Consider the following 55,990-nt stretch of genomic DNA (forward strand, 5'->3'; position numbering starts at 1 on the left):
ATTATAATGACATCTGCACACGTGATAAGATGAACTGACTGACCATCAAACGAATGGAAATGAGAGATATGTACCAGTACTTACAAAACATAACATGATTAACAGAACATACGTCTTCACATAGTCACCCAGTACACGTCTGTGACACATAGACATTTTGCAGACAAAGGCCAGGAGCAGTCTCCCTGTCACAGGTTATCTCAGCAGTCAGCACACCAGCTGTTTCATTATGATTCTGTTATGTTTTCCTGTCACAGGGTATCTCAGCAGTCAGCACACCAGCTGTTTCATTATGATTCTGTTATGTTTTCCTGTCACAGGGTATCTCAGCAGTCAGCACACCAGCTGTTTCATTATGATTGTTATGTTTTCCTGTCACAGGGTATCTCAGCAGTCAGCACACCAGCTGTTTCATTATGATTGTTATGTTTTCCTGTCACAGGGTATCTCAGCAGTCAGCACACCAGCTGTTTCATTATGATTCTGTTATGTTTTCCTGTCACAGGGTATCTCAGCAGTCAGCACACCAGCTGTTTCATTATGATTCTGTTGTTTTCTTGTCACAGGGTATCTCAGCAGTCAGCACACCAGCTGTTTCATTATGATTCTGTTATGTTTTCCTGTCACAGGGTATCTCAGCAGTCAGCACACCAGCTGTTTCATTATGATTCTGTTATGTTTTCCTGTCACAGAGTATCTCAGCAGTCAGCACACCAGCTGTTTCATTATGATTGTTATGTTTTCCTGTCACAGGGTATCTCAGCAGTCAGCACACCAGCTGTTTCATTATGATTGTTATGTTTTCCTGTCACAGGGTATCTCAGCAGTCAGCACACCAGCTGTTTCATTATGATTGTTATGTTTTCCTGTCACAGGGTATCTCAGCAGTCAGCACACCAGCTGTTTCATTATGATTCTGTTATGTTTTCCTGTCACAGGGTATCTCAGCAGTCAGCACACCAGCTGTTTCATTATGATTCTGTTGTTTTCTTGTCACAGGGTATCTCAGCAGTCAGCACACCAGCTGTTTCATTATGATTCTGTTATGTTTTCCTGTCACAGGGTATCTCAGCAGTCAGCACACCAGCTGTTTCATTATGATTCTGTTATGTTTTCCTGTCACAGAGTATCTCAGCAGTCAGCACACCAGCTGTTTCATTATGATTGTTATGTTTTCCTGTCACAGGGTATCTCAGCAGTCAGCACACCAGCTGTTTCATTATGATTCTGTTATGTTTTCCTGTCACAGGGTATCTCAGCAGTCAGCACACCAGCTGTTTCATTATGATTCTGTTATGTTTTCCTGTCACAGGGTATCTCAGCAGTCAGCACACCAGCTGTTTCATTATGATTGTTATGTTTTCCTGTCACAGGGTATCTCAGCAGTCAGCACACCAGCTGTTTCATTATGATTCTGTTATGTTTTCCTGTCACAGGGTATCTCAGCAGTCAGCACACCAGCTGTTTCATTATGATTCTGTTATGTTTTCCTGTCACAGGGTATCTCAGCAGTCAGCACACCAGCTGTTTCATTATGATTCTGTTATGTTTTCCTGTCACGGGTTATCTCAGCAGTCAGCACACCAGCTGTTTCATTATGATTCTGTTATGTTTTCTTGTCACAGGGTATCTCAGCAGTCAGCACACCAGCTGTTTCATTATGATTCTGTTGTTTTCTTGTCACAGGGTATCTCAGCAGTCAGCACACCAGCTGTTTCATTATGATTCTGTTATGTTTTCCTGTCACAGGGTACCTCAGCAGTCAGCACACCAGCTGTTTCATTATGATTCTGTTATGTTTTCCTGTCCCAGGGTATCTCAGCAGTCAGCACACCAGCTGTTTCATTATGATTCTGTTATGTTTTCCTGTCACAGGGTATCTCAGCAGTCAGCACACCAGCTGTTTCATTATGATTCTGTTATGTTTTCCTGTCCCAGGGTATCTCAGCAGTCAGCACGCCAGCTGTTTCATTATGATTCTGTTATGTTTTCCTGTCACAGGGTATCTCAGCAGTCAGCACACCAGCTGTTTCATTATGATTCTGTTATGTTTTCCTGTCACGGGTTATCTCAGCAGTCAGCACACCAGCTGTTTCATTATGATTATGTTATGTTTTCCTGTCACAGGGTATCTCAGCAGTCAGCACACCAGCTGTTTCATTATGATTCTGTTGTTTTCTTGTCACAGGGTATCTCAGCAGTCAGCACACCAGCTGTTTCATTATGATTCTGTTATGTTTTCCTGTCACAGGGTATCTCAGCAGTCAGCACACCAGCTGTTGCATTATGATTCTGTTATGTTTTCCTGTCATGGGTTATCTCAGCAGTCAGCACACCAGCTGTTTCATTATGATTCTGTTATGTTTTCCTGTCACAGGGTACCTCAGCAGTCAGCACACCAGCTGTTTCATTATGATTCTGTTATGTTTTCCTGTCACAGGGTACCTCAGCAGTCAGCACACCAGCTGTTTCATTATGATTCTGTTATGTTTTCCTGTCACAGGGTATCTCAGCAGTCAGCACACCAGCTGTTTCATTATGATTCTGTTATGTTTTCCTGTCACAGGGTATCTCAGCAGTCAGCACACCAGCTGTTTCATTATGATTCTGTTATGTTTTCCTGTCACAGGGTATCTCAGCAGTCAGCACACCAGCTGTTTCATTATGATTCTGTTATGTTTTCCTGTCACAGGGTATCTCAGCAGTCAGCACGCCAGCTGTTTCATTATGATTCTGTTGTTTTCCTGTCACAGGGTATCTCAGCAGTCATCACGCCAGCTGTTTCATTATGATTCTGTTATGTTTTCCTGTCACAGGGTATCTCAGCAGTCAGCACACCAGCTGTTTCATTATGATTCTGTTATGTTTTCTTGTCACAGGGTATCTCAGCAGTCAGCACACCAGCTGTTTCATTATGATTCTGTTATGTTTTCATGTCACAGGGTATCTCAGCAGTCAGCACACCAGCTGTTTCATTATGATTCTGTTATGTTTCCCTGTCACAGGGTATCTCAGCAGTCAGCACACCAGCTGTTTCATTATGATTCTGTTATGTTTTCTTGTCACAGGGTATCTCAGCAGTCAGCACACCAGCTGTTTCATTATGATCCTGTTATGTTTTCCTGTCACAGGGTATCTCAGCAGTCAGCACACCAGCTGTTTCATTATGATTCTGTTATGTTTTCCTGTCACAGGGTATCTCAGCAGTCAGCACACCAGCTGTTTCATTATGATTCTGTTATGTTTTCCTGTCACGGGTTATCTCAGCAGTCAGCACACCAGCTGTTTCATTATGATTCTGTTATGTTTTCCTGTCCCAGGGTATCTCAGCAGTCAGCACACCAGCTGTTTCATTATGATTCTGTTATGTTTTCCTGTCACAGGGTATCTCAGCAGTCAGCACACCAGCTGTTTCATTATGATTCTGTTATGTTTTCCTGTCCCAGGGTATCTCAGCAGTCAGCACGCCAGCTGTTTCATTATGATTCTGTTATGTTTTCCTGTCACAGGGTATCTCAGCAGTCAGCACACCAGCTGTTTCATTATGATTCTGTTATGTTTTCCTGTCACGGGTTATCTCAGCAGTCAGCACACCAGCTGTTTCATTATGATTCTGTTATGTTTTCCTGTCACAGGGTATCTCAGCAGTCAGCACACCAGCTGTTTCATTATGATTCTGTTATGTTTTCCTGTCACAGGGTATCTCAGCAGTCAGCACACCAGCTGTTTCATTATGATTATGTTATGTTTTCCTGTCACAGGGTATCTCAGCAGTCAGCACACCAGCTGTTTCATTATGATTCTGTTATGTTTTCCTGTCACAGGGTACCTCAGCAGTCAGCACACCAGCTGTTTCATTATGATTCTGTTATGTTTTCCTGTCACAGGGTATCTCAGCAGTCAGCACACCAGCTGTTTCATTATGATTCTGTTATGTTTTCCTGTCACAGGGTATCTCAGCAGTCATCACGCCAGCTGTTTCATTATGATTCTGTTATGTTTTCCTGTCCCAGGGTATCTCAGCAGTCAGCACGCCAGCTGTTTCATTATGATTCTGTTATGTTTTCCTGTCACGGGTTATCTCAGCAGTCAGCACACCAGCTGTTTCATTATGATTCTGTTATGTTTTCCTGTCACAGGGTATCTCAGCAGTCAGCACACCAGCTGTTTCATTATGATTCTGTTATGTTTTCCTGTCACAGGGTATCTCAGCAGTCAGCACACCAGCTGTTTCATTATGATTATGTTATGTTTTCCTGTCACAGGGTATCTCAGCAGTCAGCACACCAGCTGTTTCATTATGATTCTGTTATGTTTTCCTGTCACAGGGTACCTCAGCAGTCAGCACACCAGCTGTTTCATTATGATTCTGTTATGTTTTCCTGTCACAGGGTATCTCAGCAGTCAGCACACCAGCTGTTTCATTATGATTCTGTTATGTTTTCCTGTCACAGGGTATCTCAGCAGTCATCACGCCAGCTGTTTCATTATGATTCTGTTATGTTTTCCTGTCACAGGGTATCTCAGCAGTCAGCATGCCAGCTGTTTCATTATGATTCTGTTATGTTTTCCTGTCACAGGGTATCTCAGCAGTCAGCACACCAGCTGTTTCATTATGATTCTGTTGTTTTCCTGTCACAGGGTATCTCAGCAGTCAGCACACCAGCTGTTTCATTATGATTCTGTTATGTTTTCCTGTCACAGGGTATCTCAGCAGTCAGCACACCAGCTGTTTCATTATGATTCTGTTATGTTTTCCTGTCACAGGGTATCTCAGCAGTCAGCATACCAGCTGTTTCATTATGATTCTGTTATGTTTTCTTGTCACAGGGTATCTCAGCAGTCAGCACACCAGCTGTTTCATTATGATTCTGTTATGTTTTCTTGTCACAGGGTATCTCAGCAGTCAGCACACCAGCTGTTTCATTATGATTCTGTTATGTTTTCCTGTCACAGGGTATCTCAGCAGTCAGCACACCAGCTGTTTCATTATGATTCTGTTATGTTTCCCTGTCACAGGGTATCTCAGCAGTCAGCACACCAGCTGTTTCATTATGATTCTGTTATGTTTTCCTGTCACAGGGTATCTCAGCAGTCAGCACACCAGCTGTTTCATTATGATTCTGTTATGTTTTCCTGTCACAGGGTATCTCAGCAGTCAGCACACCAGCTGTTTCATTATGATTCTGTTGTTTTCCTGTCCCAGGGTATCTCAGCAGTCAGCACACCAGCTGTTTCATTATGATTCTGTTATGTTTTCCTGTCACAGAGTATCTCAGCAGTCAGCACACCAGCTGTTTCATTATGATTCTGTTATGTTTTCTTGTCACAGGGTATCTCAGCAGTCAGCACGCCAGCTGTTTCATTATGATTCTGTTATGTTTTCCTGTCACAGGGTATCTCAGCAGTCAGCACACCAGCTGTTTCATTATGATTCTGTTATGTTTTCTTGTCACAGGGTATCTCAGCAGTCAGCACACCAGCTGTTTCATTATGATTCTGTTATGTTTTCATGTCACAGGGTATCTCAGCAGTCAGCACACCAGCTGTTTCATTATGATTCTGTTATGTTTCCCTGTCACAGGGTATCTCAGCAGTCAGCACACCAGCTGTTTCATTATGATTCTGTTATGTTTTCTTGTCACAGGGTATCTCAGCAGTCAGCACACCAGCTGTTTCATTATGATCCTGTTATGTTTTCCTGTCACAGGGTATCTCAGCAGTCAGCACACCAGCTGTTTCATTATGATTCTGTTATGTTTTCCTGTCACAGGGTATCTCAGCAGTCAGCACACCAGCTGTTTCATTATGATTCTGTTATGTTTTCCTGTCACGGGTTATCTCAGCAGTCAGCACACCAGCTGTTTCATTATGATTCTGTTATGTTTTCCTGTCCCAGGGTATCTCAGCAGTCAGCACACCAGCTGTTTCATTATGATTCTGTTATGTTTTCCTGTCACAGGGTATCTCAGCAGTCAGCACACCAGCTGTTTCATTATGATTCTGTTATGTTTTCCTGTCCCAGGGTATCTCAGCAGTCAGCACGCCAGCTGTTTCATTATGATTCTGTTATGTTTTCCTGTCACAGGGTATCTCAGCAGTCAGCACACCAGCTGTTTCATTATGATTCTGTTATGTTTTCCTGTCACGGGTTATCTCAGCAGTCAGCACACCAGCTGTTTCATTATGATTCTGTTATGTTTTCCTGTCACAGGGTATCTCAGCAGTCAGCACACCAGCTGTTTCATTATGATTCTGTTATGTTTTCCTGTCACAGGGTATCTCAGCAGTCAGCACACCAGCTGTTTCATTATGATTATGTTATGTTTTCCTGTCACAGGGTATCTCAGCAGTCAGCACACCAGCTGTTTCATTATGATTCTGTTATGTTTTCCTGTCACAGGGTACCTCAGCAGTCAGCACACCAGCTGTTTCATTATGATTCTGTTATGTTTTCCTGTCACAGGGTATCTCAGCAGTCAGCACACCAGCTGTTTCATTATGATTCTGTTATGTTTTCCTGTCACAGGGTATCTCAGCAGTCATCACGCCAGCTGTTTCATTATGATTCTGTTATGTTTTCCTGTCACAGGGTATCTCAGCAGTCAGCATGCCAGCTGTTTCATTATGATTCTGTTATGTTTTCCTGTCACAGGGTATCTCAGCAGTCAGCACACCAGCTGTTTCATTATGATTCTGTTGTTTTCCTGTCACAGGGTATCTCAGCAGTCAGCACACCAGCTGTTTCATTATGATTCTGTTATGTTTTCCTGTCACAGGGTATCTCAGCAGTCAGCACACCAGCTGTTTCATTATGATTCTGTTATGTTTTCCTGTCACAGGGTATCTCAGCAGTCAGCATACCAGCTGTTTCATTATGATTCTGTTATGTTTTCTTGTCACAGGGTATCTCAGCAGTCAGCACACCAGCTGTTTCATTATGATTCTGTTATGTTTTCTTGTCACAGGGTATCTCAGCAGTCAGCACACCAGCTGTTTCATTATGATTCTGTTATGTTTTCCTGTCACAGGGTATCTCAGCAGTCAGCACACCAGCTGTTTCATTATGATTCTGTTATGTTTCCCTGTCACAGGGTATCTCAGCAGTCAGCACACCAGCTGTTTCATTATGATTCTGTTATGTTTTCCTGTCACAGGGTATCTCAGCAGTCAGCACACCAGCTGTTTCATTATGATTCTGTTATGTTTTCCTGTCACAGGGTATCTCAGCAGTCAGCACACCAGCTGTTTCATTATGATTCTGTTATGTTTTCCTGTCCCAGGGTATCTCAGCAGTCAGCACGCCAGCTGTTTCATTATGATTCTGTTATGTTTTCCTGTCACAGGGTATCTCAGCAGTCAGCACACCAGCTGTTTCATTATGATTCTGTTATGTTTTCCTGTCACGGGTTATCTCAGCAGTCAGCACACCAGCTGTTTCATTATGATTCTGTTATGTTTTCCTGTCACAGGGTATCTCAGCAGTCAGCACACCAGCTGTTTCATTATGATTCTGTTATGTTTTCCTGTCACAGGGTATCTCAGCAGTCAGCACACCAGCTGTTTCATTATGATTATGTTATGTTTTCCTGTCACAGGGTATCTCAGCAGTCAGCACACCAGCTGTTTCATTATGATTCTGTTATGTTTTCCTGTCACAGGGTACCTCAGCAGTCAGCACACCAGCTGTTTCATTATGATTCTGTTATGTTTTCCTGTCACAGGGTATCTCAGCAGTCAGCACACCAGCTGTTTCATTATGATTCTGTTATGTTTTCCTGTCACAGGGTATCTCAGCAGTCATCACGCCAGCTGTTTCATTATGATTCTGTTATGTTTTCCTGTCACAGGGTATCTCAGCAGTCAGCATGCCAGCTGTTTCATTATGATTCTGTTATGTTTTCCTGTCACAGGGTATCTCAGCAGTCAGCACACCAGCTGTTTCATTATGATTCTGTTGTTTTCCTGTCACAGGGTATCTCAGCAGTCAGCACACCAGCTGTTTCATTATGATTCTGTTATGTTTTCCTGTCACAGGGTATCTCAGCAGTCAGCACACCAGCTGTTTCATTATGATTCTGTTATGTTTTCCTGTCACAGGGTATCTCAGCAGTCAGCATACCAGCTGTTTCATTATGATTCTGTTATGTTTTCTTGTCACAGGGTATCTCAGCAGTCAGCACACCAGCTGTTTCATTATGATTCTGTTATGTTTTCTTGTCACAGGGTATCTCAGCAGTCAGCACACCAGCTGTTTCATTATGATTCTGTTATGTTTTCCTGTCACAGGGTATCTCAGCAGTCAGCACACCAGCTGTTTCATTATGATTCTGTTATGTTTCCCTGTCACAGGGTATCTCAGCAGTCAGCACACCAGCTGTTTCATTATGATTCTGTTATGTTTTCCTGTCACAGGGTATCTCAGCAGTCAGCACACCAGCTGTTTCATTATGATTCTGTTATGTTTTCCTGTCACAGGGTATCTCAGCAGTCAGCACACCAGCTGTTTCATTATGATTCTGTTGTTTTCCTGTCCCAGGGTATCTCAGCAGTCAGCACACCAGCTGTTTCATTATGATTCTGTTATGTTTTCCTGTCACAGAGTATCTCAGCAGTCAGCACACCAGCTGTTTCATTATGATTCTGTTATGTTTTCTTGTCACAGGGTATCTCAGCAGTCAGCACGCCAGCTGTTTCATTATGATTCTGTTATGTTTTCCTGTCACAGGGTATCTCAGCAGTCAGCACACCAGCTGTTTCATTATGATTCTGTTATGTTTTCTTGTCACAGGGTATCTCAGCAGTCAGCACACCAGCTGTTTCATTATGATTCTGTTATGTTTTCCTGTCACAGGGTATCTCAGCAGTCAGCACACCAGCTGTTTCATTATGATTCTGTTATGTTTTCCTGTCCCAGGGTATCTCAGCAGTCAGCACACCAGCTGTTTCATTATGATTCTGTTATGTTTTCCTGTCACAGGGTATCTCAGCAGTCAGCACACCAGCTGTTTCATTATGATTCTGTTGTTTTCCTGTCACAGGGTATCTCAGCAGTCAGCACACCAGCTGTTTCATTATGATTCTGTTATGTTTTCCTGTCCCAGGGTATCTCAGCAGTCAGCACACCAGCTGTTTCATTATGATTCTGTTATGTTTTCCTGTCACAGGGTATCTCAGCAGTCAGCATGCCAGCTGTTTCATTATGATTCTGTTATGTTTTCCTGTCACAGGGTATCTCAGCAGTCAGCACACCAGCTGTTTCATTATGATTCTGTTATGTTTTCTTGTCACAGGGTATCTCAGCAGTCAGCACACCAGCTGTTTCATTATGATTCTGTTGTTTTCCTGTCACAGGGTATCTCAGCAGTCAGCACACCAGCTGTTTCATTATGATTCTGTTATGTTTTCCTGTCACAGGGTATCTCAGCAGTCAGCACACCAGCTGTTTCATTATGATTCTGTTATGTTTTCCTGTCACAGGGTATCTCAGCAGTCAGCACACCAGCTGTTTCATTATGATTCTGTTATGTTTTCCTGTCACAGGGTATCTCAGCAGTCAGCACACCAGCTGTTTCATTATGATTCTGTTATGTTTTCCTGTCACAGGGTATCTCAGCAGTCAGCACACCAGCTGTTTCATTATGATTCTGTTATGTTTTCCTGTCACAGGGTATCTCAGCAGTCAGCACGCCAGCTGTTTCATTATGATTCTGTTGTTTTCCTGTCACAGGGTATCTCAGCAGTCATCACGCCAGCTGTTTCATTATGATTCTGTTATGTTTTCCTGTCACAGGGTATCTCAGCAGTCAGCACACCAGCTGTTTCATTATGATTCTGTTATGTTTTCTTGTCACAGGGTATCTCAGCAGTCAGCACACCAGCTGTTTCATTATGATTCTGTTATGTTTTCATGTCACAGGGTATCTCAGCAGTCAGCACACCAGCTGTTTCATTATGATTCTGTTATGTTTCCCTGTCACAGGGTATCTCAGCAGTCAGCACACCAGCTGTTTCATTATGATTCTGTTATGTTTTCTTGTCACAGGGTATCTCAGCAGTCAGCACACCAGCTGTTTCATTATGATCCTGTTATGTTTTCCTGTCACAGGGTATCTCAGCAGTCAGCACACCAGCTGTTTCATTATGATTCTGTTATGTTTTCCTGTCACAGGGTATCTCAGCAGTCAGCACACCAGCTGTTTCATTATGATTCTGTTATGTTTTCCTGTCACGGGTTATCTCAGCAGTCAGCACACCAGCTGTTTCATTATGATTCTGTTATGTTTTCCTGTCCCAGGGTATCTCAGCAGTCAGCACACCAGCTGTTTCATTATGATTCTGTTATGTTTTCCTGTCACAGGGTATCTCAGCAGTCAGCACACCAGCTGTTTCATTATGATTCTGTTATGTTTTCCTGTCCCAGGGTATCTCAGCAGTCAGCACGCCAGCTGTTTCATTATGATTCTGTTATGTTTTCCTGTCACAGGGTATCTCAGCAGTCAGCACACCAGCTGTTTCATTATGATTCTGTTATGTTTTCCTGTCACGGGTTATCTCAGCAGTCAGCACACCAGCTGTTTCATTATGATTCTGTTATGTTTTCCTGTCACAGGGTATCTCAGCAGTCAGCACACCAGCTGTTTCATTATGATTCTGTTATGTTTTCCTGTCACAGGGTATCTCAGCAGTCAGCACACCAGCTGTTTCATTATGATTATGTTATGTTTTCCTGTCACAGGGTATCTCAGCAGTCAGCACACCAGCTGTTTCATTATGATTCTGTTATGTTTTCCTGTCACAGGGTACCTCAGCAGTCAGCACACCAGCTGTTTCATTATGATTCTGTTATGTTTTCCTGTCACAGGGTATCTCAGCAGTCAGCACACCAGCTGTTTCATTATGATTCTGTTATGTTTTCCTGTCACAGGGTATCTCAGCAGTCATCACGCCAGCTGTTTCATTATGATTCTGTTATGTTTTCCTGTCACAGGGTATCTCAGCAGTCAGCATGCCAGCTGTTTCATTATGATTCTGTTATGTTTTCCTGTCACAGGGTATCTCAGCAGTCAGCACACCAGCTGTTTCATTATGATTCTGTTGTTTTCCTGTCACAGGGTATCTCAGCAGTCAGCACACCAGCTGTTTCATTATGATTCTGTTATGTTTTCCTGTCACAGGGTATCTCAGCAGTCAGCACACCAGCTGTTTCATTATGATTCTGTTATGTTTTCCTGTCACAGGGTATCTCAGCAGTCAGCATACCAGCTGTTTCATTATGATTCTGTTATGTTTTCTTGTCACAGGGTATCTCAGCAGTCAGCACACCAGCTGTTTCATTATGATTCTGTTATGTTTTCTTGTCACAGGGTATCTCAGCAGTCAGCACACCAGCTGTTTCATTATGATTCTGTTATGTTTTCCTGTCACAGGGTATCTCAGCAGTCAGCACACCAGCTGTTTCATTATGATTCTGTTATGTTTCCCTGTCACAGGGTATCTCAGCAGTCAGCACACCAGCTGTTTCATTATGATTCTGTTATGTTTTCCTGTCACAGGGTATCTCAGCAGTCAGCACACCAGCTGTTTCATTATGATTCTGTTATGTTTTCCTGTCACAGGGTATCTCAGCAGTCAGCACACCAGCTGTTTCATTATGATTCTGTTATGTTTTCCTGTCCCAGGGTATCTCAGCAGTCAGCACGCCAGCTGTTTCATTATGATTCTGTTATGTTTTCCTGTCACAGGGTATCTCAGCAGTCAGCACACCAGCTGTTTCATTATGATTCTGTTATGTTTTCCTGTCACGGGTTATCTCAGCAGTCAGCACACCAGCTGTTTCATTATGATTCTGTTATGTTTTCCTGTCACAGGGTATCTCAGCAGTCAGCACACCAGCTGTTTCATTATGATTCTGTTATGTTTTCCTGTCACAGGGTATCTCAGCAGTCAGCACACCAGCTGTTTCATTATGATTATGTTATGTTTTCCTGTCACAGGGTATCTCAGCAGTCAGCACACCAGCTGTTTCATTATGATTCTGTTATGTTTTCCTGTCACAGGGTACCTCAGCAGTCAGCACACCAGCTGTTTCATTATGATTCTGTTATGTTTTCCTGTCACAGGGTATCTCAGCAGTCAGCACGCCAGCTGTTTCATTATGATTCTGTTATGTTTTCCTGTCACAGGGTATCTCAGCAGTCATCACGCCAGCTGTTTCATTATGATTCTGTTATGTTTTCCTGTCACAGGGTATCTCAGCAGTCAGCATGCCAGCTGTTTCATTATGATTCTGTTATGTTTTCCTGTCACAGGGTATCTCAGCAGTCAGCACACCAGCTGTTTCATTATGATTCTGTTGTTTTCCTGTCACAGGGTATCTCAGCAGTCAGCACACCAGCTGTTTCATTATGATTCTGTTATGTTTTCCTGTCACAGGGTATCTCAGCAGTCAGCACACCAGCTGTTTCATTATGATTCTGTTATGTTTTCCTGTCACAGGGTATCTCAGCAGTCAGCATACCAGCTGTTTCATTATGATTCTGTTATGTTTTCTTGTCACAGGGTATCTCAGCAGTCAGCACACCAGCTGTTTCATTATGATTCTGTTATGTTTTCTTGTCACAGGGTATCTCAGCAGTCAGCACACCAGCTGTTTCATTATGATTCTGTTATGTTTTCCTGTCACAGGGTATCTCAGCAGTCAGCACACCAGCTGTTTCATTATGATTCTGTTATGTTTCCCTGTCACAGGGTATCTCAGCAGTCAGCACACCAGCTGTTTCATTATGATTCTGTTATGTTTTCCTGTCACAGGGTATCTCAGCAGTCAGCACACCAGCTGTTTCATTATGATTCTGTTATGTTTTCCTGTCACAGGGTATCTCAGCAGTCAGCACACCAGCTGTTTCATTATGATTCTGTTGTTTTCCTCTCCCAGGGTATCTCAGCAGTCAGCACACCAGCTGTTTCATTATGATTCTGTTATGTTTTCCTGTCACAGAGTATCTCAGCAGTCAGCACACCAGCTGTTTCATTATGATTCTGTTATGTTTTCTTGTCACAGGGTATCTCAGCAGTCAGCACGCCAGCTGTTTCATTATGATTCTGTTATGTTTTCCTGTCACAGGGTATCTCAGCAGTCAGCACACCAGCTGTTTCATTATGATTCTGTTATGTTTTCTTGTCACAGGGTATCTCAGCAGTCAGCACACCAGCTGTTTCATTATGATTCTGTTATGTTTTCCTGTCACAGGGTATCTCAGCAGTCAGCACACCAGCTGTTTCATTATGATTCTGTTATGTTTTCCTGTCCCAGGGTATCTCAGCAGTCAGCACACCAGCTGTTTCATTATGATTCTGTTATGTTTTCCTGTCACAGGGTATCTCAGCAGTCAGCACACCAGCTGTTTCATTATGATTCTGTTGTTTTCCTGTCACAGGGTATCTCAGCAGTCAGCACACCAGCTGTTTCATTATGATTCTGTTATGTTTTCCTGTCCCAGGGTATCTCAGCAGTCAGCACACCAGCTGTTTCATTATGATTCTGTTATGTTTTCCTGTCACAGGGTATCTCAGCAGTCAGCATGCCAGCTGTTTCATTATGATTCTGTTATGTTTTCCTGTCACAGGGTATCTCAGCAGTCAGCACACCAGCTGTTTCATTATGATTCTGTTATGTTTTCTTGTCACAGGGTATCTCAGCAGTCAGCACACCAGCTGTTTCATTATGATTCTGTTGTTTTCCTGTCACAGGGTATCTCAGCAGTCAGCACACCAGCTGTTTCATTATGATTCTGTTATGTTTTCCTGTCACAGGGTATCTCAGCAGTCAGCACACCAGCTGTTTCATTATGATTCTGTTATGTTTTCCTGTCACAGGGTATCTCAGCAGTCAGCATACCAGCTGTTTCATTATGATTCTGTTATGTTTTCTTGTCACAGGGTATCTCAGCAGTCAGCACACCAGCTGTTTCATTATGATTCTGTTATGTTTTCTTGTCACAGGGTATCTCAGCAGTCAGCACACCAGCTGTTTCATTATGATTCTGTTATGTTTTCCTGTCACAGGGTATCTCAGCAGTCAGCACACCAGCTGTTTCATTATGATTCTGTTATGTTTTCCTGTCACAGGGTATCTCAGCAGTCAGCACACCAGCTGTTTCATTATGATTCTGTTATGTTTTCCTGTCACAGGGTATCTCAGCAGTCAGCACACCAGCTGTTTCATTATGATTCTGTTGTTTTCTTGTCACAGGGTATCTCAGCAGTCAGCACACCGGCTGTTTCATTATGATTCTGTTATGTTTTCCTGTCACAGGGTATCTCAGCAGTCAGCACACCAGCTGTTTCATTATGATTCTGTTATGTTTTCCTGTCACAGGGTATCTCAGCAGTCAGCACACCAGCTGTTTCATTATGATTCTGTTATGTTTTCTTGTCACAGAGTATCTCAGCAGTCAGCACACCAGCTGTTTCATTATGATTCTGTTATGTTTTCCTGTCACAGGGTATCTCAGCAGTCAGCACACCAGCTGTTTCATTATGATTCTGTTATGTTTTCCTGTCACAGGGTATCTCAGCAGTCAGCATGCCAGCTGTTTCATTATGATTCTGTTATGTTTTCCTGTCACAGGGTATCTCAGCAGTCATCACACCAGCTGTTTCATTATGATTCTGTTATGTTTTCCTGTCACAGGGTATCTCAGCAGTCAGCACACCAGCTGTTTCATTATGATTCTGTTATGTTTTCCTGTCACAGGGTATCTCAGCAGTCAGCACACCAGCTGTTTCATTATGATTCTGTTGTTTTCTTGTCACAGGGTATCTCAGCAGTCAGCACACCAGCTGTTTCATTATGATTCTGTTATGTTTTCCTGTCACAGGGTATCTCAGCAGTCAGCACACCAGCTGTTTCATTATGATTCTGTTATGTTTTCCTGTCACAGGGTATCTCAGCAGTCAGCACACCAGCTGTTTCATTATGATTCTGTTATGTTTTCCTGTCACAGGGTATCTCAGCAGTCAGCACACCAGCTGTTTCATTATGATTCTGTTGTTTTCCTGTCACAGGGTATCTCAGCAGTCAGCACACCAGCTGTTTCATTATGATTCTGTTATGTTTTCCTGTCCCAGGGTATCTCAGCAGTCAGCACACCAGCTGTTTCATTATGATTCTGTTATGTTTTCCTGTCACAGGGTATCTCAGCAGTCAGCACACCAGCTGTTTCATTATGATTCTGTTATGTTTTCCTGTCCCAGGGTATCTCAGCAGTCAGCACACCAGCTGTTTCATTATGATTCTGTTATGTTTTCCTGTCACAGGGTATCTCAGCAGTCAGCACACCAGCTGTTTCATTATGATTCTGTTATGTTTTCCTGTCACAGGGTATCTCAGCAGTCAGCACACCGGCTGTTTCATTATGATTCTGTTATGTTTTCCTGTCACAGGGTATCTCAGCAGTCAGCACACCAGCTGTTTCATTATGATTCTGTTATGTTTTCCTGTCACAGGGTATCTCAGCAGTCAGCACACCAGCTGTTTCATTATGATGCTGTTATGTTTTCCTGTCACAGGGTATCTCAGCAGTCAGCACACCAGCTGTTTCATTATGATTCTGTTATGTTTTCCTGTCCCAGGGTATCTCAGCAGTCAGCACGCCAGCTGTTTCATTATGATTCTGTTGTTTTCCTGTCACAGGGTATCTCAGCAGTCAGCACACCAGCTGTTTCATTATGATTCTGTTGTTTTCCTGTCACAGGGTATCTCAGCAGTCAGCACACCAGCTGTTTCATTATGATTCTGTTATGTTTTCCTGTCACAGGGTATCTCAGCAGTCAGCACACCAGCTGTTTCATTATGATTCTGTTGTTTTCCTGTCACAGGGTATCTCAGCAGTCAGCACACCAGCTGTTTCATTATGATTCTGTTATGTTTTCCTGTCACAGGGTATCTCAGCAGTCAGCATGCCAGCTGTTTCATTATGATTCTGTTATGTTTTCCTGTCACAGGGTATCTCAGCAGTCAGCACACCAGCTGTTTCATTATGATTCTGTTATGTTTTCCTGTCCCAGGGTATCTCAGCAGTCAGCACACCAGCTGTTTCATTATGATTCTGTTATGTTTTCCTGTCACAGGGTATCTCAGCAGTCAGCACACCAGCTGTTTCATTATGATTCTGTTATGTTTTCCTGTCACAGGGTATCTCAGCAGTCAGCACACCAGCTGTTTCATTATGATTCTGTTGTTTTCCTGTCACAGGGTATCTCAGCAGTCAGCACACCAGCTGTTTCATTATGATTCTGTTATGTTTTCCTGTCCCAGGGTATCTCAGCAGTCAGCACACCAGCTGTTTCATTATGATTCTGTTATGTTTTCCTGTCACAGGGTATCTCAGCAGTCAGCACACCAGCTGTTTCATTATGATTCTGTTATGTTTTCCTGTCCCAGGGTATCTCAGCAGTCAGCACACCAGCTGTTTCATTATGATTCTGTTATGTTTTCCTGTCACAGGGTATCTCAGCAGTCAGCACACCAGCTGTTTCATTATGATTCTGTTATGTTTTCCTGTCACAGGGTATCTCAGCAGTCAGCACACCGGCTGTTTCATTATGATTCTGTTATGTTTTCCTGTCACAGGGTATCTCAGCAGTCAGCACACCAGCTGTTTCATTATGATTCTGTTATGTTTTCCTGTCACAGGGTATCTCAGCAGTCAGCACACCAGCTGTTTCATTATGATGCTGTTATGTTTTCCTGTCACAGGGTATCTCAGCAGTCAGCACACCAGCTGTTTCATTATGATTCTGTTATGTTTTCCTGTCCCAGGGTATCTCAGCAGTCAGCACGCCAGCTGTTTCATTATGATTCTGTTGTTTTCCTGTCACAGGGTATCTCAGCAGTCAGCACACCAGCTGTTTCATTATGATTCTGTTGTTTTCCTGTCACAGGGTATCTCAGCAGTCAGCACACCAGCTGTTTCATTATGATTCTGTTATGTTTTCCTGTCACAGGGTATCTCAGCAGTCAGCACACCAGCTGTTTCATTATGATTCTGTTGTTTTCCTGTCACAGGGTATCTCAGCAGTCAGCACACCAGCTGTTTCATTATGATTCTGTTATGTTTTCCTGTCACAGGGTATCTCAGCAGTCAGCATGCCAGCTGTTTCATTATGATTCTGTTATGTTTTCCTGTCACAGGGTATCTCAGCAGTCAGCACACCAGCTGTTTCATTATGATTCTGTTATGTTTTCCTGTCCCAGGGTATCTCAGCAGTCAGCACGCCAGCTGTTTCATTATGATTCTGTTATGTTTTCCTGTCCCAGGGTATCTCAGCAGTCAGCACACCAGCTGTTTCATTATGATTCTGTTATGTTTTCCTGTCACAGGGTATCTCAGCAGTCAGCACACCAGCTGTTTCATTATGATTCTGTTATGTTTTCCTGTCACAGGGTATCTCAGCAGTCAGCACACCAGCTGTTTCATTATGATGCTGTTATGTTTTCCTGTCACAGGGTATCTCAGCAGTCAGCACACCAGCTGTTTCATTATGATTCTGTTATGTTTTCCTGTCCCAGGGTATCTCAGCAGTCAGCACGCCAGCTGTTTCATTATGATTCTGTTGTTTTCCTGTCACAGGGTATCTCAGCAGTCAGCACACCAGCTGTTTCATTATGATTCTGTTGTTTTCCTGTCACAGGGTATCTCAGCAGTCAGCACACCAGCTGTTTCATTATGATTCTGTTGTTTTCCTGTCACAGGGTATCTCAGCAGTCAGCACACCAGCTGTTTCATTATGATTCTGTTATGTTTTCTTGTCACAGGGTATCTCAGCAGTCAGCACACCAGCTGTTTCATTATGATTCTGTTATGTTTTCCTGTCACAGGGTATCTCAGCAGTCAGCACACCGGCTGTTTCATTATGATTCTGTTATGTTTTCCTGTCACAGAGTATCTCAGCAGTCAGCACACCAGCTGTTTCATTATGATTCTGTTATGTTTTCTTGTCACAGGGTATCTCAGCAGTCAGCACGCCAGCTGTTTCATTATGATTCTGTTATGTTTTCCTGTCACAGGGTATCTCAGCAGTCAGCACACCAGCTGTTTCATTATGATTCTGTTATGTTTTCCTGTCACAGGGTATCTCAGCAGTCAGCACACCAGCTGTTTCATTATGATTCTGTTATGTTTTCCTGTCCCAGGGTATCTCAGCAGTCAGCACACCAGCTGTTTCATTATGATTCTGTTATGTTTTCCTGTCACAGAGTATCTCAGCAGTCAGCACACCAGCTGTTTCATTATGATTCTGTTATGTTTTCTTGTCACAGGGTATCTCAGCAGTCAGCACGCCAGCTGTTTCATTATGATTCTGTTATGTTTTCCTGTCACAGGGTATCTCAGCAGTCAGCACACCAGCTGTTTCATTATGATTCTGTTATGTTTTCCTGTCACAGGGTATCTCAGCAGTCAGCACACCAGCTGTTTCATTATGATTCTGTTATGTTTTCCTGTCACAGGGTATCTCAGCAGTCAGCACACCAGCTGTTTCATTATGATTCTGTTATGTTTTCTTGTCACAGGGTATCTCAGCAGTCAGCACACCAGCTGTTTCATTATGATTCTGTTATGTTTTCCTGTCACAGGGTATCTCAGCAGTCAGCACGCCAGCTGTTTCATTATGATTCTGTTATGTTTTCCTGTCACAGGGTATCTCAGCAGTCAGCACACCAGCTGTTTCATTATGATTCTGTTGTTTTCCTGTCACAGGGTATCTCAGCAGTCAGCACACCAGCTGTTTCATTATGATTCTGTTATGTTTTCCTGTCACAGGGTATCTCAGCAGTCAGCACACCAGCTGTTTCATTATGATTCTGTTGTTTTCCTGTCACAGGGTATCTCAGCAGTCAGCACGCCAGCTGTTTCATTATGATTCTGTTATGTTTTCCTGTCACAGGGTATCTCAGCAGTCAGCACACCAGCTGTTTCATTATGATTCTGTTATGTTTTCTTGTCACAGGGTATCTCAGCAGTCAGCACACCAGCTGTTTCATTATGATTCTGTTATGTTTTCCTGTCACAGGGTATCTCAGCAGTCAGCACACCAGCTGTTTCATTATGATTCTGTTATGTTTTCCTGTCCCAGGGTATCTCAGCAGTCAGCACACCAGCTGTTTCATTATGATTCTGTTATGTTTTCCTGTCACAGGGTATCTCAGCAGTCAGCACACCAGCTGTTTCATTATGATTATGTTATGTTTTCCTGTCCCAGGGTATCTCAGCAGTCAGCACGCCAGCTGTTTCATTATGATTCTGTTATGTTTTCCTGTCACAGGGTATCTCAGCAGTCAGCACACCAGCTGTTTCATTATGATTCTGTTATGTTTTCCTGTCACAGGGTATCTCAGCAGTCAGCACACCAGCTGTTTCATTATGATTCTGTTGTTTTCCTGTCACAGGTTATCTCAGCAGTCAGCACACCAGCTGTTTCATTATGATTCTGTTATGTTTTCCAGTCACAGGGTATCTCAGCAGTCAGCATGCCAGCTGTTTCATTATGATTCTGTTATGTTTTCCTGTCACAGGGTATCTCAGCAGTCAGCACACCAGCTGTTTCATTATGATTCTGTTATGTTTTCCTGTCCCAGGGTATCTCAGCAGTCAGCACGCCAGCTGTTTCATTATGATTCTGTTATGTTTTCCTGTCCCAGGGTATCTCAGCAGTCAGCACACCAGCTGTTTCATTATGATTCTGTTATGTTTTCCTGTCACAGGGTATCTCAGCAGTCAGCACACCAGCTGTTTCATTATGATTCTGTTATGTTTTCCTGTCACAGGGTATCTCAGCAGTCAGCACACCAGCTGTTTCATTATGATGCTGTTATGTTTTCCTGTCACAGGGTATCTCAGCAGTCAGCACACCAGCTGTTTCATTATGATTCTGTTATGTTTTCCTGTCCCAGGGTATCTCAGCAGTCAGCACGCCAGCTGTTTCATTATGATTCTGTTGTTTTCCTGTCACAGGGTATCTCAGCAGTCAGCACACCAGCTGTTTCATTATGATTCTGTTGTTTTCCTGTCACAGGGTATCTCAGCAGTCAGCACACCAGCTGTTTCATTATGATTCTGTTGTTTTCCTGTCACAGGGTATCTCAGCAGTCAGCACACCAGCTGTTTCATTATGATTCTGTTATGTTTTCTTGTCACAGGGTATCTCAGCAGTCAGCACACCAGCTGTTTCATTATGATTCTGTTATGTTTTCCTGTCACAGGGTATCTCAGCAGTCAGCACACCGGCTGTTTCATTATGATTCTGTTATGTTTTCCTGTCACAGAGTATCTCAGCAGTCAGCACACCAGCTGTTTCATTATGATTCTGTTATGTTTTCTTGTCACAGGGTATCTCAGCAGTCAGCACGCCAGCTGTTTCATTATGATTCTGTTATGTTTTCCTGTCACAGGGTATCTCAGCAGTCAGCACACCAGCTGTTTCATTATGATTCTGTTATGTTTTCCTGTCACAGGGTATCTCAGCAGTCAGCACACCAGCTGTTTCATTATGATTCTGTTATGTTTTCCTGTCACAGGGTATCTCAGCAGTCAGCACACCAGCTGTTTCATTATGATTCTGTTATGTTTTCCTGTCACAGAGTATCTCAGCAGTCAGCACACCAGCTGTTTCATTATGATTCTGTTATGTTTTCTTGTCACAGGGTATCTCAGCAGTCAGCACGCCAGCTGTTTCATTATGATTCTGTTATGTTTTCCTGTCACAGGGTATCTCAGCAGTCAGCACACCAGCTGTTTCATTATGATTCTGTTATGTTTTCCTGTCACAGGGTATCTCAGCAGTCAGCACACCAGCTGTTTCATTATGATTCTGTTATGTTTTCCTGTCCCAGGGTATCTCAGCAGTCAGCACACCAGCTGTTTCATTATGATTCTGTTATGTTTTCTTGTCACAGGGTATCTCAGCAGTCAGCACACCAGCTGTTTCATTATGATTCTGTTATGTTTTCCTGTCACAGGGTATCTCAGCAGTCAGCACGCCAGCTGTTTCATTATGATTCTGTTATGTTTTCCTGTCACAGGGTATCTCAGCAGTCAGCACACCAGCTGTTTCATTATGATTCTGTTGTTTTCCTGTCACAGGGTATCTCAGCAGTCAGCACACCAGCTGTTTCATTATGATTCTGTTATGTTTTCCTGTCACAGGGTATCTCAGCAGTCAGCACACCAGCTGTTTCATTATGATTCTGTTGTTTTCCTGTCACAGGGTATCTCAGCAGTCAGCACGCCAGCTGTTTCATTATGATTCTGTTATGTTTTCCTGTCACAGGGTATCTCAGCAGTCAGCACACCAGCTGTTTCATTATGATTCTGTTATGTTTTCTTGTCACAGGGTATCTCAGCAGTCAGCACACCAGCTGTTTCATTATGATTCTGTTATGTTTTCCTGTCACAGGGTATCTCAGCAGTCAGCACACCAGCTGTTTCATTATGATTCTGTTATGTTTTCCTGTCCCAGGGTATCTCAGCAGTCAGCACACCAGCTGTTTCATTATGATTCTGTTATGTTTTCCTGTCACAGGGTATCTCAGCAGTCAGCACACCAGCTGTTTCATTATGATTATGTTATGTTTTCCTGTCCCAGGGTATCTCAGCAGTCAGCACGCCAGCTGTTTCATTATGATTCTGTTATGTTTTCCTGTCACAGGGTATCTCAGCAGTCAGCACACCAGCTGTTTCATTATGATTCTGTTATGTTTTCCTGTCACAGGGTATCTCAGCAGTCAGCACACCAGCTGTTTCATTATGATTCTGTTGTTTTCCTGTCACAGGTTATCTCAGCAGTCAGCACACCAGCTGTTTCATTATGATTCTGTTATGTTTTCCAGTCACAGGGTATCTCAGCAGTCAGCACACCAGCTGTTTCATTATGATTCTGTTGTTTTCCTGTCACAGGGTATCTCAGCAGTCAGCACACCAGCTGTTTCATTATGATTCTGTTGTTTTCCTGTCACAGGGTATCTCAGCAGTCAGCACACCAGCTGTTTCATTATGATTCTGTTATGTTTTCCTGTCACAGGGTATCTCAGCAGTCAGCACACCAGCTGTTTCATTATGATTCTGTTATGTTTTCCTGTCACAGGGTATCTCAGCAGTCAGCACACCAGCTGTTTCATTATGATTCTGTTATGTTTTCCTGTCACAGGGTATCTCAGCAGTCAGCACACCAGCTGTTTCATTATGATTCTGTTATGTTTTCTTGTCACAGGGTATCTCAGCAGTCAGCACACCAGCTGTTTCATTATGATTCTGTTATGTTTTCCTGTCACAGGGTATCTCAGCAGTCAGCACACCAGCTGTTTCATTATGATTCTGTTATGTTTTCTTGTCACAGGGTATCTCAGCAGTCAGCACACCAGCTGTTTCATTATGATTCTGTTATGTTTTCTTGTCACAGGGTATCTCAGCAGTCAGCACACCAGCTGTTTCATTATGATTCTGTTGTTTTCCTGTCACAGGGTATCTCAGCAGTCAGCACACCAGCTGTTTCATTATGATTCTGTTATGTTTTCCTGTCACAGGGTATCTCAGCAGTCAGCACACCAGCTGTTTCATTATGATTCTGTTATGTTTTCCTGTCTGCTAACTACACTGTAGTATGCAAGTCACATCTCTGCTATTCCAAATCCTGTCAGCCAACGTTTTAATAAAACAATTTCACAAATGCATGTTCACAGCACATTGCTGAGGAAGTCATTACAAAAAATAAGGAACAGTTAGTTGCTATTACTAGAGGACATATGTACTGTGCTTGGATCTCTCTTGCTAGCATAAAAACCTTGATATCATCTTATGCTGAGGTGTACAGATTTCATGAGCGTCTCATAGAGATTTGTTAATAACTTCATTAGCATGTTTATACTGTAGATGTTTTTCAGTGTGTTCCTGAATTAAAATGTGTCTGATTTATTTACTGGTAAGGAAACACAATGTTATAAAGTATTTGCTTTAAACCACTACTGCCTATCTGTGAGGGGAGGACAGCTGGAGTCTACAGCAGTGTGGAGTAGTGGTTAGGGCTCTGGACTCTTGACCGGAGGGTTGTGGGTTCAATCCCCAGTGGGGGGCACTGCTGTTGTACCCTTGAGCAAGGTACTTTACCTAGATTGCTCCAGTTAAAAACCCAACTGTATAAATGGGTAATTGCATATAAAAATAATGTGATATCTGTATAATGTGAAATAATGTATAATGTGATATCTTGTAACAATTGTAAGTCGCCCCGGAAAAGGGCGTCTGCTAAGAAATAAATAATAATAATAATAATAATAATAATAATAATACAGCGTAGGAGAGAGCAATATCTGATTCTGCACAACTCAGGTAATCCCAGGTAAAACCTACTGGTATTAGAAACTCCAGGAGATCAAGAAGACAAGCCTGCCCATCATAACCTGCAATATCATATCAACTGCTCCCCTCAACATTAGAGACTTGAACTTTTCATTTCTAATGAAGGAACAGCACTGCAGTGTGCTAGACTAGGAAAGCGGTCAGTCTGCCAAAGTGTGTACAAACCTAGGAGTGTGAATTGATGTAGTGCTTATACAACCAGACAGTTCAGATACTGGGGAACTTGGGTATCACTTGTACACCACTCTATAAGAGATACCCAGGTCTGATTCATAGCTGCAGTAACTGCATGTCATTCCAAGCCTTCTAAATTGATTCTGTTGCTGATTGAATAGGTTGCTTTCCAAATACCCTGTACTGTAAGTTCCCAATATGTCTTAATTAACTGCCACAGTAAATCATTGTTTACAAGTTGAACTCAATCCCACGGTAACGAATGGTGCCAATCAGTCTTCAGTGACACAATCCCAATCCTGTTCCTCTACTTCCCTCTATATCAATAGGACAATGTTGTTGAATCTCTGTCAAAATTGCTCATGACGCACTTGGACTGGAACCAGCTTAGTTTTCAAGGTGATCGCCATACAGAGACAGTCCAGAGCTTTCGGTTTTTTTATTGCTTGACCGAAGGTTCTTCGATAAAATGGAAACATATATGAAGCCAGGTTCTATTTATCTGTATTTACCTGTACAATAAATTAAGAAATGCCATTCAGCCTGTATAAAACCTGCAAGAAGCAGCCATGAATTAAAGTAATTATTAGGTTGCCTATGTTGCAGAGCTAAAATTGAGGGTGAGACATGCATTGAATTTACACCAGTGTTTTGAGTGATAGCTGTGCCTTTTCCGTGTGTTTGGGGACATCTAGTGGATGATTGTGGTATGACAAACTGGTTATTTTAAATGGTGACAGCAGCTGAGAGCAGTTGGAAGGTGGTTAAGAATCACCTGGAAGCAGACCCACGGAGAGGGCGGGGAGGACAGGGAAATTTCCCCGGGGTCCAGCTCCTCAAAGGGGGCCCAACGCCCCAAAGGGGGTCCCTGATGAAGGGGGAACTTTTAATAATAACAATTTTAATAATAACTTTTTTTTTTTTTTTTTTTTTTTTTAATATATATATATATATATTAATTATTTTAAAACAACTAGCCCTGCACAAGACCCTTTGCGTTCCCACCACCACATTAAAAAGAAAAACTCCCGTGCTGCACATCGAGCCGATGTGCTTCTGTGGTGTAATGATTGTGTATCCAGGTGCTGTCAAACACTTCCTTTCACACAATGATTTGAACTTTAGCATTTCATATTTTACTACACCAAAAAGCTGAAAAAAGGCGTAGCAATTTTATGTATTTTTTAAAAACTTTAAAAAACTTTAAAAGAACCCTAAAGTTACACAATATATACCACAGTATGAATTATTTTATTACTAAGATCTATAATTTGCTCAAAACAACGTGGTGCAGCAGTTTGTTAGAAAAATTGTATCGTGTAAAATAAATACTTTCTTCAGCTGGTGGTAAAGACAATTAGAGAACGATCCGTTATATTGCTTAAAATACAAATATATTTACCAATACAGGCTATTAGTTAAGAGCAGAGATGAGTGGTTTATTTTTGGCACGGGATAAATAAAATAGTGTAGCAACACCATTAAAATGTAGTTTATGCTAAAAACGTATGTTATTTGATGTTAACTAAGCTTCCAATTAATGACTATTACATTTGTACAAAAAAAATATTTATTCACTTATGTAAAAAAAAAAGTTTGAATACTGTAAATAAAATTGAGATATTGAAACTTCTAGGCATCGTTGACAGTTTCCTTCAAACCCATTATCAAAATACTGTATCGGTTGAAATGATCTTCCTCAGACACTGCTAAGATTGCGAGTATCATTGCTTGGTTTAGAAGCTTGGTTTAGACTACCTGGAAGTCAACTTTAAAACAAAATGCAATCCGATTTGCTCCTGACTGTCGAATCATACGATTGCATTAATATATGTATGCCTAAGTAAACAATTCAGTACATGCTCTTGCTGATATAGCCCTGATGCTTCACAGCTGCTGTTAATACTGTGCTTTTGTTTAGCGTGCTATGCTATTGGTTAATGAATTGAATGGATGTAATCCCTTCAATAACACAATGGAGAGACTGTCCGGGTTCAGGGAAGTTATATTTTCAATCACAAACAGCATTTCAGCTTCACACAGAGCAGCATTCAACTGTACAATATGTGATGGTGATCTGTTCTCCACAGCAACCTTCACTTTGTCTTTCGCACATTCAACACAGGAGATATATGTGTGCTTCAATTACATCCCTAGTGTGACCAAACTGCATAACATGCCCATGAGATTGTAGTAATTCATGTAGCCATTCGTTACCCTTACAGTGATTTAGAAATGGAAAGATAACACAAAGTGCTGCTAAATAAACGTTGGGTTATTGGTTGATCGAAGCCATTTCAAGCTGTTTTCTTTCGTTTCCATCGTACACGGCTGGATCGGTCAGTCATTTCCATGCCATGTGTTTGGGGCTTGACAATGTGCTCAGTGTAGCAGGTGTAGGTTTGGAGGTATACAGGAACAGTTTAGACACCACAGGCATCTCAAACAGCACCACGTCTCACCCTCTCACTTCCAACCAGGGCAGGGGGTTTCCAATTCCAATTCCAATTCCAATTCCAGTTCTTAAAATCAATCCCTTTGAAGGAATGGGAATTGATATTTTAGAGACATGCTAATTGTTGTGATTGTTCAACTGCTTTCATTTGAATCCAATTTAATTGACTTAACAGTGACTTCAGTTGAAGTAATGTGTTGCCACTGTGAGAAGCTCATTTGAACAGAATACTGCTAATTACAGTTTTGATCAATGATGTGGTGGGAGTGATTAAAAGGGAATGGATTTTAAAAAGTCATTGGAAATGGAGTTAGAACGGAAAAACAGGACTTGACTCCAACTCCAACCCTGCAACCAAATGATCAGTAAAAAAAGAAACCCACAGGAAACATGGACCTTCATTTGCAGGACTTTTATTGCTCAGACAGAGACACAAGGATTCCAAATGCTTTTTAGTTGGCACTTATGGTCTGAAAAAAAAGAAAAGAGAAATAAAACAATGATATGTATATGTAAGCCTCAAATGCAAACCTTGTATAAACATCTCAATAAACAAATGCACACAATATTTAAACATATGTGCTGGTAACACCCCCTAATCAGGGCTCTTGTGTGTCAATAAACTAGGACAGTGCTCCTTTAGAGACCAATAATTGTATTAAACAAATACAACATGTATATAAAACGCAGTGACCGCTCTGATGATTCCACTGGCAGTGCCAGTTTGGTATGACTGGCGCAATTAGAAAATGCCTGTAACATCATCCTAACATCTTACAAAGTTTTTGTAAACACCCTTTATTATACAATGTACGTTTCATTTATAGCAGTTATTTTTATGACCAACACCTGCAATATTAGCATAGCCCCTTAATTACCATGAAATGACACCAACTGGCCCTTTTTTTCATGAATAATAGTGCTACAATCACGGCGTGTACCTCTGTTTTCATTGTAAATGTAGGCAATGCGTGCCGTTACCTGATCGATCCAGCCATTGAAAGCAGACACGCGGGTGAAGACGGTCGGTTTCCTGATGTAGTTGCAGCCCAGCCCGGACACGAAGCTAGCGATGCCATGCACCTCCCAGATTCCAAGACTGTTCCGGCAGTTCAGGGGTCCACCAGAGTCACCCTTCAAAAGAGAACAAATCGGTCATTTGTAGTATTAGGTAGAAGCGCAGTCAATCAAAATATATTGTCCACATGCAAAATGTCTAATGAGTAGAAGACTGCTGAAGCGCTTTCTTTGTGTAGCTGCTATTACTTAAACACCTTTTTAGCCACTGCAACGTTTCTCATTAGTGATTTGTCTTTCCTGTATGGGACTTTAAGAACACCCTGATCATCAGTATGACTCTTTAAGTCAATAAGGTTATAATCTTAGTCTGCTTGCTATAATCTTCTGATATCCCTAATATTGCTCTGAGTGCAGTCAAGTGGGAGGCCTTTATCACAGGAGACCAGATTCTCCTAAGCAAATACCAGCAGCTGTCACTGATATCTCAGAGAATAAACGCAGGCAGAAATACCTCTGCATGCTATTCTATGAGAGGTGTTCACACCAGCCAGTTTCGTATATCCAGGTGACAGGGCATTCGTCTTGTCTGCTAAAGGGAATAGGCTTGTAAATGAAGTAAGCAGCGTGGCATTTAAGTTTGGACAGGCAGAGTTTTCGATAGATATTTAAATATCCCTCCTCTGGCAAGTCTTTCTTCATTCAGGCTCACTTTTTTATCCACTCTTTTTCCCTGCTGCGATTGCATTGTTTTCTTTAAAATCTAGAAGCCTCACTTCACAGTGTGGATCTGTATTGCACACCTTCTGCTGCCAGGGCACTGACTGACTGCCATGCTTCCCATCATGCTTATTAGCATTTCCACTAGTGCCAAGGTTTCTCACAGGTGACCGTTGCTATTCCTGGCTAAGAGGTAATACTGTAGATTCACAGTCCTCATCAGTACAGATAAAAGACGCTATATAAATACAGTATTGATTGATTGATTGATGCACAGAAGCTACTGTAAATCAAGGTCAATACATCAGGTCTATGAAATGCTATTCCTCTTTCTTAATTATTAGATCCAGCACCTTTGTTCAACAAAGTATAAGCCCTCACTGTAATATTGCACACAATACCAAAGTAAGTAATGTATACAGTATTAAAACAAACAAACAAAACATTATTTATTCACTAAATAACATGCTTTCTACTTTATGATGGGCATGTTTCATTGAAAATACTCTGTTTGGATAAAACAACATGCATTTAAGAATATTGTCCTCATTAAACGACTTTAAGAAATGCATGCTTGTGTAAAGTTGCCTGATCCTTGTATCCCTGGTCCTGTCTGACTGCTGGTCTACATGGTGCTCATTCTTCAGCTCCCTTACTGTCTTTGCACACCGGGCTGCTCTGCTGTAACAGGGGTTTTCACTCACATTGCATCCTCCCACAATGCCGTCACCGCCAGCGCACACCATGGTGGTCCTGAGAGCGACACCCCACCAGTCAGACTTGGAGCAGGTAGCATGGTCAACCACGGGCATCAGAGCCTGCTGGAGATTGTCAGCGATGGGGCCGTTAGCTGAAAGAAACCAGCACAGAGACATTGACAACTCTTCAGATTCACACTGCTGGAGATCTCTGGCTCGTAGGATTCAGGGGTTTAACACACAATTATATAACTCTTCAGATTCACACTGCTGGAGATCTCTGGCTCGGAGGATTCAGGGGTTTAACACACAATTATATAACTCTTCAGATTCACACTGCTGGAGATCTCTACACGTTCAACTAAATATTTGTGGTGCTTGTCTTGATCTCCTGAATTTAGTTTTGAGTGGCATTACCATAGTAAAGCATACTTCACAACATAGCATGTCCTTACTGTAGAGCCTGCCCCAGCCTGTGATGTAGCAGGGTTGATTGTTGGGCTGGATGGCCTCGGGTTCAGGGATACAGGCCAGCCTGATGCTGTCGCTCAGGGTCACATGCTCCGCCAGTTTGACCAGGGCAACATCATTCCTATAGGTGAGGGAGCACTTTAATCGATTGCGTTTTCATACAAAACAAAGAGCGCCGGTGCTGAGGAAACAGGTGAAAGAGGAAGCCACGCGCTTTCATTCCTAAAATACAACTGGATTTTACTGTTGTAATTTACATAGATACACTATTTCTCTACCCACACTAAATGTCTCTATTCTACCTGAATAATGCACAATCTGCAGGTGCTGACAATGTGCTGGTGAATAGAGAGTCATCTCTTGTGTGGTAAACATAAACATGAGTCTAACTTTACAGTAGCTTAAATACTGCCATAAAAGAATTGGAAAACAAGGTAAATAAAATCTGTAAATCAGAGATTTAAAACATTCAAATTAATGATAAAGGCACTGTTTGCAAGGTTTCTAATCGCAATACAACTCTACAGTGCCCTCGAATCACTTTTCTATTGCTTAAATAGAACACTTACCCAAACGCTACAAAAATGGGGTTCCATTTCTCATGAACAAAGAGCTTGTCTGCTGCGATGGCCTTTGATCCAGCCTCAACTTCCTTCAGGTTTTGCTTTCCCACTTCCACTCTGTAGGTCAAATCTTTGCTGGACAGAGAGAAGGGTTATTAACAAGCTTCCAAGCACTGTGGGTGACTAAGGCTGCCACGGTTAAACTTGTAAACTACCTGCAGTAAACTAGAGGCACTGTTTAAACGATGTGCGGGGTACTGGTGTATTATATTACATTTATATAAAAAAATAATAACTTTCAATTGGGCATTACACATTCGATTAAAACATGTAAAAGTACATTTTTTTTTTGATAGTGTGCATGTTACCATTGAAAAGTTATTTTTTTCTTCCTGTCAGTACAGACACACTGAGATGGATAGTGTGCACAAGTGTCTTTTTGTGGTTTTTTTCAGCGTTTACAATCCGCTAAAAATACGTTATTTGAAGTGACAAAGTCAGGGCGAGTGAGCATAAAGACAGCGATTTTTAAAAATTATTTTTTGGTATTTTTTTCTGCTTTGCTATCTTCTAGTTTATTTAATTGTTCTTCATCCAAACCGGCACATCTACTTTCTACTTTGGGATTTTTTGCAGGTAATTGGTCACTCAGTTTCATAGTTACAGCTGTACATCTGCAAGTGAGTGTGAGCAAGATGGCTGCCAATACTTAGTTTAAATTCTGTGAGGAAGTGCAGTGATTTAGAATATGTGACAAGGCTCCAAGTATTGTTCACTAAAAAGCTGCCTTAATACCTACAACAACACTAAGCCACAGCTTGAATAGTTTTCTGTTCATTGAATAGAAAAAGCAAGGGCTGGATGGTTTACAATAACTAAAGATTGAATCTGAGACATACATATGAATAATGATTATGAATATGAATATGACAATGCTTCATTTCCCCCATTGGGTTTCTGTTGCAAAGGAAGGAACCTCCTTACTTGATACAGTGAGCAGCAGTCAGAACCCAGTTAGTGGCGATCAGAGAGCCTCCACAGGTGTGCCTCCATTCGCTGTCTCTCAGGTATTGCAGGGAGATCTTGAAGAAGGGGGAGGGATTCATCAAGATCACGTCAAAGCACTATGATATTATCTGCTCACCTGTCTCATATACAGTAATTACATGCTCTGTACATGTTCTGTATGATTCTCTGGTGCTACTTTGATCATTATTTGCCATGCTTGCTAACTATTGTACAGTATTCCAGAAATACATGCTTCTGAAAAGACTCCCCAAACCTGATGGTGGGGAGGTAAGCAAGTTAGCATTGCCCTTTAATTTCACTGTATTTCTTAACACTTTATAATAAATATATATATATATATATATATATATATATATATATATATATATATATATATATACAGTATATATAACCCAGACCTCAAACCCTAGTAGATTAATGTTAATCGTGGTCTGTGAAACTATTTGTCAATCTTTTTGCTCGGACAAATAGTTTACCAGTGACGAATGAATGAATTGATCAGCTCCCTGGTAAACATATACAGCAGTAAAGGTCCAGTATTTTGGAAAGAGTACTGTACAGTAGCACAGTAACCAGGCATTGCAATGTCTTATTGCAGCATTGCTATTTCACACTGCAGTGTATTGTAGCAATACTGCAAAAAATAAATACTGCGGTATATGAAAATGCATGCAAGGATTTTGGTTGTTCTGCTCATTTTGTTAAAGCATGTTTTTGTTAATATACGCACGGACTGATAAAGATCCCACAGTGTACAGCTGCATGATAACCTGTATTCTTACCTGCCATGGCCAGCTGTGAGGGACGGCATCCACTCCATTCACCACCCTGGACACAGCAGGCTGGATAGCCGGGACTCCGCACCCGTAGGCTGAGACCAGACAAATGACATCTTCTTACATTCTAGCCTGTGTTACCTTGACTACAGCAGACAGCTAGAACTAAAGAGCTCTCCTGAACCTGGGCGGAAGTACCTTCACAAGGACTAATACAAAATAATAATAAAAACGCACAGTGTCTGAGTCATTGCGACTAGACCCGCTTACAATGACGATAAACATCATAAAAAGGTAAAGGGTCAATAAAAAGAAAATAAATAGGAAAATCCAATTTGAAACTACCAACTGTTTGAGCTGTGCCTCATTAAAGGAGTACTGAGCAATGCTTTAAAATAAATTGTATTTCAGTACCTCTTAGTTGCTTAGTACCTGTGGGATTATTTATTACAAAGTCACAAAAGCAAGCGACTGTGCAAAATGCTCTTTACACCATATACAATACACTTTAATTGCAGCACATTCAATTGCTCAAATTTCAATAATGTTTTTATTAAAAACTGGAAGCACACAGATGGTATGCACTTACCGCTTGCAAAGAGAAAGACGACGAGCACAATTGGGATCATTCTCTTTCTTCCTGAGGTGTGGAGATGCTGAACACCTGGGACTTATATACTGCAGCTACATGTCCTTATCTCACAAATTGAAGGGGATGCCGTGTGATACAGGAGAAGAAACCAAGGCCACCACAGCCAGATAAGATATCCCAGTGAATGTTTTACCAGTTACAGTTACAAACATACTGCATGCTAAAAATGGTGTCAGTAACTTCAACATTATGAAACGAAACCACAGTAAAGAAAGACATCACTAAAAACAAATTAGCATTTGAAATCTGATAAATGATAAAAGTTTAGTTATACTGATCTTTAATCACACCTTGAATCCCATCAGTGTCCAGCTCAAGTGGACCAGATTCTGCAGAGGTGTTTCCTTTACTGAAGTTGATGATCCATAAACAATATGTGACAGAGAAAGGGGTCCAAGGGCTATGGAGGACAGACAAATTAGTCGTCTGTCCTCCATAGACAACAATGGAGAGCAGTAGAATTATATTGCCCGAAGTCAAAGCCTGAGGGCATTATATAAACAGGGGGACAATAGTTTACCACAAATCACGTAATATCCAGTTCATATATGATTTATTAATCCCTGAAGACACCTTTGCCTGCATTTGGTTTCAGGATGTCAGAACTCTCGCAGAAGGTGGCTCAGGTCTTGAGGCTTGTATTTTTCCATGACTTCTCTAAGTCTGTGTTTTTCAGTGGAGATATTGCTGAAAGCTTTTGTGTTTTTCGTGTCTTGTTCGTTTAGAATTTGTTGACACTCATCTTCAGAAAACACTCTTCCGCCATATTTCTGTCTTTGTGATGTGAAAGGTGAGCATGTCGGTCTTGGTCAGAGCTGTTGCTATGAGTACCATTGCTCTGGAAGAATTCAAATCTATGTGCCGTTGCTATGAACATCGACTGTTGTTAAGGACTTCAGGGGCTACAGTGTAAAGTACTGTATAATCTGTCCCGTGAGAGTGTTTTCATTTCAGAATGCAATATTGTGACAGAGCGAATGAATCCTAGTTAACAATCTCCCTCCTGACCTGAGAGGGTGTGGTATAACAGGAACAGTGTGCCCTGGACTGGATGGGTTGGTAGTTCATTCCAGGTTCAGTCGGAAGCCGGCCATCCAGAAAGGGGGCAGAGTCACAATACCAGAAGTCATCGCCTTAATGTGGTAGGTGATGTGTCAGCCATGGATTGGAGGATACGTGATTGCACTCGCTACTGAAGGGGGCGTGACTGAGGGTATATCAGGGGATGTAGGAAAGCAATCTGTACCTTTTTTTTGGTTAAAAAAGGACCAGTGAAAGAGTACTGTGTTATAAAGAAAAATGAGTTTTTGTGTGTTGTTTTGTTTAGTGTCTATAATTATTTACACTTCACCATTGTGCACGTATAAACCTGTGACTCACCACTTTTACTAAGAGCACTCACCCTGGACTTGTGACCGTGTTGTGTTTGTGTGTGTCTTGTTTAGTGTCTATCATTATTTCGGGACTGAACCCTGTGGTTTATCTGCGCGATACACATTGTTGTGTAGAGCCAGGTATTATTATTTCTGGTTGCAAATCAAGCAACCCAGCTAAATAAAGAGCTGTTTAACTGTGAACTGTGTTGTTTCAAATAATTCCTGAGTACTGAATAACCTCTACACCTGCGCACTGCATCACCTCCACACCTGCGCACTGCACTTTGACACAAATATATATATATATATATATATATATATATATATATATATATATATATATATATATATATATATATATATAACATTTTTAAATTAACACCATCATGTGACAGATTATAGTTTGCACTATAAAAACAACATGTGTTGTACTTGAACACACCTGCAGAGCTTCACATTGAAGCACATAAAGAGCCAGGCTATCATATTAACCCCCACCCCATTGCTTAATCACAACCTAGCTTAATCAGAGCTTGTACAGGTGCACTTTCTCTGATCTGTTCCCATGACCTTCAAGCAAAGAAATGTTTCCATTACGTTGACCTGCCAGTGGTGATCCATTCCTTTAAAGGGGGGCTTGGGTCCCTCCTTGTTGTCTGTAAAGATATTGAATGAAGTGCAGCACAAAATATTCCTTTCTGGCACATCTAGCTTAATGCCTGAAGAAGAGATTGTCACCAGGATTTTCCAGTTGCATTCAAATTGGACAGGGTTCGTGTTCCGGCTTTGTGCACATCCATTATCTTTACTGGAACTTTTTTTTTTCAGAAAAGAGAAGCGCACTCAATAAAGTTATCAAACCAGAAAGAAGCAACTCAGACATGTAATTTTGGGTGTGTAAGTGTATAAAGGGTTTTCATATTGATTTTAGAATTGCAAAGGGTGTTTCTGTCTATATGTCGATTTCAATTAAATAGCTTTCAGAATCTAGCCCTATGTGCCCTCTTTGTAATGCTCTACCTTCTTTGAAACAATTCCTTAATCACCCTATATAGTGTGACATGTTCTGACTATATGTTATCTGGTTATTAATCACCCTATATAGTGTGACATGTTCTGACTATATGTTATCTGGTTATTAATCACCCTATATAGTGTGACATGTTCTGACTATATGTTATCTGGTTATTCCACAGAAAGAATATTCCTCCCAGTTTTTTAAATTCGTTTTTGTAATGTATCAGTTGCATGTTTTCACCATCAGCTGTTATGACAGCAATTATGCATCTGAGTTTCAACAGCAGACAAACTCCACACACACTGTGCAGAACCCCTGTGGCCCAGTACAGCAGTGCTCTTCAAGCAAGGTAGGCTTAAGTAGCTGAGCCTCCTGAAGGATGCTTAGACACCAATTTGAGCTGAATCAACAACCTCTTTCAGTACTCTTGACATGAGTGTGTGTCGAGCACGGAAAATGTCAAACTACAAACATATTAAAAAAATAAAGACAAAGCCTATCAATGCTTGTCTAGTTCCTAGCACCATGATTCCAAAGATTCAGCATTCAATCAATCAATCAATCAAGCAAATTTATTTTGTATAGCGCTTTCATGCCAAGGCATCCCATAATATAATATAATACACAATAAAATATCAAAACACATCCAAAAAAAAATGTGTGGGGGGGGTGGGGGTTGAAATACATATTAACACAATTCTAAAACAGGCCATCCCAATCTACAGAAAGGCCTGAGCATAATGATGTGTTCAAGTTTTGATTTAAATGCATTTATTGAGTCAGCTTTACGGATTTCAATTGCAAGATTGTTCCATAATACAGGTGCAGAATGACTAAAGGCTCTTCCACCACAAGAGCTACGTTTTATCATTGTAGTCACCAGAAGCCCAGCATCAGCAGATCTCAACTGGCGTCCAGGGACATAAGGGAAAAGCATGTCAGTAATATAAGCAGGGTCAATTCCAGAGACAGCCTGAAACGGGTAACCCATTCCATACACTCATCTCCTGAAACGGGTAACCCATTCCATACACTCATCGCTCTCTGTGTATAAAAGTGTTTCCAACCCTCTGTCCTGAGTCTGTCTACATTTAATTTCCAGCTAGGAACAATAGGGAGTAAAAACAAAAAAATGAACACAAGCGTTCACAGGTCTGAGCTGTTGTTTGTAAACCGTGTGTGAGGAGCATGGGATCGAAAGGGGATCCACACTGTAAAAGGGTTCGTGGCTTCATTACGTGTTCATACTTTCTGTTTCACTGTCTCTTTCTCAGTTTATACTGTTTGCAATCATTCTGAGTGGCTCTTATTGCAATTACTGAGAAGCTGTGCCACGGTTCTAGTTGCCACCCAAAAACAGGCTATATACAATATATACAGGCATGATCTTATCACACTGACAGTACAGTATAACCACTCTCATGGTCAGGAAGGCAGCACAGAGTTCCTCAGAAAGACAACGCCCAATGCCGAAACAAGTGTGAACTACAGTTGGTACATACCTTCTGACTCCAGCAGCTCCACCAGTTCAGAACAACAGTCCAGGCCATGGGAAACAGACAGATGCTGACTCTCTGAATCAAGCACAACCCTTCAGTACAGTGTTTCTCAACTCTATGCCTGTTGCCATGTTTCAGTAAACGTCTGAATTTCACAGTTTACTCTTATTGTTATCCACACAATGGCGCAAGCAAAGAAGATATGTCAGCAATATTCCATAATAGCACACATTGTATGTACTATGTATCTACATGTTGAGTATACCAGTGACTGTGGTTTCATTTTTTTTCATTTTCATGAATTATTTCTCTGTAATTCTCGGAACTAGTGGAATTAAATGTAAATAGTAATTGATGTTAATTAAATGGCATTGTTAATTGGCAATAATTCTTAATTTTTGTTATTTTCTGTGGCAAGGGGGTGATGATTAAGCTCAGCTGATCCTTAGGGGGCGTTGTTTTGAAAACGGTTGAGAAACACTACTTTAGTCCTTTATCTCTACCTGGAGGCATTGTGTTCTGAGGCACACAATCCCTTATCTGTCCTCACATACCAATGACATAAACCCCTCTCCCTGTGTCTCCCTCCATATGATCGGAATCATCTTAACATGCCATGATTCATCACTGCAGGTGTGGCTCATCGGTCATGCTCTAATATGCCGCTAGTGAATTTCAAGGTATACTGATTATTCTTTGTTTTGAGTAGTCGGAGTAGAGGTTATTGGTGTAAATGATTTATTAAATTCCCCATATCCAAACAAAAAAAGCAGCCTATCAAGAATAACAACTTTTAAAGGAGGCGATTCTGGGACTTTTGCACTTGTTGCTGTAGACTATTATAAAATGATGATTAGTGGAACACTGCTTTATGTATTGGTTTATGATAAAAGATCTTCAGTCCAAATGGCTTTCATTCTGTCACGGTTTGAAATTCAGCAAAATAGCCTGCAGGTATATTTGAAACAGTGGGGCTAATTTTCACAGCTTCAATGCTTTAATGCCATGCTAATGTTACAATTAGAAAACTAAATACATTTTTTTTTAAAACACAACACATCAGGTATTCAATGTAGGACATTGGTGTTTTTTGTTTTGTTTTGTTTTTTTAACCTTGAAAACCTTTGGTAATTTGGAGTGAAACTTTTGAAAATTGCTCCTAATGGCTTTACCCTTCTGTACATTTAGAGCACAATTACAATACTAATCACGTACTGGCCCTTGAAAGGCAACAGTAACTACATTTTCAAGAGCTTAATTAACTAATTAACTTGTCTGATTATTATTATTATAATTTTTTAAAAAACAAACAAACTCTGAGAAAGAAAAAGTGCAGCTATGTGGTCTCCCATCTGCATAACCAATACATTCAGTGTAAATGGCAATTTTGTTCCCGGAGGAAACCCAAGGGCTGAATGCATCGATTTCACGAGAGAAAGAGCAATGAAGACAGCAGGACCGCGCTGTAAATAAAGTCTGACTGGCTGTCGATCACACTGTGCTTGGGCCATGGCATTGCCATAGCAACCAGAGAGACCTGATGTTAGGTGGCCCTCTCATTACCTTTGAAAACACTATTTACATTACAGTACAATTTGTACAACATTGATGCCGAGATCAAGCTAGCGCAGTGCGGTACTGCTGTGTTGTACAAAGATGAAATTCAAGGGGGGCTGGACTGCATTCTTCTGTAGGTTATCCCTGTGTACAGTCTGCCTTGTTGACATTCCAGGTTGGTTACATTCCTTATTAAAGGTTGCTCTGTCTGCAGTTTCCCTTCTTAATAGGCCTGTAGTAGGGCTGAAGCCTTGCACATGTCATTTGTGAAAATAAAGTTTTGTTCATTTTGAATTTAAGTCTGGCGGGGATTTAGTTAAAATCCCATCCCTGCAAAAATAAGTGTGGAATGTAGCTATTCCTCAAATGGGCTAACGTGGCTAATTTTTAGCTTGCTGCTCCGTTATTGCTGTAAACCTCATAATGGCACAGGTGGTAGCGTCTCAGGCTTCTGCCAATTGCACTTCGCAGGAATAAAATCAGTGTTCACTTGTTGCATAAATTACACAAACACATCCGAAAGCTACAAGCAAGGCATTTGCCTGATAACACAGATTAAACGACCAGTTGTTATTATACTCAGTCATGCTCAAAGAAGATTCTCCAGAAGGAGATGTTTGGGCCCATCTGTGGGGAACATTTGCACCCATCTGTGCAGATACTGAGGTGTGAAGCCCTAGCCCCTGTGTTGTGCTTGAAAGGAAACAGGCGGCCGTCTGTCTCATCGTGAGCAGTTTGCTCGTAATCCATATTGAGATTAAAGGAGCAATTCTTCATTGGTTCTGGTTCAGATCCAGATCATCAGATTTGCTTGTTTATTGCCAAGACCTATAGGCTTTGCAGTCTTCTTCCAAACTTTTGTGAAAACTTTATTTCAATAAACATGAAGTTGGATGGTCTTCATAAGCCATTATTTTGCTGACTGATTTTATCTTCATCAATTTAACAGAATTTTCTTATTTAATAGGATAAGCCACAACGGGATTGTTTTAGAGCATTTTACAGCACCAGGGAATCCCTGTGGTTCACATCAAACACATATTTATAAAGGTATTCCTGGGATAGCCATGGATAGGTGGTTAATGCAATCCAGAGTCATTCCACCAGTCCTGTAAAATGCTCTATAAAACCAAGCTGTGGCTTATCCCTACAGGGACTAGGCTGATCAAACCATCCCCTTTGTTGCAATGAAGGAAAAAATGAAAGCACCTCTACAAATTCTCTCTGCCCTTAAAAAATATTGTATAAAGCTGACCCAGAGTAGAAAAATGAATTGTTTAAATTACACAAACTGTCCAATAAATCTTTATTAGAGTTTAGAGAAGATTGTCATTGCCCAAATTCTGAGCAACAAAACATATGTCTGTGCGTGTGTAGAGTAGGTATGGATCTTCAAGGGTTTGCCTAACACAGCGCATCTTTGAAACCGGTTTTCATAACCCCACAATCGTTTGCTATGTTATGCTGTCCTCTTCCTTACTGCCGGCAATGTTTCACTTCCAAGCAAAGTACAAATGCAAGAATACAACAGAAACATTGAATTTCTCAAATCCACTTCATTCAAGGACATGTCTTAGATTAGATGTGGGAAGGGAAAATGTTCCGTTAGTAAGACAGTGCTCCTGGATCTTTCTATCCAGTTAAACCCCCAGGGCCATATTTTAAACACGTATGCACAAAACCTTTTTTAAAGAGAGGAATAAGACCATTTGAATGTTAAAAAAAACCTAATAAAAATACAAAGGTTTACTTTGCACTAAACTTGAAAAAAGGACATTAAAGTCATAAAGCACATTATGCATTTTTAAAATAACTTTTCTTCAAAGCGTGCATTTGTACAGTATGTCTATTTAGTATAAAGCCCAATGCTGTGTGTACATCCATTAGCCATCACTCGACTGAAATACAAACTCGAGGTCAAACACAAGAACAGCTCATTTGAAGCTGCTTATTTGTGATGCTGATTTTATCTGATAGAGAATTGTTTTGCATTTTTAGTAAACTGAAACCAGGTGGACACCAGGGGGCACTAAAGTGCTTGGCTAAGGAGAGAGTATTGAAGTGCGGATAGTGTTCTTTTGAGAAGGTTGCATTGTGTAATTCTCTGCAGGAATAGTGAGGCTCTCTTTCATCAGTGGCAAGAAATCATTGCACTGGAATGTGCTTTTATTTGGTGTGAGATGACACTCTGGTTCTTCAAACCTCTATAAGCAGTTTTGCATTGATTTTAAGATTTTATTTTTAACTTATAAAGCCCTTAATGGATTAGCACCCAGTTATTTACAGGAGCTGTTGATCCCACACATTCCTAAGTGGAATCTTATATCTCAGGATGCAGGGCTTGGTTATTCTGAGGGTAAATACTAATAGTATGGGAGGGAAGGCTTTTTCTTATAAGGCTCCTATATGATGGAACGCTCTGCCTTTTGTTTGTCAGAGAAGCTCGGAGTCTTGTGTTTTTAAGTCAAGATTGAAGACCTATTTATATTCACAGGCATATTTATTATAGTCTTTTTATTATTATTATTATTTTTTAATATTCATGACTGGAAATTGATTTACTTTTATTTAAAATAGTCTTTTTATTGTAATCTTTTTTATGCTATTTTAATGCTGTATTCTGCTGTGTGCATTGGGTTTTCTGTAAAGCACCTTGGGGTCTATGACGTAAGGTGCTGTATAACTGAAATAAATAAATAAAAATGTGTCGTATAATATTGCTAAGAACTTTAAAGGATTGTTAACTAAGGTTTTAAAACATGTATGATCTTACATAGTATGAGTTCCAGCAGTATTGTCACTAATTAATTAAATGTTATTAAAGCTAATGAAGGGAAAGGAAATTGATTAAATTGGTTGGCAATTGGTAGGAACATAAGAAAAGTTTGGCAATGAGAACAGGCCATTCGGACCACCAAGGCTCGGCCCTGGGTAGCGCACTGTTTGTCCATACTAGGGGGATGACATTTAAAAAGGGCGGAATCATTTCTTAATGTTCCCAGTGTTTTATATCTACTGGTGGCATGGTCTGTGTGTCAGAGGCACTGGGACATCGCTGTGAAGACTAGCGCCATTCATTATGCAGAGGAATTAGTCCAGCACATTATCTCACTCAGTCAGTTTCGCAGCCATTAACAATTAACACATCAAAACACTCTGGCTTCTAAACTCTCTACCATCCGTCCCGCTCTGTAATTGTGATTTTAATACAGTTGGCCTAGATCTCTGTAACTGTGATGTTGCAGCTTGGCAGGCTGAAATGAGCTCAAACAGCTGGCTTGTCTAAAAAGAGGCTGCATATGAGCCTCTTCTGATCTGCACGGGCTTTTCTGTTGAATGCTGGAATGATTTTAGTTTTACTAATAAACTCCCCAGTGAACTTTGCCACATATGTACACAGCTGGCATTAATTTGCCCGGCTCAGTGTATATCCACACATGCTGTGACTTATTTAGCCGACATACAGTGCAGACAGAACAAGCCGCAGATCATTTACAATGCTGTGTGTTTTGAGTCTTCAGTTTATTCATTCAGAATTCTATCACATTTAGTTAATTACCATGCGATGTGGGCTTCAACATTGCCTCCTAGGGCCGTTGTTTGTTATTTGCACTCTTCGTCAGCTACATAAGCCACAGCACATGTGGAAATACCTCAAGCGACTTTACTGACAATGCTGCACTTCAGATCTATTACATCTGCTCTTGTGACAAAGCTACAAGGGTTAAAGCCATTGCACACCGGATCTGATCCATCATCTATAATGTTGTACATCAAGTTCATTGCACACCACAAGTGTAAACGTATTCACACATTCAGAGGATCAATCATTCATTCAGAAATGGAAGTACTTGCAAAATTAAATATGCACTGTCACTTTCAACTCACAGTTTAAATAAGAAGTCCCTCACATGGCTGATTAGTTTGTTATGTAATCTGCATCTCTGATGAGTACCCTGTAGTATATAAAAGCTGCATGTCCCTGTTGAAGGTCAGTTTCAGTTTTACCAATAGGCAACACAGCAGATGTTGCTAGAAGGCTGATAGAGGCGTCTGTGTCAAAGACAGCACACAGTAATGATGTTCCGTGAGTGGCTGAACGAGCCTCATTTGTGGTTGTGATTGCTGAGCGATGAAACAGATTGTCACGGATATGAATACAACAGCGATCAAAGTGTGTGCAACACGGGACCGCCCACCTCTATCAATTTCAATGTCATCCTCTGCAGCAGCAGCATGCACTACATGCTTTAATGTAATGTTTCAACACAGCCCAGCTCTGAATTCAGTCTAGCATTGCTGGGTCAAGTTGAAGAAGGTGAGCAGTTCAAACTGATCTCTTAAGCAAAAGATATCCATTAGACTTATATATTCTATTACAAATTGTAATAGAATATATAAGTAAACACACGAACACAAGAATATTCACGAGCGAGAGAAGGCTATTGCCCATCAGTATTCGTCTGGTTCCTAGTAGCTGATCCCAAAACTTTGTCAAATCAGGTCCTAAACAATCGCAATGATTCTGCATTAACTTGGTGAGGTAACCCATTCCACAGCCTCACCTCTGTGTAAAGAAGTCTCTCCTACAGTCCGAAGCCTGTCTCCACTTCCATTTCCAGCTGTGCCTTCTAGTCCTGGTTTCTGTGATGAATTTAAAACAGTGACAAGCAATCTCCCCCTGACTTGAGCAAAGAGCTTGTACTTTCTACCACAGTCATCTATAAACTGCGATGAACCTGACTGTAAAGCATGTTGCAATGCCAGACTAGCTCACAATAGCCCATGTAATAGTAATGCGTATTCTGCTTTACTGTAATTGTTTGTTCCAATCAATGAAAATTACGTTTCTACCAAATGACCACTAGAAGGCAGTGACGTCTACATGTGAAAGCTGAAGAAATACCTTGCAGTACTGCTCTACTGCAGTGTTGCTCAGGATAAAGGCCATAGTTCCCAATGTATTCAACGTAACTTCTGTCTGTCAGGTACGGTCCTTATGGAACATGCAGACAGCTCCTTTTTTCTTAGGAGAAGCGTCTCTTGGTACCTTTCCACTGCCTTTCCCAAGTATAGCTGAGCTGCATGGCCTGTGCGAGGTGTAGCTGGAGGGTGTTTCCACTGCCTTTCCCAAGTATAGCTGAGCTGCATGGCCTGTGCGAGGTGTAGCTGGAGGGTGTTTCCACTGTCTTTCCCAAGTATAGCTGAGCTGCATGGCCTGTGCGAGGTGTAGCTGGAGGGTGTTTCCACTGCCTTTCCCAAGTATAGCTGAGCTGCATGGCCTGTGCGAGGTGTAGCTGGAGGGTGTTTCCACTGCCTTTCCCAAGTATAGCTGAGCTGCATGGCCTGTGCGAGGTGAAGCTGGAGGGTGTTTCCACTGCCTTTCCCAAGTATAGCTGAGCTGCATGGCCTGTGCGAGGTGTAGCTGGAGGGTGTTTCCACTGTCTTTCCCAAGTATAGCTGAGCTGCATGGCCTGTGTGAGGTGTAGCTGGAGGGTGTTTCCACTGTCTTTCCCAAGTATAGCTGAGCTGCATGGCCTGTGCGAGGTGTAGCTGGAGGGTGTTTCCACTGCCTTTCCCAAGTATAGCTGAGCTGCATGGCCTGTGCGAGGTGTAGCTGGAGGGTGTTTCCACTGCCTTTCCCAAGTATAGCTGAGCTGCATGGCCTGTGCGAGGTGTAGCTGGAGGGTGTTTCCACTGCCTTTCCCAAGTATAGCTGAGCTGCATGGCCTGTGCGAGGTGTAGCTGGAGGGTGTTTCCACTGCCTTTCCCAAGTATAGCTGAGCTGCATGGCCTGTGCGAGGTGTAGCTGGAGGGTGTTTCCACTGCCTTTCCCAAGTATAGCTGAGCTGCATGGCCTGTGCGAGGTGTAGCTGGAGGGTGTTTCCACTGTCTTTCCCAAGTATAGCTGAGCTGCATGGCCTGTGCGAGGTGTAGCTGGAGGGTGTTTCCACTGCCTTTCCCAAGTATAGCTGAGCTGCATGGCCTGTGCGAGGTGTAGCTGGAGGGTGTTTCCACTGTCTTTCCCAAGTATAGCTGAGCTGCATGGCCTGTGCGAGGTGTAGCTGGAGGGTGTTTCCACTGCCTTTCCCAAGTATAGCTGAGCTGCATGGCCTGTGCGAGGTGTAGCTGGAGGGTGTTTCCACTGCTGCTCAGCTATACCTTAGCTACATCAGGTAGTACACTTTGGTATTTTTATGTAGCTAAACTGTGTTGGGCAGAAGTATCTCATCGAAAGGCATGTGCTAAAGAGATCTCACCAATAAGACAGCTGTGTAAAGACTGGAAATAAAAACAGCCACACATGTTTGTACAGCTTCTTCCATCTTCACTTTCTTTCATGTATTCAATCAATCCCACAATCCAACGTGATCTTTTACTGCCGCACTATGACCTTTACTGTCTGTCACTCTACTTCTTCCTGGGTCAGCTATACCTGACAAAATTACACAGGAACTCAGCCCAGCCCATACTGTCCAGATCAGCTATACCTGGGAAAAGGCAGTGGAACCGAGGTGTCTGAGAGTTGTGTTCTCTCCTGATTGCTGGCAGGAGCTGAGCACTGGGCACCGAGCTGGGCTCACCTGCTGAGGCTGGCGGTACTCCAGAACACCTGACTGTGACAGGCCCTCAGCTGGCTGTAAAGTAATCTAAAGCGCCCTGCTGGAAGGGTAGGACAAGGCATGGCAAAACATTTCTTGTTTTGGTGGTGATATCAGCTTCAGAAGAAAGCTTGCACTTCCTCAAAGCGAGATCCTTTAAGGGACACTGCATATAGAGCACAGCAAATCTGAGTGAAACTTGAGTGCCTTTTAAAGAGCCTAATAGCACTGTTATCAGGTGTGTGCTTTGCCAGAGCAATGCTAATCGCACCAAGCAGTGGAGACAGGCAGAGGCTGGGCACGATGTGGTGAACTCACACTTCCCAAGGAAGTTAACCGCTGTGCAAATGAGCCAGGCTGGGTTTCATGAGCAGCTATAGCGCATCATCTCACCAGCAGGTTCCAGAACCCGTAACACATAAACTCTGAGGCACCCTGTGGATTGGCCAATCTAGTTAAACATGAAGGTCTGGCTATCCTTGAGTGTATAACAGTCAGGCTTCCAGCGCCCGTACACCAGACACTGTTAATCAGTTGCATTGACCTCATTACTTAGCAGGCAGCACGGGAGCAGCTTTGTTGCTGAATGCATGATCAGTGTGTATCTGGACTGGTGAAGCTCAGACTGGCTGTGACAGTAGAGGGAACAGCAGCTTCCCCAACGCTGAGACTGCAGTCAGGGGAAGAATCACTGAGCCATGTGCAAACTGGACCACCACTCCCTTGTCCTGGTCAAGACTAATGAATAATATTCAACCTGTTCTCTCTCTGCTGCTTTATTATGCTCTTTAGTCAAACCTCCAGACAGGTGGACATGGAACCAAACATACTGTATAGTAAATATTGTATCCAAACTAACTTTTTTGTGTGCAATTAACCTTTTCAGTGCCTCTCCCAATGTCCAGTACCAGGGTCTCAACATCAATATATTGGTGGAAACAGTGTGAATTGTATGAAAAGGCAAGGATGGAGGCGAACCGCAAACCATACGGTTCAAAGATGAACGTCTTACCATTCAACTAAAGAGCAAGCTCTGTAGTCAACAGGCATGTACATGCCTAACCCTGATGTCACTATTATTAACTCATCTATTGCCAGTTGAGGAGATGCATGGAGGCTATAACAATTGGCAGGCTAATTCAATGTTAATCCAGGCCGGAAGGCAGTATAGAGTCCAGACACTAACTGAGTACTGAATACCAGCATGCAGCACATCTTTTTTAGTAGTCACCCCTGGGTCACTATTGTGAAGCTTGTTAAGCTGGAAAAAGGTAAGGGGACAGTAAAAGCAAAAAAAAATAAAAAGATAATTGAAATTCTAATCACTCTTTCAGTCTTGAATCTATCCTGCAGGTAGTTCACAGTGTCACCTACACCAGAGGCTTCCTCACTTTGCAATTTGAGCACAGGGGGTCCCTTCTCAGACAGGTTTTCAATTCAGTACCAGTGTGTCTGTCAGCAGCAGCTTGTCAAAGGCTTCTCAGTTCAAAGGACACACTGCTGATATTTGGTAAATAATTATTTCCTATCAGTTCTGAGCACAGGTTCAGGCGTGCTGCCAGTGCAGGGGAGACCAGGTGCTGTTATGTCTCTCTGAATATATTTGCCTGCTCTAGGTATGGCTTTCCTAGTTATCATGCTGGAGCATACTCTACTCACAGTGCAGTTCAGCAAATTGTTTTCAATTTACCTACTGTAGGAGCACATGTACATAGGACATGACTCATTCTCTGAAAACATGACCATGCATTACAAGCAAAAATGATAAACCACATGAGGCTCTTGAAAATAATGGGAGATGAAAGATATTTGATTGTGCATGGATCGCTGCATGAATACTGAGCAGTTTAACCAGCCAAACCATTCAGGTACTGTAGAGAGAAATCTTTCAGCTTTTCACTAACAGGTAGTATTAAGACTTTTCCTAAGTTAAGTGTGTCTTAAAACTTTTAGCTTGATTGAATCACAGTAATGTGGGCAAGGTTAGACTTATGTTTTGTGTTATTCCATTGAATACAGTACAGTGTCATTTCACTTTTGGATCTGGGTGTGTTTGGGACCAATTCAAATGATGTTTTATTATCCTTACACCTTGATTTCAGACACAGGTCTTCAATATATTTTATGAACTGCCATTAAACACCATCAGTATTCTGTATTGGAATTGATCTCACTTTTCACTGCCCAGGTCAATTCCATTTACTTCCATTTACTGTGTGTTGATGTGCATAACCTTATTGTTTTACCCATTGAACAAAATCAGAAACAAATCTTCACCTTGACCTGGCATGCTTTGCCTGGATTCATGTCTGGATTAGTCTTCTATGACTAATACACTGTACAATTCCATGCAGTTTCTTGGCATTTCTGTTTATTGCAGAAAATGATACATAAATATAGTGTTATTTATATTTATTCATTTACTTGGAATTGGAATATTTCAAATATAACCAATTACCAAGGACCAAGGCTTGTGTTTCTGAGAGCCCATTTCATCTACTGGCTGTATGTAGTAGTATTAATGATAACACTTTACATTAAGTGTCTCTAATTACTATGTATTTACAGAATAGTTACTTAGTAAATACATGTGTATTTGCACATAATTACAATGTTATTATGCATAGTTACAATGTACTTAATGGGTGCATTTATTTCCACATTTTCCATGATATAACCCTAAGCGACTTAGTGGTGTCAATACGTTAACATTAGTGTATGAGGTGAACACACCTCCACTCAGGACTCTCCCAGCTGCACAGATCTGAATGAGTGTGCTACCCACAAACTGCACATGCTGGTTTTCTTTCAAAGCAATGTCATCTCGAACTCCACACTGAATCATTTTTCAGAGCCAGCTTCCACTGGAGAGGCTCTTGTTTAACAGGGCACCCAGTGCTTTATTGAGGGTTCAGAGGGAAGGAAGAAATGCATGCCTCTCTTCAGCTATGCATATGTTTATGCAATGTGGGCACCCTCCCAGATGCTGTCTTTATCCCCCTGTCATGGGGTTTAACAGAGCTGCACCATTGCGCTTCCTTAGTGACAGTCTGCAGAGGGAGTCTGGGCCTGGCTGACACAGAAACACTTACAAGATTACAAATGCTAAATTATTAAGTGTCTTTTTAAACACTACCACAGTGCCACTGTGCCAAAAACATGTTTCTACAGTAATATTTTACTTGGCTTTTACTGGGCGAGATTTAATAAGTGATGATATCCCTATAAAAGTTTCCCACAGTAAATTTTCATGCTAATTTTGCAGTATTCCCTGCTTTTCAGTTATACTATGCAATTACCATACCACAGCCTGCTGGATTCTCACAGCTATTTACTCCAGATTGTCATTAGCGTTATTTTTGTCTGAAAGGAAAAATCTGAATAAGAAAATATCAGTGCATTCAGTAATAATGATAATGATAATGATAATGATAATACTAATAATACATCAGCTTACGTGTGCTTCTCCCGAGTGATCAAGCTGATAATGACACAATCGAATCGGTGTGTGTTATGCTGAGCTTTATGTGGACTGTACACGGCTTGTTTACATGTTATTCTTTTTTTATTGTTACTGTGTCAAAGCTACCGTAGATGATTTGTGTGTTATTTATTCAAAAATGAATTAAAAAAAGAAAAGAAGGGAAATGATACTGTTACTAATGCTCATGGAATTCACCTTTAAGCATCAAGACAAGTCTTAAAAAAAAAAAAACTATATTAAAAAGACCAAGAATGGATTTTTTCCTCAGTTGATGTAATGACAGCTAAAAAAAGAAAAAGAAAACAATTTCATTTGTTTTTCAAACATTTGCGGAGCACAGTGAAATAAATAAATAAATAAATAAATAAATAAATAAACTTAATACTGCTGCTCAGAGTCCTGTTTATTTTTAAACTGGAGAGGCATCAGGTGAAAAGAGGCTTGTCGTCTTTCATCAGACTCACATCGTGCTTTTCTCCAGCCTTTTCGCAGAAGGGAGTGACTCCTGTACAGGCTTCACCAGGCAGAGATTTTCCATTGTCACTGACAATTTCACTTGGCAGAACCTTCCCTTGAATTTGCAGATGCACTTGTATTGTTTGAGCTGTACAAATTGTTGCACTGGCAGAGTGATCTTGTCTTTGTTGTTGGGAAGAAATCGTTTCCAGGGCACAACTTATTCAAGATGATCTCATTATTGCCTGTCCAAAAAACATGTTGTATTGCAGCAAATATTGGCACATAACAGAGTTAACCTATTGTCAGGAATTCTATTACAACAGCTCCCAGCTAATAGATCATTCCCTGAGATTATTATGTCAATGGCAGTAAAAACAGCAATCCCTGATCACCTGTCTGAGAGTCATCACTAGCAGACACGAGCAGAATACAAACCTAAAATGCATGATAAATAAAACAAAAGCTGAATTTGCATTCCATGGGCTCTTTTCACAAAACCTTAAGGACCGTTTAGAAGGGGCTGCTGCTTACAAAACGATTGCTAGCTGCACTCTTCTATTTGCTACGTACTGTAGGTCTGGGATGTGCAGTTTTGAAAGAAACACAGGTTGTAGCAAACACGTATTTTCATTTCAATTCCTAATGTCTGGTACTACACTAGTCTAGAGAAAGTCGCCATGTTTCCATGCTTCTCTTCCGTACATGTAACCTTTATAGTTAAAGAGTTAGAGCCACAAACCTGTCTTTAAGAAGCTGATGAAAGGGTGAGGACAATGTCACTCTTCAGGTGAAATTACCATGGAAGTGCAACACTGGCTTTCAGAGTTCTTGAACCTAGCGTAGAAGTACCAGACGTGGTGGTTTAAAATGAAAACACATGTGTACTACATTTCTTCAGAAATTCATATTTGAGGTCAAGCTAGCTAACAACATGCAAGATTGACTATTTCTTTAATAAAGTATGTTTGGAAGTCTGTTTAGAAACATTCTCCTAACTTAAATAGCTGAAAAGGTTTTGTTCACTTTTCAGTGTTTGCCAGGCTCACATTGCTTCTCCTCATTAATCTAATCTGCTTTGAATTTCCATACTGTTCGAAGATGCCGTCTCTGATTCATTATCAATGTGTTTTTTGCACACGTCTTCTGAATGTTATTGATTCCATCATCTACAGTACTGCTGGATGTTTACATTGGAATCCAGGTAGGGCTGTTATGTTTCAATCAGGTCAGATAGCGGATTGATTTGAGTGCCTGTTGGTAATTACTGTAGTCATGTTATAAAATCATCATGTTTCCCGTACAGCTATTGCCAAACGTTTTGCATCACCTAGAATTTTAAGACTGATTAAAAAAAAAAAAAAAAAAAACTATATCAACATAATCGAGAGAGGCTGAGGGAACTGAATGGATTTGGCCTTGAGTAAAGAAGGCTTAGAGGAGGCTTGATTGAAGTTCTTAGATTCCTAAAAGGAGTTGACAAAGTTAGCCCGAGTGAAAGCCAGTGTTGAGACCAGCACAAGAGGACAGGTTCTTGATAGCAACGTGGTAGAGCAAGTGCATGGAATGGATTATCATGCTACGGTGTAGCTCAGGGGTGGCTAAAGTTGGCCCCATCACTCCAGGTCTTTGTTCCAACCCTGTTCCAAATTGTTTATTTGAACCAATTAAACCTCCATCCAGACCATGAAGTAGTTAATTATATCAGTTTACCTGTTAAACCAGGAGTGGAATGGCCCTCCTGTGGCTGCTGAGTCATTGGGATCCTTTAAGTCGACTAGATGAAACTCTGGGATCAATCAGCTGCTAGGTCCGGCTGAGGACTGAAGGCCGACTGTACTGCTCTCGTTCACACATGCTTGTTTATGGAATTGCAAATCTTTTTCTTGGTTTGTGTTGAAAATAGTAAATGATAGTGGAATTTGTGTGGTGGACCCCATTATTGTGGCTGACCATTTTTTTAAGGACTCGCACAAAACCCCCATCACCTCTTGGAGCGGCAACTTATTAAAAAGTTATTACAAAGTTTTTTCAAAACATATCCCTTAGGAACTGCAACACAAAAGATGTTAACTATAATAACAAAATAAATAAATAAAAGTCCTGTTTTTCTGTCCTTGCTTTCTTTGTCCTTCCCCTCTCCCTCTTGGTGTCATTATGTTTTGTACTCAAAAGTGCAGGCTTTTAATATAATTACTCCTTTAGGTGACATACCTCTTTATCTCTGATCCATTTGGTTTGAGAGCACCCTTGAATAGCTCTTTGCAGTGTTTCTCTCCCTCTACTCTATCTCGTTGCAACTGTAACTGTCCAAAGTGCATTAGATTGAAGTGAGCTCCTGTAATGCTGTTGATCTGTGCTGTGATCAAGACACTGTACTGTACTCCCGGCTCGGAGCCCTGCCCTGGAAGAGTGCAGCGTTGATCTGTGCTGTGATCAAGACACTGTACTGTACTCCTGGCTCGGAGCCCTGCCCTGGAAGAGTGCAGCGTTGATCTGTGCTGTGATCAAGACACTGTACTGTACTCCCGACTCGGAGCCCTGCCCTGGAAGAGTACAGCGTTGATCTGTGCTGTGATCAAGACACTTTACTGTATTCCCGGCTCTGAGCCCTGCCCTGGAAGAGTGTAGCATTGATCTGTTCTGTGATCAAGACACTGTACTGTACTCCCGGCTCGGAGCCCTGCCCTGGAAGAGTGCAGCGTTGATCTGTGCTGTAATCAAGACACTGTACTGTACTCCTGGCTCGGAGCCCTGCCCTGGAAGAGTGCATCATTGATCTGTGCTGTGATCAAGACACTGTATTGTACACCCGGCTCGGACCCCTGCCCTGGAAGAGTACAATGCAGGGGTGCATCTTGCCATCAATATCAATTGCTATATTGATGCAAAAGCCTTCTGATACCCCAAATGCCCTCGGCAAGAGGTATTTGATTTCCAGCAGGGTGGTTTAGAATACTATCGGCCAAGCGACATGAATATACATTTTCTTAACATTATGAAGCTAGCAAAAAAAAAACGTGTCCTGTAACTCGGTTGTTTCATGCTAGTTTCATACAATTGCGATTATTTTATCTGTTGCCTTTGCACTGTATGTTTCGGTGCCTCCAGATCTCTTTCTTGCTTGCTCTATCCATCTATTCCAGGATTTTGAAATATTTCAATCCAATCTTGCTGAAGAGAAAAGTTTAGTATAATTTTAGTATAAGTAACTGGTCCATATATAGGGGTCTGTGGGAGAATATATATGACATGGTTGAAAATCTATGCAAGCCTTTAGCAATATTCCTGGTACAGTACATAACCTCTGTACATTTGCTTCATTGAAATCAATAAAGCTTAAAGGAATGATCTTTGAAGATAGACTGAGGGAACTGAATATATTTACCGTACAGCAAAGAAGAATCAACTACATGTTTTCAAAAAGAGGACAAACACGAGAATTGTTCCAAAGCTCTCTGCAGTTGTCTTGTGACAGCAGGACCAGTTTTTTTTAATGAACAGGTTTGATTGTTTTTTTTCCATTCAATTACTGAAGCAAAACCAGCTGCCTTGTTTTCTCCTAATCAAGGTGACGAGCAAAGGCTTCTGAGTGCTGAGCCTTGTTCGTTGATTCCAGCCCACACACCATTCACCTTCATTCTCTGTATCCTGGTGTCGCTGTCCTTCCTGACAGCAGCAGCAACGTGAGCTTGTGTAATGCCTTGTCATGCTGAGACATCTCAAGGTGCTTTACAGATAAGCACAGAGGGCTCAACAGAGACAGACTCATGACAACAGTGATACAAATATCTGGAATAGGTAGGCTATGGAGAGAAAGCACGCTCCCTGCTCTGTGTAAAGAAGTGTCCTACCTTTTCCACTTAACTTCCACTTGGTCCTGGTCTCTGTCCTGTGCTTAGGGTATTGGTTAGGGGTAACCTTGTCAACTCCTTTAGAGTTTTTAAGGACTTCAATTCTTCTTTGCATTGGGCTAAACCTTAGGATCATTAGAGCTTGTTTGACTGTATGACAGCAATACATTTATTAGACCATAAGAAATTAAGGAAAGTCACGAAGAAGAAGAGGCCAGTCAGCCACTTCTTCCTTATCTGTTTTCTAGTAGCTGTTTGATCCTAGAACTTTGTACAATGCCAAGGGACTTTCTGGAATAAGGGTCATTGTTTTAGTTAACTGTTAAAAAACTAGCTTACTAACATGTTAATAGCTTTTAAGTGTTTGTTAAGAGTATGTTAATATATTTGAATCTTTTATTAAACTAATAAAAGCTGGTTACCAAGGGAATATTTACGCCAGTTAATACTGGTCAGGTGTAATTATTTCCTGGGGTTACCAGGTGATCCTGCTTGATATTTAATTGTACGTGAATATTATCAGGTCAAGGAGAAGCTGATGCTTTTACATCGGCCTATTATTATTATTATTATTATTATTATTAATTTCTTAGCAGACGCCCTTATCCAGGGCGACTTACAACTGTTACAAGATATCACATTATTTTTACATACAATTACCCATTTATACAGTTGGGTTTTTACTGGAGCAATCTAGGTAAAGTACCTTGCTCAAGGGTACAGCAGCAGTGTCCCCTACCAGGGATTGAACCCACGACCCTCCGGTCAAGAGTCCAGAGCCCTAACCACTACTCCACACTGCTGCCCGAACCCTTTCTCTGGACTCACAAAGGACTGCAGCTGCAGTGAAGTCAGCCAGCCAGGCATCTTTTCTGTGCTTTGCTTTGTTCTGAACACACTGAAGGTTTTCTGTGCTGTGTGTGAGTGTGGCAAGTGGAGGTAGAGGCAAAGCCTGGTGAATGTTAACAGCATGTTCTCACATCCTATTCTTCTCTTTCCATGCCCTTCAGAGGTGAGAGCACATGCCAAACAATAGCAGACAGACACTATTCATCTCAGCACTCTGTACTGAAGAAATATTATATTTACTGCTGTCTGAAACATTGATCAAGGGAATCAATACTGTCTAGAGCAGTGGTTTTCAGTTTCCACCGTTTATACCATTTATAATTTAGGTCACAACAATTTGGGCTGACAAACTGCTGGTTTAGGAAAGAATACCAAACAGCAATTCTTAAAAGTTTTAATTACAAATCTTTTGATGCACAGAATAAAAAGACAGTATTTGGGAATCTCTTCAGAAACACACGTATTCGCTTTCTATTCGGCAAAGTTATTATAAATAATCCAAAATAGTCTGCACTGTAAATGTTACCATTGTGTTACCATTTACTTCCCATCTCAGCATAATTCTGTGTGCCATTTAAAATGTTTACAACAACCTCAAGAAAAAAACTATAATAACTAATAATGATAAACTTTTTTTATTAAAGCCAACATAAAAATGATCCAAAGGGATCCACAAGCCATGACCATTTTTGTTTTATGTGATAAATGTGATTCATGATCTGTCATGTTAGAAGTTGCTTTTAAAATGGTACAGTTAGATGGCAGTAATACAGTGGCCACACAGTGTCAAACGGGAAGGTGGGATTAGACCAGTACACTGCGATTCATGATGAGGAGATGTACAGTAATCGATGAAACAAGATGGATACATTTGTGTTCAAAATCAACAGTGGGAGAACTGCAGGAACCAAAAGCACTTGAGCAAGTACAGTAGAATCTGCAGCCAGAAGTGACAGGCCTACTGCTGAATCTACTAGGCTGGATACTAACGAGAGCAGAAAAAACACAAAATAAAAATGAGGGCAACGGAGATCATTTCAAGAAAGCTGGGGGACTGTATAAATGTATTAAATATGATATTGTGAAGGATCGTGTATTTTGCTCTGTGTGCTGCAAAGCTGCTCCTGCCGGACAGCCCCTCCCATCTACAAGTAGGTACAATCATTAGTGGCTTTTGTGAATAACGGTTTTGCTCATGGAACAAAGCTTTAGGAAGGTTTTCATCCCATGACAAGTCATCTGTGCACCATGCTGCTGCTCAGAGTGTATTCACACCTGAAAAGGGAGAACATGTATGTAGTCTTCTGTCAGCAAGCAAGGAACGTGATATTCAGCATGCAAGGATTTGATTGCTGAAGATGATACTGCACAGGGAATGCCGTTTCCAGGACACACAGATGAAAATTCAGTGCTACATATGCATGCTGAAGATATACCTGAGCTTAAAAAATGGCTGCAGCAAACATCTTACAAATGGACGTGTCATGAAATTGACGTCTACTTGTCCGAATGGAAAGAAAAAAAGGTTTTACAGTGCTCGTATGCTCCAGTGAATAGTATTCAAAATGCTCATTTTCTTCCAGTAAAATAGCAGCAATTTCCACAATTCATTACGAATATAAGTCAAGTAAAACATTCTCTGAGGGCATTCTGTTTCCGTGGACACCGTGAAATCGTGATGGACCAATCAGTTTCTTACAAGTGATGTTGGTGCTGAAGGCCGAACGATGAAGCGGTTATCAAATCAATCATTGATTTACACTTTTTACCAAAGAAAACAGAGGACAGTGGAGGTGAGTAATTCCACAACTCATTGCTATTCATCATTTTTATTGCAAACTTTCAGTAGCTGTAAGCTTATATGTTGACTCTTTTTTTTTTTTGAGTGCACAGGCTCTCATCGCCATCAAAACTAGGGTTACCAGATTTCCATAGTTGAAAAACTGGTACCTTTTTTTTTCCCCAGTTCTGCTATTTTTTGTTGAGAACCAGTTTGTCGACCATCATTTTGTTGAAAAGACTTAGATTCTTTACTGATTAACTGTGCATATTTTTATATTTTACAACATAATGTATGTCCTAACCCATTAATGCATATCAGTTGCTAAAGCTACCAAAGCACACAATAAAATTAGCTAACATAATTAAAATAAAGACCTTATTATAGCACTAGATGTAAATTAGATTGCTGACTGTTTCATCCAGAGAGCTATAGTGAGACGTAATGTCTTTAAGCCGGGACATCAGTGAAAACAGTGTTTGTAGGTGAGTGCATTTATTATAATTTAATGCATTATAATATAATTAGACTTTAATTAATAATAATGTAATAGAACCCCCCCCCCCACACACACACACACACACTCCCACACTCTATACAGCTATGGCCAAAAGTTTAGCATCACCTAGAATTTTAGATCTTTTATTTAACATCATGTAATCAAAAAAATTACAAAAGTTATCACAAATGTCTACCGGAAGCCGTAATTGTAGTACAGTATTTCATGTTAGATTTTGAAATGTCACATTTTGCAATTCTTGTCATTTTTTTCTACAAAGCGGTATGTAATTCAGTATGTTAACGTAACATTATTCAGCTGGTTTAATTCGACTTTATGAAGCAAAATTAATTAATTCTATAGGATGATGCAAAACTCAAATTAACAGAGATTTGAAATCACGACATCTAGAGCTTCCGTTATACACGATTTCAGCGAGGTAGGAAAGACTAATTATTAAACACACAGGACTACATAAACTCCACATCAGTGATTTCTTGCGCATCATCAGGGGTCAACGTGTATTACAACTATTTACTAATACATGATGTAACACAGGTTTTGCAAAACTAATAATGTGTATGACTGTGGAAAGTCTAAAGCAGGGCTATGGATCCTGGTGAACTACCTTTCTCAGCTCAACAAATCATTCTTCATTACAGCTGCTGCAAGATACAGGAAAGCAGTGAACTGCAAAACAGTCCAGCAAACATTGTGCCTTGGAAATCAGAACATTCAGTCAATAATTGCTAGAAGTTGGAAGGACAAATCTATAGATTAGAAGCTCACAAAATGCGAAAGAGAAAACAGACATTAGTCTATAGCAGTGGTCTGTTTTTTAATGGGGGGGGGCACTTTTAAAAAAAATATATCAAGCAAGGGCTGCACCAAATATTAAAAACAATGCTCACCTGCTTAACAGTAGGAAGAGCGGAAGTATGCCAGTTGCTCCTTGACCTTCTGCCTGCAGTGTTTGTATTCAGTTACTGCATTCCTTGTAAGACTGTCCAAATGTTCTTGTGTCAGTTTATTCCTGTGTTTGTT

The 55,990-nt window shown here is 41.2% G+C and overlaps 1 protein-coding gene across 1 annotated transcript; it reads right to left on the bottom strand.

Moving 5' to 3' along the window:
• Positions 1 to 26,443: 26,443 nt before the first annotated feature.
• LOC117404100 (chymotrypsin-C-like) lies at positions 26,444 to 31,972 on the bottom strand. The gene is made up of 8 exons (XM_034907087.2): positions 31,910 to 31,972; positions 31,327 to 31,415; positions 30,500 to 30,597; positions 29,522 to 29,650; positions 28,937 to 29,073; positions 28,488 to 28,633; positions 27,028 to 27,180; positions 26,444 to 26,516 (listed from the first exon to the last, which is right to left on the bottom strand). The coding sequence occupies exons 1-8, from the start codon at positions 31,947 to 31,949 to the stop codon at positions 26,499 to 26,501; spliced, it is 810 nt and encodes a 269-aa protein (XP_034762978.2). The 5' UTR covers positions 31,950 to 31,972; the 3' UTR covers positions 26,444 to 26,498.
• Positions 31,973 to 55,990: the final 24,018 nt, after the last annotated feature.

The sequence above is a fragment of the Acipenser ruthenus genome, chromosome 2 (assembly GCF_902713425.1).
Source record: "Acipenser ruthenus chromosome 2, fAciRut3.2 maternal haplotype, whole genome shotgun sequence".
NCBI classification, from domain to species: domain Eukaryota; kingdom Metazoa; phylum Chordata; class Actinopteri; order Acipenseriformes; family Acipenseridae; genus Acipenser; species Acipenser ruthenus.

Bases quoted from the DNA above. Each gene is read 5' to 3' on its own strand.
- LOC117404100 (XM_034907087.2), bottom strand. From the start codon at position 31,949: ATGATCCCAATTGTGCTCGTCGTCTTTCTCTTTGCAAGCG. The intron at 31,416-31,909 runs GTAAGTGCATAC...GTCTGGTCTCAG, and splicing joins CGTCTTTCTCTTTGCAAGCG to CCTACGGGTGCGGAGTCCCG. The intron at 30,598-31,326 runs GTAAGAATACAG...CCCTTCTTCAAG, and splicing joins CTCACAGCTGGCCATGGCAG to ATCTCCCTGCAATACCTGAG.